At 33.3% G+C, this 60,948-nt stretch overlaps 7 protein-coding genes and 1 long non-coding RNA gene across 19 annotated transcripts in view; 1 reads left to right on the forward strand and 7 right to left on the reverse strand.

Annotated features, from left to right (window-relative positions):
• Positions 1-1,910, reverse strand: part of LOC149499279 (uncharacterized) — a 1,987-nt gene extending 77 nt beyond the window's left edge. The window contains exons 1-2 of the mRNA XM_089720561.1: positions 1,177-1,910; positions 1-396 (exon numbers count right to left, since the gene is read on the reverse strand). The exon at positions 1-396 is cut by the window's left edge and continues 77 nt beyond it. Coding sequence (XP_089576687.1) covers positions 107-396; positions 1,177-1,453 — 567 coding nt within the window. The 5' untranslated portion in view covers positions 1,454-1,910 and the 3' untranslated portion in view covers positions 1-106. The remainder of the gene's footprint in view (positions 397-1,176) is intronic.
• A 482-nt stretch (positions 1,911-2,392) lies between these two features.
• CIB22 (LYR family of Fe/S cluster biogenesis protein) lies at positions 2,393-5,904 on the reverse strand. Its single transcript, XM_089716455.1, has 6 exons — positions 5,696-5,904; positions 5,534-5,575; positions 5,359-5,440; positions 3,771-3,826; positions 3,160-3,232; positions 2,393-2,580 (listed from the first exon to the last, which is right to left on the reverse strand). Exons 1-5 carry the CDS (start codon positions 5,822-5,824, stop codon positions 3,191-3,193), a joined length of 351 nt encoding a protein of 116 aa, XP_089572581.1. The 5' UTR covers positions 5,825-5,904; the 3' UTR covers positions 2,393-2,580; positions 3,160-3,190.
• Positions 5,905-6,651: 747 nt separating this feature from the next.
• LOC149499281 (ATP binding microtubule motor family protein) lies at positions 6,652-14,823 on the reverse strand. 6 transcript variants are annotated; one of them, XM_089721032.1, is made up of 16 exons: positions 14,639-14,823; positions 13,964-14,183; positions 13,234-13,340; positions 12,912-13,140; positions 12,048-12,137; positions 11,862-11,962; positions 11,632-11,745; positions 11,468-11,549; positions 11,329-11,396; positions 11,149-11,214; positions 10,914-11,038; positions 9,928-10,264; positions 9,050-9,154; positions 8,012-8,959; positions 7,589-7,908; positions 6,652-7,159 (listed from the first exon to the last, which is right to left on the reverse strand). In XM_089721032.1, exons 4-16 carry the CDS (start codon positions 13,129-13,131, stop codon positions 6,838-6,840), a joined length of 2,898 nt encoding a protein of 965 aa, XP_089577158.1. In that variant the 5' UTR covers positions 13,132-13,140; positions 13,234-13,340; positions 13,964-14,183; positions 14,639-14,823; the 3' UTR covers positions 6,652-6,837. The 6 variants fall into 6 exon arrangements, with proteins under 6 accessions (XP_089577158.1, XP_089577164.1, XP_089577166.1 ...); XM_089721038.1 differs by having other exon boundaries at positions 12,912-13,165; XM_089721040.1 differs by lacking the exon at positions 14,639-14,823 and adding an exon at positions 14,451-14,593.
• Positions 14,824-36,765: 21,942 nt separating this feature from the next.
• Positions 36,766-41,216, forward strand: LOC105643836 (B-box zinc finger protein 19). 6 transcript variants are annotated; one of them, XR_001047337.4, is made up of 8 exons: positions 36,766-36,877; positions 37,054-37,291; positions 38,391-38,487; positions 38,593-38,708; positions 38,798-39,040; positions 39,194-39,282; positions 40,087-40,195; positions 40,887-41,216. XR_001047337.4 is itself a non-coding variant. In XM_020683124.3 (6 exons), exons 1-5 carry the CDS (start codon positions 37,199-37,201, stop codon positions 39,275-39,277), a joined length of 633 nt encoding a protein of 210 aa, XP_020538783.1. In that variant the 5' UTR covers positions 36,793-37,198; the 3' UTR covers positions 39,278-39,282; positions 40,887-41,216. The 6 variants fall into 6 exon arrangements, 3 of the variants coding, with proteins under 3 accessions (XP_020538783.1, XP_089582644.1, XP_037492080.1); XR_001047336.4 differs by having other exon boundaries at positions 36,794-37,291; XR_002285499.3 differs by lacking the exon at positions 39,194-39,282 and having other exon boundaries at positions 36,792-37,291.
• Positions 41,217-43,723: 2,507 nt separating this feature from the next.
• Positions 43,724-46,076, reverse strand: FBA1 (fructose-bisphosphate aldolase 1). The gene is made up of 6 exons (XM_012229054.4): positions 45,783-46,076; positions 45,306-45,575; positions 45,027-45,136; positions 44,789-44,879; positions 44,403-44,672; positions 43,724-44,195 (listed from the first exon to the last, which is right to left on the reverse strand). Exons 1-6 carry the CDS (start codon positions 45,951-45,953, stop codon positions 43,917-43,919), a joined length of 1,191 nt encoding a protein of 396 aa, XP_012084444.1. The 5' UTR covers positions 45,954-46,076; the 3' UTR covers positions 43,724-43,916.
• Positions 46,077-46,654: 578 nt separating this feature from the next.
• On the reverse strand, positions 46,655-49,427 carry LOC105643839 (uncharacterized). 2 transcript variants are annotated; one of them, XM_012229056.4, is made up of 3 exons: positions 49,107-49,427; positions 47,283-47,920; positions 46,655-47,192 (listed from the first exon to the last, which is right to left on the reverse strand). In XM_012229056.4, exons 2-3 carry the CDS (start codon positions 47,848-47,850, stop codon positions 46,810-46,812), a joined length of 951 nt encoding a protein of 316 aa, XP_012084446.1. In that variant the 5' UTR covers positions 47,851-47,920; positions 49,107-49,427; the 3' UTR covers positions 46,655-46,809. The 2 variants fall into 2 exon arrangements, with proteins under 2 accessions (XP_012084446.1, XP_012084445.1); XM_012229055.4 differs by having other exon boundaries at positions 46,655-47,920; positions 49,107-49,388.
• Positions 49,428-51,742: 2,315 nt separating this feature from the next.
• On the reverse strand, positions 51,743-53,492 carry LOC149499282 (uncharacterized). Its single transcript, XR_016319874.1, has 2 exons — positions 53,055-53,492; positions 51,743-52,687 (listed from the first exon to the last, which is right to left on the reverse strand). It is a non-coding gene; the product is annotated as an uncharacterized LOC149499282 (long non-coding RNA).
• Positions 53,493-55,597: 2,105 nt separating this feature from the next.
• On the reverse strand, positions 55,598-59,183 carry LOC105643840 (endoglucanase 24). Its single transcript, XM_012229057.4, has 4 exons — positions 58,644-59,183; positions 56,935-57,234; positions 56,562-56,723; positions 55,598-56,469 (listed from the first exon to the last, which is right to left on the reverse strand). Exons 1-4 carry the CDS (start codon positions 59,061-59,063, stop codon positions 55,861-55,863), a joined length of 1,491 nt encoding a protein of 496 aa, XP_012084447.1. The 5' UTR covers positions 59,064-59,183; the 3' UTR covers positions 55,598-55,860.
• Positions 59,184-60,948: the final 1,765 nt, after the last annotated feature.

A 60,948-nucleotide genomic window follows, 5' to 3' on the forward strand; every position in this document is an offset into this window, starting at 1 on the left:
ATGTACAGGGGGACTGAATCATCTTAAAAAGACAGTCTCCTAAAACTATGAACTCAATATATGTTATGAAACTAGTGATGTGCAATAGAAAAAAATAATTTTGACATCACTGCTTCATCCTCGAAAGTTGTCGGTTGCCTTTCTCCCCCTGCTGTAACTGATCAAACAATTCCAGTCCTAGCTTTGCAATTATTCCAAGTCCAATGATGATGTAAATCAAACCAAAGATGATTGTTATCACTCCAATTGAATTTGTCAAGAGATGATATTTGTCGTGTCTTTGATGTTCAGTTGCAAGCCTATATCCTGTGTGAATTGCCCACCAGAGTATGATCAATGTGATCAGAGTCAGAAAGATTCCAGCAATAACTTTAGAAATCGTTTTGGTCTCCCGTTCTGCCAAGCCATCCATTCTAGTGAGAATTGTGCAAGTTAGTTTGAAAATTTGTGATCCTATGAGCAAATTACTGTCAATCTTTCTTGAACTCATTAGTTGGTTATGGCATAGAGAAGTCTATTTGTATTCCATCAATTCATTTCATGACAAGTTTTTGTTAGGTTCAGGCATTTTGTAGCATATATAACATTCACTGTTAGTTAGATTTTTTTATTTGATGTGAAATTCTAATTCCATTTTCCTTTCAATAACTCTTTTAACTCATTAGAACTTCAACCCCAAATGAGTAAGAATAAAAACAGAGCATTTAGGGTAAAGGAGTTATTGAATGGAAATTCTTGATTATTCTCCATAAAAAATACTAAGGCTACTTTTTGGTGAGCTGTGATATAATGTAATGTAATGTAATTAAAGATATTTTTAATATATTTTTATACTAGAAATACTTTTAATTCCATTAGATTACATTTTATTACAGCTGACCAAATATATCATAAGAATACAATGAGGATAGAATAGGTGTTCCTTACAGATAAGGATTCTTATATTTGGTTTAAATTTTAGATGAGAATAGTTATTTCATCAAACTATTTTATAGGCTCAAGTTTGAAAATATTTTTCAAATTTAAAATACAAATTTTATTTATAAATAATTCTGCTAAATATTTTATTCATTCTGCAAAACACAGCAAAAGAAAGCTATAGGAAGAAGAGCAAATAACATTAAAACATGTCTATAAAACTATTTCAAAAGAAACAAACTAAATCTTTGTTGCTACCTTTATGAAGTGAAGCTTCCTCTTGCAATTGATCAGACAAATTTAAAAACAGGTCAGCTAGTATCGGAATCCCAAGAATCAAAAACAAGAAACCAAGAATCATAGTAAGAATTCCAACCCCAAATGCCCAATTAGTATAACCAATATATCTACTCGAATAAGTAGCAAGATTGTATCCGCTGCCAATCGCCCATAACAACATTACCATAGTGACTAGAGATCCAGTAATACGCAATGCTATTGCTTGTACATTTGCAGCTCTCCAATGGACCATCATCCTCACAGTGTCGGCCGGAGATTGACAATGTTGATGGAGGTTTTGGTTAATGTTGTTTGTGTGTGTGAAATAGGATGTAATGATCTGCTGATGTATGTTTTTATAAAAACCTCGTTAATGTACAAGAAAAATGAGCCGTGTCTGTGGATGGTGGTGTGAGTTACAAAGTTTTGAAGCTAATGTTTAGGCTGATATTGTTGGGAGTGGGATTTGTTTGTGGGTGACATGTCTTGGTTACTTATTTTATTAATGGTGTAATGATGGATCTTTCTTCTGTGCTGAATTTTAGGAAGCGAAATGAAAGATATGCAATTCATGAATTGGTAAAAACTCTCCCTCTCTCGTTTTCCTTCTAATCAGTAATGTGTTAGAGCCCATCAGGTCTCTTAGTGTGACCTAACAGAATGGAGTCATGTCTTTTGGATAGTTATCTTTTCTCTCTCTCTCTCTCTCTCTAGTTATCTAACTTCTTTCTTTATGTGTGTCACACCACCGTCATTTAGGTCCATTATATATATATATTCTTATATGGAGACAGCATGAGAGACATTTAGTAATGACTTCCCAATTTTGAGAATACCTGAAGTACATGAAGAGCACAACTCAACCTTCCAAACATCTTTGACCACCAAATGCATTTTGTGAAATTTGTGTTGAATTTCACCTTTTTATGTTGTACTGGCCACTTTTTTCTAATAAATTATTATATTGAAAATAGTTTAAGTATTGACAATAATAACTCAATTCTATATTAATTCAATTGAATATATTAAATTATATCATTCTAAATTCATTTATAAACATTTTATTTAAAGTTCGTTTTCAAATGAATTTTACATTCCTAGTTCATTCGTTCCAAAAGGACCCTGAGTGTTACAATTAGGGATATCCACTTCATGTTGATTCTCAGGGTGGCAATTTAAGAATAAGAATACTAAATAAGGAAAACAAAGTTTTCATTTAAAGGATTCCAGATCATTTCATCCCTGTTTTGTGCCAAGTTACCAACTTGGAGGCATTTTTGCAACACAATATCCTTTCTCAATGAAAAAACCAAATACACATTTGCCTTTTTGTTCAATTACACAAACAAGGCTCCGGGTTCAGCACTTGCAAATCATCTAAATCTGCAAAATGGGTTAAGAAACAGATTCAGTAAAGACATTAGTGCTTGAATGCTATTAAGGAGAGAGAGAGAGAGAGAGAGAGAGAGAGGGAGAGGACCCTGTCCATTACTTGATCGTCCATGAAAAACAAAATGTTGGATAAAAAACTTGAATCAATACAAGAAGTGACTCTTATAAAATCTCAAAACTACACACAAACACACAAGCACATATATATATATATATATATATATATATAAATCACTTCTCAGATCACATAGAGAAAACCATTAACTTATTGCCTGACAAACTCCATTTTATCTGTCTTGAAACAACTATGCTGCAGAAAGTGACTTGAGTCTTTGCCCCAAAACAAACATTCAAAGAATCGTTTCAAGGGGTGATGCAATTGAAAAAGAATCATCTTGAGGAAGAAAGGGTGATTCAATATCAAAACCTTTTGTTCCAATCCAACTAAAGTAATGAGTTAAAATATCTTTTGTTACAGCAACTACAAGGAAATAATTTGATATTTATTGCTGAATGATTGCAGCCAGTAGCACAACATCCAACCAACTATTAGTCTAATATAGCACTAACCTTTATTCATCAATATGAAAAAGGTGGGGATTTAGTCATTATCTTCTCGACCAAAGTCATAAGCTATCTCAATCTGCAATGCCAACAAAATCTCAGCATTAAGTTAGGAAGAAAACATAAGCAAGAAGCAACTCAGAAAGGTATAACAAATTCAATACAGCAACAGCCACAAATAGTTAGACCCAAATAGCCATTGCAGCTTAATTGACACAAATGGAAATAGCACGCCAACAGGAATCATATCCACCTTCATTTTTTAATATGAATCATCTCAAGAATCCCACAGGAATCACTTTCAGTAGGAAAAAGAACATATAAAGTTCAGAGGCATGCAATAAATGTATCTCATGCACCTACATTGAGTCCAGGATGATTCAAAATGTTTAAATAAACATATGCAGGCTGTAAGGAAAGGATTGATGGCCATTTTCTAATACTTTGAGCATAAAACTTTTGCTACGAACTAAGAATACAAAAGCAATGCTCATGGATATACACAGTAAAAAGTAATTAATTGCAACCGCTCAATATATCCCTGATAAAAGAGATGCAGATAGGGAAGGCAAGTAAAAAGAAAATGACAACTGTACAAAAAGATTAATTCTGATTACCCCAGATGGTGGAGTTGGATTTCGAGTAAACTTGCTACCACCAGGAGCCCAGGGAACTGTACACAAATAAGATTAGTGAGTTAGGAAACTGCATTGGCAGCTCAAAAATGGGAAATATAAGTGCCACATGAAAACCTTGAATATTCTCTCAATCAAGTGATCAATTATGTTTCACCAAAAGCAGTGAGTGTAAAAAAATGCACAAAATTTTCCCTTCCATGCGCATAATTCCATTTTGTACCTCAGGTTCAACCCCTTGGGGCCCTCAAATGCTATTTCATTATTGCAACTTATTAAAAAAATATATATCAAGCGAAAAAGGTAATAATGAAGCTATGTTCCCTGTAGAAAGGGATAATTGAAAAGGAACCATCAATATTTTTCTGGACGAAGTGACTGCTTTGGAGCCTTAAATATACAAATTTTTGGTTGCAATGCTAAGGCTCTTTCCATGCCTCACAAAGAGCAATGAGCAACATCGAAGTTTGAAACATTTGAAACAATAAGCATAATGAAATGAACATAAATTTGGTCAATAAATGATGATGTCCTTCATATTATGATGGTGCAGTATCAAATAAAGGTCAAAGGCTAGTTCAAGACAAACAGCTAAGAATGAAAAAAAAAAATCCTTCCCAATTGCAAAAGATGTCAACTAAAGTCATTCCACGAAACAATTCTTGATTCTTCAATTTATCTGATCTTTGCTGCCTGTAAATCTTATAATGGCAAGGTGGCAACCTTTCTTTCATCAGAAAAGAATTCAGATATGAATTAGAGCAGGTCTTGCAAACCGAATTATAAGGAAAAACCCTATGAAAGAAAGATGCTTCAGCCAATTGAGATCACACATAATATTACAACTAATAGAGAGATAATCCCTCTGAAGCAAGCCAAAAAGTGCCCCAAACTTTTGGAACATGCCATGCAAAAGAATTCCCTCATTTGAAAAACCTTTAAAGATGATATAAGCTTAGTGGGCGAAACCTGAACAAGGATAACTAACAAGGTATCGAATTAGGATAAAGTGAATCTTAAAACAAATTAAGTTGAGAAGCAACCTAAGAATAAACTTAAAAGTCTGGGCATTCAACAATCATCTCATGTCTTTCCTCTCATATATCCTCATGTCTTTCTATGCCACATTTTAATTAAATACAAAGAACGCAACTGGCAATCATCAAATAATAAGAACATCTTATCAACCAAAAAGCTAGAACAATTTAGAAAGAAATTTTTACTAATCATTGCAAATCCCAATACTTACATGGTGTTAGGTATAAACCCACATGGATTCATTTCATTACAAATAAATTTCCAATTTTGGATTAATATAGAATTGATTTTGAATATATAGTTTTATACTAGCTTGTACTTAGAATTCATTCATTTGCATATTCTATCAATTATCATACAATTTATTCGAAGACAACCATATAGCTAAAACTTTGAAATTTGAAAATGGATTTCATTCATTCAATAACATTTCAAGGAATTCGCAATTCATTTCTACCACAGAAGATCTAAATTATGCCATGAAGCCAAGAAACAAAATGCAGCCCAGAAAATAACAACCAGAAGCACATACCAATATAAGGATCAGGGTGCCGCCACTTATTATACTGTGCCTCACCATCAGCAATCATTCTATCGATAGTATCCAAATCTTCCTACAAAATCAATCAAAAAAAAATGGCAGATAATCAATTAACACAAACAACAATAACAGAAGGTGAAAATAAATAAAGAGAAAATGAACGAACCACATGTTTGTTTGCGTCGAACTTCTCACGGAGTCTCGAGGCCTGCGAGGAGAAAATAGTCAAAAGAGTAAAGTGTTAATTAGAGTAACTAAGAGCAAAAACAGAGTGAGATCTAATTGGAAGAAGGTGATTATGATGAGATTAGGGAAATGTAAAATGTACATCTTGATAGAAGAGGTGGCGATGTACGGCCCAGTTCAAAGTGTCTCTGAGAGCTCGGCGGTAGAGGATCTGAACCCTCTCCTTCTGCGCTGCTCTGCGAGCTAGGTATGCTCCTGTTGATAAGCTCATGTCTCTTCCTCTTTCTCGCTGTTCCCCTCTCTGGAGTTTTCTCTCCGCTTTCTCAAAGGAAATGAAATGGCCAGTGACAGTGAGAACGGCATAGAGCGGTGTCGTTTAAGGTGTCACTGTATTATCGGTCAACGAAAGCTCATAAAGTGATGTCGTTCTCTTGTCTTCATATTCGAATCAAAACGTTGCGTTGCATTTTCTACTGCGTCCGTACATGCAAATAGGCCAAGATTGGACTACCGGAAAATGTCTGGGAAAATTTAAAAAAAAAAAAATTGAAACAAAAAACTAGACTTCAAGGTTGAGTTACTTAGAAAACATTTTTTAGATTCATTATTTAATTATAAATATGTAAAATTGAAAATTAGTTAAAAATATTCAAAAAATTATATATTTTTTAAAAATTATTGTTAAATATGGAAAAAATACTATAATTTTGATGACTTTGGTAACCCTGACTAATTAAAAAAATAATAAAATACAAAATCTTCATTTTTCACATATTATTTCTTGTATAGTATAGATAATTTCGTTATATATTTCACGTGCATTAATTTAAATTACTCTATCATTGACAAATTTTCTGAGACTGTACAATATGGAGTAAGGAAATCCAGAGTTAGGACTACAATACAAACTTGATTATTCTTCATGTCCACATGATTTGTCTCTTCTTATTTTCTTCATAGACAAATAAATTGATTAGCTATTGATGGGACAAAATTTAAAAAATGAAACAACCTATTACGAGGTCGCTAAGCTTAGAAATTGCATCCTGTTAGTTTGCATAAAAGTTGCAAAAAAGAAAAAAGGAAAAAGAAAAAAAGGAAACCAGAAGCAAGATACATTAACAAAATGGGCAAAACCAAATTCAAACTTAAACATGATACAAGCTATAATTTTTACAACACTAACAATCACAGAATCAATTTCAGTTTTTTTGGTCATGTAAAGAATGCTATGTAGCCTAAATCTAATTCAAGAAATCACCATTCCAGTTATATAAAACAAGCCTACAAATGAGTTGACTTGCTATAACTCCAGCCTAAGGACCTCCTCCTTGTACTTGGGGGAGTGAAACTAAGACCAAACATTTCCTTAAGAGCTTGCCCCTGTTCTACAAACCTGACCAGCTTTGCAACAATGGCAGCACTCTCCATTATGTTGTTAATATCCTTTGTATTGCACCACAATCGGTTTGCTAACTGTAGTCTCCTACGCTTTGAGTTCAACTCTATACCCCATTTCTGGTAGAGCCTCTTTCTCTCTTCTTCTGATAACCGTTTCTGCATCAGCTTGCTTAGCATCCCCCTCTCCCGATGAAGCGCCTTGATGCTATATACCATTAGATGTTAGAGTAAGTAAGAAAGATTTGATTGGACAATACATAAAGAAATATGCACAATATACCAATCTCAGAACCATTTAACTGTTTCACGGTAATCATTCTAATGTCATCCATATTGCACCTCCTTCCATTATCAAATACTGTAAAATAATGGCAAAAAATGCAGAATATTTGTGACTCTGGCAGAGAAAAACAGAAGCCAGTAACATGGAGGGGGTCAAATAAAGTAATGCTATGAAAAAAAAAAATTTTGGAACCTTTTCTCCCCCCTTTTGCTCTCATACATTTTATCCCTTCTTATTAGCAGTCTAGGTCGTTGGCAGACAACGGAGGAGATTTAATGGGTAAATGCATAATGTTAAAACAGGCTTGCACCGGTTACATGAAAACATGCAGTCAAAGGGAGAGAGAGGAACCTTGACGCCAATGTAAATGTCTGACCACCTCCCAAATCTTGATTTCCTTGAGACAATGTTTCCGTAAGGAAGGAAAGTCTTCTAAGCTCCACCTCCATATATATAGAATCTGTTGGATCACCTTTAAAGAGCAGGAAAAAATAAGTTCTATGGACCAAGGAAACATTGCAAGCTTGCCAAAGTTCAAGTATCTCTCTCCTCTGTCTTTCAAATGTCAGGGGCCAATCATTAAAAGTTTCCAATGCTTCAGACATAGGATCCAATCCAACATCTTTTGCATTCTTTTTGCAACTACCAGCTGATGGGTCCGTCTCTTGAACCTAGGGCATGGAAATCATGCAATTCAAAATTTTTTAGAGCTGCTTGATCCAAAATGATAGTGATTGCTCAAAAGGAAATTGCAGGAAAGCAAATAGGGCTCACCTGGCCATCAACAAGTTGCTTCTCATACTCCTGCTTGGCCATTTCCTTCAGTCCTTCAACAAACGTTTGGATGCTAGGTATATCCTCATCTCCTGACATTTTGATGCTCTGAGTTCTGAAGTCATCTGTGAAGGTGCTACCAAGAGAAGACTGAGAATCATTTCTGGATAATCTTGCAGCATTGGCATCAAAATTTAGTGGAGGAAACTTCCTCCGGACACTTTCTGGCCTGCCAGCAAAGTTTTTCTCAGAACCACTTGGTGTGGTGCTCTCTGTCATGAGATTCTCTCTGCAACTCCAGCTCCTAGTTAAATTCATGTTCCTCGAACTTGACAGATCAACTGCCAAGGATTGTGGAGATGATTCATTATCATCGGGGCTGACAAGATCATCTATTGTCCTTTGTACATGATTCAGTCTCTGCTCTAATATGTCATATGGGAAACCATTTTGCATACAAATCACTTCTCTATGTTCATTTGCTGGAATTTCCTGTCCAGCGGCTGCATTACCATCCCCAAATACTGTCAAAGCTAACATTCCTTCAGTTTCACCATGTGATGTGGAATGGGATTCAAAGTTGTTCTCTCTCTTTCTCTCATCTATTTCAATACATTGAACTTCCTTGCAGTAGTCATCGGTATTTTCTGCAGGTCCAGTTGCAGTATCCTCCAGACTCTGACATGAATTGGATCTAGCAATCTTCTTTGCAATTGAAATCAGCAAAGAAGTACCATCAGATGCAGAATGGTCCTCAGTGTTTTCCTGAAGGTGGTATGACCCCTCCATGTTGCTCCCACTGTCTCCATCATAATGGTTCGTATTGAACTGTCTGACACCTGCAGCTAGATAATGAGGATTGACAAAACCTGAAGATTCTGATACTGAATATTCATATTCCCATGCATTCCCTGCTTGCTGATTAGGAGGATTGGAACCGCCTGCAGCCTGAATTGCAAAATGTTAAGTGGAGTTAACAGTTGGAACAGCTTTATCAAAATTAGTAAGAGTCTCAGAAAAATCAGGCAATAAACATACCCCATTTCTCGAAGTTTGATCCTGTCCAACCATTCGCAATAAATCCTCAACCCGAGATTCAGCAAGATTCTTTTGCTTGGTCAACTCTCTAATCTCCTTTTCCATCTGCATGATAGGAACCCATGTAATCAACGTAAGCCAATGCATAATATTTACTTTTCTTTCATCCCTTTTCATCAAAACATTGCACCTTTTCAGCCAAAATTGGCGTAGCTATGCAACCTGATGTTACCATCAATCAACTGTTTTATGCACCTGCAGTGGGGGTCATGTAATATACTGGCTCTAAGAAATGATGACAGCGCCAGCTATTCATACATGGAATGGAGCAAATTACACGATTGTTGGACAAGTCATCACACAGCTTTAAAAATATACACTTTAGACCTTGTTGAAAGCTCCTATTGATGTAGCCAACGATTTGTTAAGTCAGATTTTATAATGTCAGCTTCTAGGTTGCAGTTTGTCATTTACTTCCTGCCTTACATAGATGGCAAATTAGCTGTGACATACCTATGCTAGACAAAATGCAAAAATGACATAGCTACACGCAGCACACCTACTTTGGTTTAAAAAAAAAAAAAAAAAGAAAAAAGAACAGCTCTATAAATAAGGTATCAGATCCTTTCTATCAACAATTAATTCTACAATTCAAGCATTATGATTGAATATTTCATTTTGAATTGGAATAAATTGTCTCTAGGTGGCCTAAAACATGGCCCAGTACATTTACTGTTTTTAATAATGAACCAGCCCCAACAGAAAAAGAAAAGAAATGGCCAGCCATAACGTAGGAAGGTCTTTAATTTTTGTCCATAAAAGATATGAATATGCATAGAAAAGTATTTGTGATGAGAGCTCCAAAAGCAAATTTTTACCTTTTGAATTTGAAGATCTTTCTTTCTCAGTAATGCTGCATAATCAGTGGTTGAGGAAGCAGGGGCAGGACTTCTTAACTCACTCTCCAATCTAGCTACCTCCTGTTGTAAATGCTTGACTAGTGCCTTATCAGACATAACTACATTAACTTGTGCTTTTGTAGTAACTTCTTTTGCACAACAAGCAAACAGAAGAGTGTTTCTAGTCTGCTCAACATGGCTACGTGCAGGGCTTAGCGTGCAGATAATGGCAGTTCTAGCATTTCCACCCAAAGCAGGCTGCAGTAGTCGTGTCAGCTTAGAATCTCTGTAATTGATGTGTCCATGTCTCCCCTTGCTGCATCCGTTATTGCACCAAATTGATAAGATAGAAATAACGCAATCCTCTCCATTAAATATAAACAAACAAAATCCACAGCAATAGAGAAACATAGAGACAAAAGGATGATAGAGAAAAGCAGCTCCTCATTATTTGCTATGTAGATAAGAAAAACCAAATTTCTTTGAGTGCTGCCCTTCTTGTATCACTTATCAGTACAGTTCTAATAAAAGATCAGTTTTGTGTGTGTAGGAATGCGTGTGTGGTTATGAGACATTGTATTTGCACTACACACGAAACTTGTCTGACCTTCCATTGTTGTACATTACGCTGTACACTAGCAACTTAATAAGTGAAAAGCATGTTGATGGCTAGATCCTACACCGTAATATGTACTATGTTAGGCATTCCATGTAATTCTGCTCCCGATCATTACAAGTAACTGAAGTTTTGAACAAAATGCTATGAGAAACTAACTTAAAGTATCATGGCAATTACAGTTTGAAAAGGGTTATTGAGAAGGTATAAGCATTGTTTCCAAAAAATTTAAAGTGCACCCAAACGAAGTATATCACCACATTCTATTACTGTCATAGATTATAAAAGTTGCAGGCACCAATTGCAATTAAAAAAGTCACATGAAAAAGGAAGGAAGAAACCAATAAACCTCAGCTTGCGAATAACAGTTCCTAGAGTCAGTAAACTGCGGTTTATGTGGCATCCTTCTTTCAATCTTGCCCCAGTTGATAATGCCTGAGATGCGCGTTCACTTCCTGCCAAATCGACAAAATTCTGCACAAGGAAACAAGAAGTCACTCTGACTTCCCTACTACTATCAATAATAATAACCATGCTCTTTTTTAATGTTGTGAATGATAATCAACTGAGAAATGATCCATTACCACAGTTGCAGCAAGAGTGGTAGAATTTTCTTTGCCTAAGAATTCGCGAGCTGAACTTTCAATTGTCTGAGAGAATCAAAATGAGAAGGACTAACATCAACAACACTAACTAATCCAGTACAGTGCATACATGCTAGCAAGTAAATATTTGAACTACATAAGTGGAGATGAACGTCATACCAATCTAAGAATTTGATGAGATCTGGAGCTTTTATCATTCAGTGAGGTCTCTCCAATCCGTCTTTGAGCTGCAAGATTTCAATAAAAATAATTAAATACACAATATCATCTGGTAACAGCAGGAAGCAAAGTGTTTTACCTTCGCAAACAGAAAGTAGTTCTTGTAGATGATTCCAGTCCCTTAGGGTTTCCTCCGTAACTTTCTCCACAATGGTCCCTTTCTGGAAATAAAACAAGAACGTTAGAGCAGTTTATCAACTCATTGACAGAAAGAAAACTGAAAAATGGGATGATGACATTTACCTCTGGATCATCCAGCAATCTAAGTGGAGCAGAATCTCTGCTAAGGAGATCTCTAATAGCTTCATTATATATCTCAATTGCTGAGAACTTCAAAACAAATGCTCTCTCTTCATGCTGCAACAATAACATTATTGCAAGAATTTCAGCATTAACAATATTTATAGATAAGAATAAAAATTGGAAAACTGAAAAGGGAATAAAAATTATACTAAAGTAGAAATTCTGATTACCCTATGCATATAGTCAAATATATCTGCTACTGCGTACTCGGTTATTCCCATCATGGTGTATGTCTTTCCACTGCTTGTCTGCCCATATGCAAATATACTTGCTGGAGAAAAACAAATGGAGTTGAAACCCTTTCAACTTCTTAGTAAGTACTGTAACAGACACCAAGATACCCGTGTTATACTTACAGTTAATACCACTGACAACCGACAGAGCAACTTCCTTGGCTCCTTCCTCATACACTTGTCTCGTAGAGCAGTCACCACGAAAAACTCTGTCTACACCCAGAAAACGGATAAAGCATAAATGAGATGAAATATATGACCAAAAGAAAAATCTGCTTTTAGTAAGTTGCCATATGCTAGAATTTGAAGCACTGAAGATCTTTAAAATTTTGAAACTTACGCTAAACTAAAAAGAGATTATGATTCAATACATACGTATAGATGTCAAATTTGTGGTAAATGATGCTACTTGCACAAGGTAAATGTAAGTGGCACTGTTGGTTCATAGTCCTGTGACATTTGACAGTGGACTGTGTCTGTCTGTCCTACAGTGGCAGGAAGCAAACGGTTGGCTAGGATTTGTGGGTTACTCTGGGTTAAATTAGATAATTTATTCATTAATGTAACACATTAAACAAGTTCCAGAGAGAAAATGGAGGGCCAGTTCCCCTATTGTTCATTGATTATCCATGTAGCATGAATTAGATTTTTCATAAAAGCATTCTAGGTTTCTATAAGTTAAGCATTCTGGAAAAATAGGAAACAGAACAGCCATCCAGGCATATTGCTATCAGTTTGCATACTGAAAGAGCCTAATATTTGATATGATGGTCATTGGTCAGACATCCCAATGATATTCTAATCAACCTAAAAATTTAATCTGATACCAATAAATTTTCAGGAAACAAAGAGAATAGCTTGGGAAGTATGCTGGATGATTCATTGTATTACACCTCAAAATGTTGAGTTTGACACTCATTCGTGCAGCATAATGCACCACCATTTCAATTTTTACACTAAACAAGATTCAAAGAGCATGTTCCTTACCAAAAGAATAGGCAGATGGAAATGTGGAACCTTCACGAAGTGTGTTTCGGTACAAGATGGTAGTATCATTGATGCATTCCCAGTCTGCAACTTCATTTGTAACAATCTCCTTCTCATTCAAAGGCCTCAACCTCACCAAAACAAGAATCTTCTCTTCACGAGAAACTTCCATTTGCATCTTCTCCATCCTTGGTAGCTCTGCCCCTCCAATTGACCCCATTTTTCAGGTCTTTTCAGCCCCACCAATAATTAAACTGAAAAATCAGCTCATGATTTCAAATTTTGTGAAAGGAAAACGAAAGCCTCAGTGTAAAATACTCACAGTTGCTCTTGCTTTCCTAAAATGTTAGACACAGTTTGGATGTTAAAAACAAAGTTGTTGAATTTGCCTAAAAGATAGTAGGTCCATCGCTATTACTCTGACAGTACCTGCAACAAGAAGTTAATCATAGGTGTTATCCAACTGACCCACAAGGTAAGTAACCGATGAAAAATGCTAATTAATTATCATATCAATAACAACAAATTAATCATCAATTTTAACCAACAACTCCTCGCCCAACCAAAAAAAAAAAAAAAATCTTTTCAATTGCAAAAACTAAATAAATAGAACGAAGGCAAATGACAGATGCAGACACGAAACTACAATGTAAGATACATATCGTGGACATCAATCCAAATTCCAAACTACCCAAAAATAGATGACGGCGAAAAGGAAAGGTTAATTATGAGTAGTTATGATTTGAAAGCCCAAGCTTTATTGAATTATTTTAGAAGAAACTGTAAAAACCTTAAAACCCATCTCATATTGGGTGGACTTCCTTCAGCAATTATCAATTTCAACGTCACAACGGAAAGCTCCATCGGTAGCGACCAACCATACTTGAAAACCAAGTAAGAGAATTCCATATAAGCTTCCATTGGACACATGAAGTTCATCTCTTTGCAAAAATATGGCCCATTCTAACCACCTCGTCTCTCTCTCACAAAACATACATGTATAGGTATGTATGAATATACATACATCAATGCTCATGCGTAAATATACATACCTCCAAATACAGAGTCGTTATCAATTCAAGAGACAGTTAGTGAACACAGCTCACAGTTTAGCAATGCCCGCTTGAGATAAGGTACAATAATACTGACTACATCTGTATTTTCCTTCCACCAGTAAAAAACGCTGTCGTTTTTCAGTCCTCTTTCTCTGTGCTCGCTCTGATCTGGAATGGAAGCGATGTACTTCACTCTTTCTTCCTCAAATCTCGAGCTCTGCAACCCATATAAAACAAATAAATAAATGCATAAACATAGCATTTATTAACCATGCTTTGAGGTTAAATCCCGAATTTCATGCATTTAGCCGTTGCTATTTTTGGAAAAAAAAAACTCCAAGTTTATTACTCATTAAATAAAAAAATTTTCATCTCACATCTAATTATCCCAAAAACAAAAAGCTAATTTCTCCTTCTTCTCCACATCACTTCATTAAGGAAAAAAAAAAAAAAAGAAAGAAAGAAATACTAATAAAGACAGAACTGTCAAAGCTTGAACACTGAACACTGAAAACGTCGCTTTGAAGAGAAAATTTGGAAACATTACTTTACGTGTGGAATAAAGCTGAAAAAAGAACACAAGGAAGATAATGTGCGTAAAGGCAAAGGGCAAAACAGGTAAAAAGAGAAAGAAACCGATGGAACAGTAAAAACCGGCGAGATTTCGCTCACCACGATCTCATTTCATCTCTACCAAACTTCATAAATTGGAACCAGAGAGAGAGAGAGAGAGAGAGAGGAAGCGTTAACAAAAAAAGCTGTTGTTTCCTTTCAATGTTTGGTCCTTTTCTTCTCCCCTCTCTCTCTCTCTCTCTCTCGAGGAGCGGAGTGGTGAGCAAATCAGACAGGTGCAGCGTCAACGTCGACGAAGTTTCTTATTTTTATTCAGTTTAATTCTACAGTGATATTACGAGTTTGCCCTTCCTTTCGCTTTTTGTTTGGAAAGGTTCAAGGGGGAGGCACGTGCTATGGAGGGATGGTTGGTTTTTTCCGCGCCACATGGGAGTTGTGATTTGTGTAAGGATGGCAGTCAATCGTTGGATTCGTTAGGCCTACTGACTGATTAGAATTGAGTCAGAGATTAACGGTTGAGATCAGACGGTGAAGTTTCGTATTCCTGAATTATTGGTATTAATAGAAAATGGAGAATTACTAATATATGAAATTTAACTGAAATTATTATTTTTTTCATTTACCTAACTTACACTATTTTGTGCAATAAGTAAAATGATGCAATAGTCTATAGTCTACTTTGAAATATAATAAATAACTAATAAAATAATTTTTAAAATAACTTTAAATATAAAAATAATGTAGATCATTCATAGTAAATCATTTACATAGATTGTGCAGGTATACGACTAGTTATTAATAATTTATTAATATTAAGTATCAGTAAAAAAAAAATTGAAGAGCATCATTAATATTATTGTGAAATTCAATTAATGTCTAAATTAAAATAAAATTAAATAATAAAGCAGTCAAAAAATTAAAAAAATGAAAAGAAAGTTTGATTAGTTATTAAAAGATAAATTGAAACGTTCTATGATGGTTATTAATTTTATTTAATTAATAAAAATTTTAAAAAATTATAATTTATATTATTTATAACATGAGTTTACTCCATACAATAAAATAATTTGAAATCGAACGAGTATATTTTTAATTATACACTAGAACAATAACAATTTTTTCAATTTATTTTTAGAATTATTAATTTCGGTTTTTAGTTTTAATCAAAATCATATCGAAAATGTTTTAATTTTTTCAATTAAAATTAAAATCAAACCGAATATTATGAGAACCAAATTAAAATCCAATCAAACTAGATTATAAATTGATGTTAAAGGATTAAGCTCTAATTTGTCCTTATACATATATGGTTTATCTAAAATTCAGCTTTTTATACAATTATCACCAACTTTGCAAGGGAAAAAAAAAAAAAAAAAGCTCAATTTTTTGAGAAAAAGAACAAAATAATACTATTTTTTAAATATTTATAGCAAACATCAAAGCAAAGAATTCGTACAATCTGTACAAAAACTAAAAGATTTTTCATATACAAACATGAAAAGAACAATTATAGTGTAATAAAAACAAAATCTATATTCTTAGTTTCTTTAAAGGAAAAAAAAAAAAAAGAAAAGAAAAGAAATCAATCTTGATGCCCGTGGATCACGGATCACCGAATGAAAGGAACTCATACAACCTAACATTAAAATAAAATAAAAAAAAAAAGCAAAAAAAGGTAAGAAAATGGTGAGGAGAAACTAGCACCGTTTTGTCGGTTGGATTAACTGCCAACCGAATTTATTCATATTGGTGAGGTAAATCCAACTGTCCTAGTGTTTATGGTCGTCCATCTCTCACGTTTAATTATTGAATAATTAAGTATTAGGAATGAAACTAATTCTAGTTTTTTCTTTTTGTAATCCCTTTGATTTGGTCAAAGTTCTTGTTCATTGTATCTTTGGGCCTCTACATCCAACGAGAAAGTTTGATTAAAAATGGGAATTTCATTTAAGTAGATTTCAACTTTAATTAACATATTTTCATTTAATGAGTAGATAATGGAAGTTATGTTTCTCTAAATGAAATAAGGTTACTTAATTTTTAGTTAGAAACCCATTCTATTTTTTGACAGGTAAAATAAAAATTTCATACATGAGAATTTAAATTTAGTCACAAACAAGCTATTAAATTCAGTGTGATTCGATGGGTCAATCCAAAAAAATAATTTTGGTTTCATAATTTAAAAAAGAAAATCGAATCGAATCGTCTGACTCGTGGTTGAACCAAACGACCTGTATAGATCTAGAACAATTTTTATATTTTAAATTTTTATTATAATATAATTATTTTAAGTTATAATTATTTAATTAATATATATTATTAATATTTTTATAATCTATTAATTAAATCATTGATCCACCGATTAAATCGATGACTCATTCATAAAATTTTTTAACTAGATGAATATCCGAATCAAATTTAATAAGACTCTGCACATATTCACACGCTCATAATACAAGTGAATCTAAATTGCAGTGGATTAATCATGAATCGCATTTTGTGTTCCAATGTCAAACCCTAGATCCACTTTTACTTAACACTATTCTACATTATAATTACCCTTTTTCTGAAAATGTGTGTTCTTCTATCTCATTCTTGGTCAATTAGTGGAGAGCATGATTGAAGTAATATTTCTTTATATATATATATAAATCAACAATTGTAAAAACAGAGTCGAAGACAAAGTACAGCACCTTGCGTTTGTAATTATCTCAAGGATTCACGCGTATATCCTTGTCCCATTTCAATCCTTTATGTATGAGTTGTTAATTCATAGAGCTAGGGATGACCACCTTCGCTTTCAAATTGAAACTTCCATCCTTCCAACCGCTGAAATTCTACACTAAAGTGTAATGAACGATTTTGGTTTATTTTTTTAAAATCAAGATCTATCGTTTTAGTTTAAATCAGTAGTTCAAGTTTGAAACAATGAAAAATATAAATTTAAAAAAACTTTCAATTTATTTTTTTATTATAATTTTTTAAAACAACTTTTAAGAATTTTTTATTAAATTGGTTTAGTTTTGGTTAATAGTAATATTTATTATTATTATTATTTATTCAAACTACAAATTAAAAAAGCATTTTCAAAAGTTTAAAAGTATTTTTAATTTCAATTCAAAATCAGAACAAAATCAAAACTGATGGTTCTAAAACCATTTTAAAAACTGCTTAAAAGTAGTTTGATTCTAATTTCACTTTTTTTATAACCGGAACCGAAGGTTCTGAAACCGTGGTCATGCCTGTACAAAGCATAAAAGATTTTTTTAGCGTTTTCAATAAATGCATTTCTAAAAGATCTAATCTATATTTTTACCTTTATAAGAATTAAAGTCACATGTTATCTCAACTAATACGTTAAATTATTAAATAAAAGAAATATTTACATGCACCCAGAGTAAATCATTTTTTATACATTCGCTAATAATGTATTATAAGTACATATTGAACTAATGCATTCAACCTTCCTTTCTTAGCTCCAAAAATTTTTTTAATTTTTTTTAAAAGAAGTAATTTCTTACACTTTTGTATAAATAAATTTAAGATGTGAAAATTCATTTACAAATGAATTATAGATAGAGTTCAATTGTAAATGAATTTTTTATGTTTGGAATAAATTTAAAATTGAAATTTTTTTTTTCTATAATACTCTTGGCATAATAATTTTAAAAGGCTATGAGGATAGTTTTGTCATAGAATTTTTAGTTATCTAAATTTGTAAAATTCATTTAGAAATTTCACCTTTTTATTACAATTTGATTTGTTTATATTCAAATGCACAAAATTAAATTTGTAGTATTGAATTTTTCATTTTTTTATATCAAACACAAATTTTGATTTATAAATGAATTATGCAAAATTTTGTATAATTTATTTATTCCTAAACAAGGGATTAATCTTTTAACAGTTGATGTTAGTCTAACCTGTAACTGCAGTTAAAGCAACTCAAAAAAGTTATGCTATAGAATAGATATATAAATTAAAAAGAAAAATTATTATTTTGTCCATGTGTTTTGACTAATTTATGTATTTTGACCAAATTATTATGACATCTCTAAACTTTACTTCCGTCTAACATTTTATTCCTTCCATCTAATTTTCTTGTTTTTCCGTCAAAACCACCTAAAAAGATGATGATAACATGAAGTAGAATACTCTTGTTAGTTGGAGGAAAACGAAACATCACTTCCCCTCCTCACTCAAAGCCAAACGGTGAATCTGCTTCGGCCTTAAACCCAAAGATTTATCATTATCATTGAAACAACTGATTTTGGGTCTTTGAAATTATTGATAGGTTTTCTTTTTTTTAACTACATATAACACTGAATAAGTGGATCTTTGTCATCTCTAAGAAAAAGCGGATCTTCCCTTGCATGCAGATATGCAAATCGTGGATCTCCTGATCGCCGGTAGCAGCTTTCTGCCCTCCTTATTAGTGCCAATTACTCAGTGTGTCGCCCTCCACAAGCAATCGCTTTCATATAACTGCCTGGAACTCTGAAACCATTTGTCCCTCCAAGGTTATGCCTTCATGAGAAAGTGTTGCAGGTCTATCTTTTCCATAAGAATAGTCAATAAAAGGTATGGAATGAGGAGTGAAACCATGCAAATCAAGTTGTCATTCGCCTCCATTCCCTAATTTCACACCTGTAAACTTTGGTAAAATTAGGACACCAAGTTTCTTGCTTTCACATAAAAGACCCACCATATCTTCAAGCTTCATACTGCACACGTTGCAAAGAGGACTAGCCAACAAAACTCTAAATCTTCCACGATGAAACTTACCTGACAATGGGTCTTTGAAATTATGATCGATACCCATTAGAAATTGAATTTTGATGAATTTACCTTTTTCTTTTTTTAGAAAAGTGGCTTTTAAACAATAAATATCTTAAACTGGTACGAGTATAATATGTCATTTTAAAATTAATCTCTCACATCTCTCTCTTTTTTTTTTTTACAATTTTAATCGAAAATCTCATTTAAGTTGGATGAAATGACTAAAATGTTAGACAAAACCAAATATTAAAGATGTCATAATAATTTAATCAAAATGGATGAACGAAGTTAAATAATTTTTTCATTTTATAATAATTTACTAGATGGACCATAAAACATAGCACCAAGCAGTTTAAAATGAAAAAATATTCAAAATTTTAATATAAGAAATTATCAAAACACCTAACCAATATTTTCTAAGGTTCTATAAAATGACATGTATTCATGCAAGAAGAAATGGTAAATTTTGCAAAATAATAATAATAATAAAGCAAAAGGCTAAATAACAACATAAGAAATGGAAAGAAGAAGCAACAAAGAACTTATCAAAGGGGAAAGTTTAAGAGGAGGCCAACTCAATAGATGATGTGAACAAAGGAAATCAATATGTTGAGTACAATCAAAAGAGGAAAGTTATTAAAAGAAAACACTTCCTCACATGTTGCAACCTTGTTGATACTTCTTTTTCTTTTAATTTATTATATAAGAAAAAAAAAGTATTTTACTTTTTTTCTTAGTTAAAAATGCACGTCTGCTTGATTGAAGAGCTAAGACAGTGACTAAAGTGCAATGGCTGTTAGATTAATTTTATCTCCTTATTCTCATTATTGGAATGTTACATTGTCAATAATTACTATTGGAAAATTTAATAAAATAACAGAAATAAAAATTAACTTCGTTACTCTTACCAATTACCTCATACTTTTAAGGCGGTGTTACTTATTGACAGGCAGATGTGTGGGTCGTATCCTAAGACTCATGATGGGCCATCGTATACTTATCAAGTCCTCCAGTCGTCATTTGAGAGGAAATGTTGAAATATAGATAATCCTACATTGGATAAACATAAACGGAGTACATGACATATAATCAGGAATGTGAACTAATCAAAATGATTTCAGTCATTTTGTGTTAAAGATAAACCTAACATATCTGTAAGTTCAAATATTAAATACATTCTTAATTTGATTAATTAATCCTAAAACCTAAATTCTTAACAAATTATACATAAATGATGAAGTTTTATATAAAATGTTAGTCTGTTGTTATCAACGTTACTTATTAATTCTAATCTTTTGATCTATGATATCTCATGGTAGAGGGTAGAAGGGGATGGTCGGAACTAGGGATGAAAGTGGGTTGGATATTCGTGAACTTTGAACTACTCGTAACCGTATTTGTTTAAAACTTTAATACTCATATTCGTTCTAAATCCATTTAAATAACCATTTAAGTATTCGTATCTAAATCCATGTAAAATTTTACTACATATAACCGTATTTAAAATACTCTTTAAACGGATAGGGTATCTAAACATTTTAAACTATCCGAACCCGAATTTATTTAAAATGTATTTTTTTACTAATAAATGGATAGGATATCCGCGGGTCCACATGGCTAAAACCATTTATTATAGAGGGTAATGAGTAGCGGGTATCCAAAATCTAACACCTGTATTCGTTGCGGCTAGTAATTTTACTATCCGTATCCATCTAAAATCCATTTATAACTATCCCGTACTATTATTAAATGGATTGGAATGTAGCAGATACCCTAAAATACCAGTCTTATTTCCATCGGTAGTTGGAACAAAGTCCTTATTATGCTTGAAAATTCAAATCTAATCTCTTATTATATTCAAAAGTATTAGTCAGTTCCCTTATTTTTTAAATTTAGTTATATAATCCATCGATTTTGTTCCTATTTTACTACTTAATCCTTTTATATACTGATGAGTTTAACATAATGGTTAGATAGTGTAACCGCGATCAAGAACCCAAAGACGGCTGGATCAAGAACTCAAGGCGAACTTTACTTATGAGTTTATAAGTTTAAAACCTAGAGTCTCAACTTAAATGTACTTTAAAGAAAGTTAATTATATATTCACACATACAGATTTGCATCAAATATATATATAGAAGACTATAGAAAAGAAGAGATAATCGTATTGTCATTAGTATGCTGTTTAAATACAAGAAGAGTCCTATACTAAATAGTATATGGTTACAAAATAAGTTACAACAGAAATTATCTATCCATAACAACCTAAACAAACTTTATCAATATCTGTTAACTCTTATCTCCAATACTCCCCCGCAAGATAGAGAATCCATTGTGGATTCCTATCTTGGCCCGATTTTGTTGAAACTTTACCTTAGACAGAGATTTAGTTAGCAGATCAGCTAACTGATCTTTGGAAGAAATGTGTGTGACCCTAATCTCACCTCTTTGGACCATTTCTCGGACAAAATGAATATCAATCTCCAAATGTTTCATTTTGGTATGAAACACTAGATTCTTACATGTATACATAGTAGAGATATTATCACAGTAAATAACAGAGGTGTCTACTTCTTGTCCGAGTTCTCTTAGCAAGGATGTAACCCATTTTATCTCAGATGCTGTACTTGCAACAACACGATATTCAGCTTCTGTGCTGGACCGAGCAACTGTCCTTTGCTTTTTAGAGCTCCAACTAATGGGAGCCTTACCAAGATATAAGATAAATTCGGTTGTTGATGTTCGATCTGAAGGATCGCTTGCCCAATCAGCATCCGAGTATGCATGAAACCCAAAATCAGCTTGCTTCATGATTGAAATTCCATAATAAATTGTGGATTTCAGATACCGTAGTAGTCTCTTTAACGCCAGCCAATAGTCTGCATTCAGATGTTGCATATAATGTGATAATTTGTTCACAGTGAAAGCGATGTCCGGCCGAGTGAGATTTAAATATTGCAATCCTCCAATTAATTTTCGATAGGCAGTAGCATCAATAGGTAAAGTCTCATTTTTTGATTTTTGGAGCTGTATATCCGAAGCCATTGGAGTAGAAATCTCCTTCGCACCATCCATCTTTGCTTGCTCAAGCAATTTCTGAATATAATGATGTTGAGTTAAGAAAATCCCTCCATTTATTTGTCGCACATCCATACCAAGAAATAATGACAGTGGTTGCGCAGAGAAAAACGCTTCCCAAGTGCTTGCACAAAACTCTGAACAAACCCATTGTTATTTCCAGTAATTACTATGTCATCTACATAGACAAGAAAATAACAATATACACCATCTTTAATATAATAAAAGAGGGAATGATCACATGCCGATAACCGAAAACCATAGGCAACAGTAAAAGCTCTTAAAGCTTGATACCAAGCACGTGGTGCTTGCTTTAACCCATAAAGTGCTTTAATCAACTTACAAACATGTGTGGGTTTTGTTGGATCTTTAAAACCTGGTGGCTGCTGCATATAAACATCTTCTGTCAAAGGACCATGTAAAAATGCATTATTCACGTCCAGTTGAACAATTGGCCAAGCTTTAGTAATTGCTAGAGTAAGCACCAACCGAATTGTCACTGGTTTGACAACTGGACTAAATGTATCACTGTAATCAACACTAGGTCGCTGACTATAACCCCGAGCAACTAGTCTTGCTTTGTATCTCTGCAAAGATCCATCGGCATTTTTCTTCACCCTAAAAATCCATTTACAACTGACCAGATTATAAGCAGAATTGTGACATCCTACCAAGTCGAGTCTTAGCACTGAGTCGAGTCTTTTCATAGAGTCGAGTTGAGTCGGGCCAGACCAAACCGGTTGGGGTAGAATGGGTTTATAAGTGGACTTACTTGAATGAGAGAAAAAGATCAAAGCATATGGGTGAGGATTTACTTGCATTAAAAGATCAAGCTTGAGTATTAAGTTGTAACCTGTTGACAACTGAGGTACCATTTAGGAAGTTTCACATCATTTTCTTGATATTTTGATGGCCTACCCGTAATAACCATTTCACTTTCCCATTTTCATCTTTATCTTCATCTTCTTCATCTCTTTCCTTTCTCCATCCATTTTCATGGTAGTTAAGCCTTAACTTCAACTTTTCTTCTATCCAAGTAAGTAAACCTTCTTGAAGTTCATAATTGACTCATTTGGTGCTATTTTTAGAATATTCATAAGAATTCTTATTTATAGGTGAAGGGAGTTCAAAGGTAGTAGAAAGAGGGAGTTAAAGAAGAGCTCAAGCTTTTTGGAGTAAAGGTTTGATACCTCTTTTCATTTACCATTTTCTTTGCATGAGAAATTGTGTGGTGTGTTGCTAATGAGACAATATTGCTTCATGTTGAGTGGGAGGACTGGTAATGGTGAGAAAACAGGGGAGAACAGGGGAGGAAGTGAATAAATGAAGTAAATAGTGAGTTTATGCTGAAACAGGTTTTGCTGGAAATTTTACTAGTAACTTCATCTTGATTTTGACCCCATTTAATGATGGAATTAGGAAGTGTTATAGAAGATTTATTTGTTCCTCTATGTGTTAGCTTTACATGGGTGTTTGAATCATCTAAATCGGAGTTGTATATTGAGAGATATGACCAAAAGAGTACAGACTGTGCAGGCTGGAAAACGCGACGCGCGCGCGCGAATTGCCTGAAGAGGTCGCGACTTGTGCCTGAAACTCACTGACTCTCATTTTGCACTGTACGCGATTGTGACTTTCATTTACGCGCTCGCGACTTTCACCTGAAACTCTCTGACTCTCATTTTGCACTGTACGCGATCGCGACTTTCATTTGCGCGCTCGCGACTTGTGCCCGATAACACACAGACTCTCATTTTTGCATCTCGCGCTCGCGACTTCGCAATGCGCGCTCGTGACTTTCACCTGGAAACTCATTGACCTTCAGGTGTGCATTATGCGCTCGCGACTTTGCAAGGCGCGCTCGCGACTTGTGTTTTCATGCACTTTTGGACTTTATTTTCTATGCAATTGGGTTCCTTTGCTCAACTTGTATGCTTCCAATCATTTTACAACAAAAATACAACATTAGAACATGTATCAAAACAACATGTAAGCATACAAATGATGTGAAATCAAATAAACAGTATGAATTATGAAGTTATGAACTATGAATATGATGTTGTTGTTATATTATGGACATACCAACATTAGGCTCCATTGAGGTTAGACAGAAACCATGTAGATAAGGCTATGTCGTGACATAGGATAGCAGATCTGCACCTCATACAGTTTGATACTCCGGCTACAGGCCGTTGAGTGGATATGATTATATATGGGCCATAGCAGCCAAGCATACAGTATTCATCCAGTTTCATACAGTTTTTCTTATCACTTCGGTTTCACTATAACCTTATGGAGCCATGCAGATATCTTGACATAACATTTCATGAATCATACAGTATTATAAACAGTAAGAAAGATAATTAAGGTATAAGGAAAGGATCATGCTATATGTGCTTATATGTTTAATTATCCATATGCATTTACATGCTTATTTCTATCTATGTATGTGCTTAATTGTTTCTTTATATGTTGAGATATCCACTGAGCTTTATTTGCTCAGCGAGTTACCTGTTTAACTCGCAGGTTTTGAGTTTGGACCGTAGAGAGTCAGCTTGCAACTGCTGCAGTTCATCTGTAGAAGACTCAGTCTTCAGGGTAGCTACTCATTCGGATGTTTATTTTTGTCTACCCTTTTTATGGCATGTACAGGGCACACAGTTGGGCCCATTTCATTTTGAAACTAGTATCATGTTTTGTAAATATTAATTACATTATTAATGTAGACAGCATCAGCATGATATAATAGTCAGTATCCATTATGATATCAGCATGACAAGACATAAAGTCAACCAGTTTGTAGCGTCTCGGTTCGGTTCATTCGGGTTTACGGGTGGACCGGGAAGGGATGTTACAAGAATCATATGGAACAAGTACCCAAGTATTATTATCAAGTAATGCATTAAACTCTGACGTCATTGCCTGTCGCCAATTAGGAATAGCTAAGTCTTGTTTAACTGAACTAGGTTCTGGTAATGAAGGTAAAGGATGCTTGGTAACTGAATTTAAAACTTTCAGCTTGAAAATATTATTTTTGGAATGTGTGACCATACGATGAAGATTAACAGGTGTTGGAAATGACTGTATGTCAACACTAGGAGGCATAGACTCAATCGGTGTTGGACTTAAAGACACAGGAGCAGTAGAACTTGAAATAGACTCATCCACAGACATATTCGACGAAAGAAAAGGAATAATAGAAGTAACTGGTTCAGTACCAAAATCATACCAACTAGTCTCAGACAAATCTGTAGCCGAATTTTTGTCAAAAAAAGGAAACTTATTTTCAACAAACTCAACATGTCGAGACTCAAAAATTTTCCCAGATTCAATATGATAACAAAGATAAGCACTTTTGTTTTGTGAATATCCTAAAAATACACAAGGAAGTGATCGATTATCAAACTTATTTTTCATGTATGGTCTGAGACATGGATAACAAAGACATCCAAATACTCGTAAAGAGGTATAATTAGGATTTTGACCAACCAATTTTTCATGGGGAGAGACTAGTTTAAGAAGATATGTAGGTAACCGATTTATTAAGTAAGCTGCAGTACGAAAAGCAAAACTCCAAAAACTCATGGGTAAAGAGGTTGTTTGTAACAAAGTAAGCCCTGTTTCAACTAAATGGCGATGACGACGTTCAGCAGCACCATTATGTTGAGGTGTGTGAGGAGGAGTTTGCAAGTGATTGATTCCCTGTTGTTGAAAATATTTTTTAAGAGCAACATACTCTCCCCCCCCCCCCCATCAGAATATATAGTTTGAATTTTAGAGTTAAAGGTGTTTTCTACAAGCTTTTGAAAGATTGGAAAAATTTCGATAACCTGAGATTTTATTTTTAATGGATACAGCCAGATATATTTTGTGACGTGATCAACAAAAATAATATAATATCGAAATTCATCCAAAGAAATTTCTGGTGCAGGTCCCTATAAATCAGTATAAACAAGTTCTAATGATTTGCTACTAACCAAAGAAGATACTCCAAAAGGTAACCTATGACTTTTATTACAACGACAAGGATCACAGACACTATCCTTAATAACAGTCACAAGAATATTAAGTTTAGACAAAACAGAATGAAGAATTTTCGAACTTGGATGTCCAAGCCGTTGATGCCATGACACAGAAGATAACCGAACATGATGACTTTCAAAAGAGCCCATACTGCGAAGCTTATAAAAAGACTAATCAAGGTTGCCTTTGTACAGGATCTCCCCCGTGAACTGATCCTTAATAAAATAAAAATGAGAGAAAAATTCAATGGAAACTTGGTTAGAATCACAGAACTGAGGAACAGAAATAAGATTAGATTTTGCTTTGGGCACATATAAGACATTTTGAAGAAGACACTTTTTCGATGGTAAGGACACAATACCAGAACCAGTTTGAGTTATGGACAAACCTGACCCATCAGTTAACTGTAGCTCATCTGATCCATCATATGCCGAATGAAGAGATAAGTTATTCAAGTCATTAGTGACATGATGCGATGCTGCAGAATCAAGCAACCATGGCTGTGAATTCTAGGACTGCACACTTGTAGCATTAGCTTGAGCTTTTCTAGCAATATTTGCAAAGTATCGTTTGGCTTTAAAACTGTGACATCCTACTGAATCGAGTCGTTGCATAGAGTTGAGTCGAGTCGGGCCGAACTAGAACCCGGTTCGAGCCATTTAACTCCAGAGTGGGGTAGAATGGGATGTAACTTAAATAAGTAAGAGAAGTGGACTTACTTGCATGAAACAAAAAGATCAAAGCATAAGGAGTAGGACTTACTTGCACTAAAATATAAAGTTGAGGTATTAAAATGTAACAAGTAGAAAATGTAGGTATTATTTGGGAATTGTAACATACAATTAAAGAGATAGTTGGGGAGTATACGAGACTTCCATTTCAATTTGCTTTCTTCATTTTCTTCATCTTCATCTTCAACGTCTTCTTCATCTTCATCTTCCTCTTTATCTCCTTCATCCATTATATCTGATCGTGATCCAAGATTTACATCGAAGTTCTGAGGTAAACTGCAAGACGCATTAGGAACGAAACTACATTTCAGCACTGCATTTCATCCTCAGACAGATGGCCAGTCAGAGAGAGTTATTCAAATCCTGGAAGATATGATGAGATCATGTGTTATAGAATTTGAAGGCAACTAGGACAGATATGTACATCTCATGGAATTTGCCTACAACAACAGCTATCAATCGAGCATCAAGATGGCACCATATGAAGCGTTGTATGGTAGAAGATGCAGGACACCTGTGTGTTGGACAGAACTTAGTGAGAAGAAGATTTTGGGTCCAGAATTGGTGAGAGAAACAGAAGAGAAAGTGGAAATCATCAGAAAACGGCTGAAAGAAGCAAGTGATAGACAGAAGTCCTATGCTGATTTAAAGAGAAAGGACATTGAGTATACGGTCGGTGATAAAGTATTTCTAAAAGTGTCACCATGGAAAAAGATTCTAAGGTTTGGAAGAAAGGGTAAGCTTAGTCCTAGGTTCATTGGTCCATATGAGATTGTTGAACGTGTAGGACCATTAGCCTATCGCCTAGCGTTACCTTCGACATTAGATCGAATTCATAATGTCTTCCACGTATCAATGTTAAGGAGATACAGATCAGACCCATCACACGTGTTATCAGCAGAAGAGATTGAAATTCAGCCAGATCTCACTTATGAAGAAGAACCAGTTCAGATTCTAGCCAGAGAAATTAAGGAATTGCGAAACAAGAAAATAGCATTGGTAAAAGTTCTTTGGAGGAATCATAAAACTGAAGAAGCAACTTGGGAATCTGAAGAAACCATGCGACAACAGTATCCACATTTGTTCACAACAGGTAAACTTTGGGACGAAGTTTTTTATTTAGGAGGGTAGAACTGTGACATCCTACTGAATCGAGTCGTTGCATAGAGTCGAGTCGAGTCGGGCCGAACTAGAACCCGGTTTGAGCCATTTAACTCCAGAGTGGGGTAGAATGAGATGTAACTTAAATAAGTAAGAGAAGTGGACTTACTTGCATGAAACAAAAAGATCAAAGCATAAGGAGTAGGACTTACTTGCACTAAAATATAAAGTTGAGGTATTAAAATGTAACATGTAGAAAATGTAGGTATTATTTGGGAATTGTAACATACAATTAAAGAGATAGTTGGGGAGTATACGAGACTTCCATTTCAGTTTGCTTTCTTCATTTTCTTCATCTTCATCTTCAACGTCTTCTTCATCTTCATCTTCCTCTTTATCTCCTTCATCTTTCTCTTCATCTCCTTCCTTTCTTCCTCACTTTTCATGTGAGTTAAACACGAAATTAAACCTAGAACTCTATCCAAGTAAGTAGCCTCTCTTAAATTTCATACTTTTGTGATATTTTAGATGATTTATAAGAGTTATTATGTATAGGAGAGGGGAGCTCAAAGTTGGAGGAAAAGGAAGCTAAGAAGAAGATTTAAAGCTCTTTTGGTTGAAGGTTTGATATCTCTTGTAGTTTTTCACATTGTCTTGCATGAACACTTGTGTAGTGTGTTGATAATGCAAAGATATGTTGCTGAATGTTGAATTAGAGGTCTGTAAATGGTGATAAAGTATGGGATGAATTGAATGAATGAAGTAGATATTGATTTCATGCTGAACCAGGTTTGTTAGACCACTGACCAGTAACTTCACCCTAATTTTGACTCTATTTAACGACGTAATTAGGAAGTGGTATAGAAGAGTTATTTGTTCCTCTATGTTTTAGCTATCCATGAGTTGTTGAATCACCTAATTTGGAGTTATAAATTGAGAGATATGACCAAAATAGTAAAGACTATGCAGGTTGGAACCAACAGTCTGGGCGAACTGGACGTTGCTAATTTAGGTAAATATTTGCCTATCTTACCAATGTAATTAAGAGATGTGGCAGAAGACAAATTTGTACCCTAATGTGTTAGCTAACCATAGAATGCAGAATCACCTAAATTGGAGTTATAAATTGAGAGCTGTGACCAAAATAGTATAACATGTGCAAGCTGGCAACCAACAGCTGGCCAGACTGGCAGTTGCCATTTGAGCTTAATATTTTACTACCTTATCACCGTAATTAAGAGATGTGATAGGAGACAAATTTGTAGCCTAATGTGTTATCTAACCATAGAATGTAGAATCACCTAAATTGGAGTTATAAATTGAGAGATATGACCAAAAGAATACAAACTATGTAGGCTGGAAACCAACAGCTGGGCAGACTGGCAGTTGCTACTTGAGCTCAATATTTGACTACCTTACCAACGTAATTAAGAGATGTGATAGAAGACAAAGTTGTACCTTAATGTGTTAGCTAACAATAGAATTTAGAATTACTGCAATTGGACTTATGAATACAGAGTTATGCTAGAATTTGTGAAACATGTGCAGGCTGCCCTGTCAGATTTCAGGGCTACATTAGAAATGATGGTGGGAGGCATATGTAGCTTCATGCAGCCTAAAATTATTATTGAATTTGAACCTTCTGAGGTGAGTTAAAGTAACAGTAATAAATTCCTTAAACTGACCGGTCGAAATTAAGTTATCTAATGATTGGTACAAGTTGCCTCACGGGTGCATCAATTCGATTTCCATGCAAATTATCATTTGTGTGCATTTACTTCTATTTATCTATGAAATCCTCTTAAAGCATGAAAGAACAACATGGTTTATGAATTTAATGAAGAAAGGAATATGCTTTTGTTTTGTATTCTTGAAATACCGAAAATATGCTCCATTAAGGTTAAGCAGAAACCATGTAGATAAGACTATGTCGCGACATAGGATAGCAGATCTGCGCCCCATACAGTTTGTTACTCCGACTATAGGTCGTTGAGTGGATCTGATTTATATACGGGCCATAGCAGCCCAGTCATACAGTATTCATCCAGTTTCATACAGTATTCATACAGTTCTTCTTATCTCTTAGGTTTCACTATAACCTTATGGAGCCATACAGTTATGAGATATATTATTTATCAACTAAAAATTTCATAAGTCATACAACATAATGAACATCAAATAAATTACTGAAGGCATAATGAAATGTGTGTTTTTATGTTTATTTATACATTGATATCATGAAAGTATAATGATATGTGTGCTTGCATGTTTATTTATAAGTTGAGATATCCACTGAGTTTTATTTGCTCAGCGAGTTACTTATTTAGCTCGTAGGTTTTGGAACTGGACCATAGAGAGTCATCTCACAACTGCTGCAGTTCATCTTTTGAAGATCTAGTCTTCAGGGTAGCTACTCATTTTGATATTTTGGTTCTGTCTATATTTATCATAGCATGTACAGGGCATATAGTTGGGCCCATTTCATTTTGGACACTAGTATGATGTCGTGTAAATATTAAGCACAGTACTAATGTAGAAAGCAACAGCATGATAGTATAGTCAGTATATATTATGATATGAGCATGACAGGATATAGAGTCAACCAGATTGTAGCATCTCAACTCGGGTCATTCGGGTTTACGGGTGGACCGGGAAGGGATGTTACAAAAACAGTCTTTAACAACATGCCCAAACCGATCGCAAAACTGACATTGAACAGTAGAACGGGATCCAGAGAATTGAGACTGCGTCTTAACATCTAAAACACGTTCACCAGAGGAATTTCCACCATACTGACGATAAAAATTGCCTTGTGAATTAGATCCCCTTCCAGCAGCAGTCTTGCGAATATTATTAGCAGTAACAGGAAGAACATCATAATTTGAATTAACCTGCTTCAAATACATCTCATAAGCTAATAACTTATCTTGTAGTTCTTCAAAACTAATGATTGTGTCTCTGGCATGAATTGCCACTGCGATTGCACCGAATTCAGATCCGACACCACCAAGAACCTGAACAACAAGATCTACATCATTCATTGGACTCCCGCACAACGACAGCTCTTCGACAATACTCTTAATCATTGTTAAATATTTAGAAATAGAACGAGATTCTCTCTTCGTTCTAGCAAGTTTCTCTCGCAGAGATAAAACTCTGGTGGCAGACTTATTGGCATAGGACATTTGTAGCTTTCGCCATGCATCAGTGGACGTATCAGCCTCTGCAATATCATTCATGATCGAAAAAGAAAGGAAGGCTCGAATAGCAGCAAGAATCAATTAATCTTGACACTCCCAAAATTCATAATCTGGATTTGAAATTTGTACACCTCCCTTATCAGCAACAGTAGCAGAAGGTACAGGTACCGTACCTAGGACATATTTCATCAAGCTATGTCCTTTCAACAGTGGTACAATTTGAGCCCTCCAAGTTGGATAATTTGTAGCAGTGAGTTTTAGAGGCAGCTGTGCACCATTAATTGTTACAAGAGAACGCCTAGAAGAATGAACAACAGTGCCGCTACCTGAAGCCATATCAAAGTAAAGAGGAAAGAGATTGAAAGAAAATTAGAGATTGGATCGGAAAAAGCCTTTTAAGCTTTGTGCTCTGATACCATATACAGAAGACTATAGAAAAGAAGAGATAATCATATTGTCATTAGTATGCTATTTAAATACAAGAAGAGTCCTATATTCAATAGTATATGGTTACAAAATAAGTTACAACAGAAATTATCTATCCATAACAACCTAAACAAACTTTATCAATATCTGTTAACTCTTATCTCCAATAATATATATGCACGATTTAGACATTATACATTTATATTCATATATTTGAATCTCCTCTTTCAATTATACTTGAAAAAAATAATAAATTTTGTGATTTTTAATCTATTATTTCAGATAATAAAAGTACTAAAATGTAGATGATAATCATGATTGTAAATTACAATATCTATCTCAAACAACTTAAGTTCAACTTAGATATACTAGTCATAATATATATATTGCAGGCGGTTTAGTACAAAGCTCTATTTTTTCTCTAGCATTCCTATATCCTTTAGGGTACGAGACTAATCTCATTTAAAATTTATAATTATCTTTTCCATTGGTATTTTTTCATGAATCGAATATCTAACTTTTATATTATGTTTTAATTAAATTGATAATCAGAGACCCATTAAAAAGCACGAAAGATAAAATCTTTTAAAAAATAGATTCCTATTAGAAGAGTGCGTAACTGCATGGATAAGCTCGTATTAACCTGTCAATTTGGGATCCAATCCGGGTTTAACAAAGTCAATAGGTAAACAACAATTTGTGTTAACTTGGGTTGCGTTAACTTCACATTGAAAATAAGAGTTGATCCAGTAAGTTTCTTATAAATGGGCAATACTGTGCTCTATGGGCTGATCCAGCAACGTTGGGCTTCCGTAAACTTTAAGGGAAACGTTTGATCCAATTCTGTTTTGTCTGTTAGGTTACTGTAAACCTACAAAACGGCACCATTTAACAAAGCAAAAAAAATCTACAACCTCACTGGGTTTCTCTCTCGTAGCCTTCTCATTCTTGGCATCAAGGTAAAACAAAAATGGGCCATTTGATTACTTGTGCGCAAGTCACGGAGATTGTTGACAAAAAAAAAAAAGGTGATTTTGTTCAAATTTAATATCAAACCCAATTTGAGGTAGCAAATTGAGCATTTAAAAAAATAAATCAAAATCCAGCTAAACCCAGTAAAGTAGGACCCAGTTTCTCTGACGTGTCGACCTACTATTGGGCCATATAAAAAAACAAAGCTGAAAAAAAAGCAAAAAGATTAATACCAAACAAACAAGAAAGAAATATACTAGTACTTTGCTACAAGGAAACTTCTGGGCCACAAGATGTGAGTCTATTCAATAAAAAAGAAAGCTATAGGCATAGCCTTAGAAAAAATGAAGAGTGTGGGCCATTGGAAAGATATGAGATTGGTGACTCATAATACATTGAAAGCTGCTTTCATTGCTCACCATCTTTCAAGATTGTGGCTGTCACTAAATCAAATTCATATTACAAAACTCACTTCACTAAAGTTCTTGACATCACTATAGTTTAATAACCAAATGCTTATTTTATGATTTTGTTTAATTTTTGATTTTTTTTCTGAAAAATTTATATAAAAAATAAATTTTGACTAATTAAAAAAAATCCAAAGTTAGAATTAATTGAATTTTTATTAGCTTCTGAATAAGTTGCATGCTTCATAGACAAATTACACCTTAGTTCATATTAAATCAATTTATGTATTTAGCATTTAAACGGATAAGGTAAGATTTGATGTTGGATAAGATGATTTTGTTATTTAAATTATAACCAATTACTAATTAATAAAATAATGCCATATCCATCCACTGTAAGAAGAGCACTTTGTTCATCCCATAATGATCCGCAATAATGGAGCTTTGGACTATAACTTCCAACGCTTTGACATCACTAATTTAAATTATTTATTTTTTTACTTAATATTTTCCACGTCATCTTACTTTCCTTTATTTTTTTAAAAATAATTTTAGACTTCCCAATAGACCTACCTAAATAAATAAAGAGAAGACAAGGAAATTAAATTTAAGTGTAATGATAATATAAGATAAAAAAAAAAAATTGAATTGTAGGTTTTTATTGAAATTAATTCCAAAAAATTAAGATAAAAAATTTTCCAAGAAAAAGAACTCTTTATTAAAATTGAATCAAAGTTTGGAGAATAGATTCAAATTGTTCTTCGCATTTTCATTTTATAATAAAAATTATGTTTTTCATCTGTTTTCACTTCTTCTATTAAAAAGAATGACTTTTCATAATATATTATTTTTTGACACTTAAATGATTTTAATTAAAAATTTATTTTTTTAATTTTTTTATAATATAATACGTAATTACTTCTTTTATTATCAGAATTATTTTTAAAAAAATGATAACATTTATTTATTTAAAAAATTACGAAAATTTTTAAGAATTTGATAATATTATTATAAAGAAATGAATCATACATATTAAAAAATCTAAAAAAAAAAGTTATTTTTTTACAATGTTTTATTTTTTATTATGAAATTTGTGAATAATTTTCTCAATTAAGAATAATTAAAGAAAAATAAAATTATTTCTTTACTTATATCAAAACACAAAGCTGAAAATAACTACCATAAACAAAAAATAACTACTTATTATTTTTCTTTACTATTTTCTTTAGCTTAATTCTATTTTTAATTCTTAATTTTTTAATGATTAACATTAAAATATAAACACAAATTTAAGAATAATACTTAATTTTAATAGATAAATAGCTAGACTTGTAATAAAAATAATAATCATCTAGTTATTTTTATTAATATTAAATAAATTTTAAAAAACAGATCTGTAGTTAGAAGTGATTAGATACTAACTACTAAAAAATATGTAACAATTATCTAATTTTTTATTAATATATATAAAATTTGAAAAATAAATAAAATCAATTAAATTTAGATAAATGAAAGAATAATTTTTGTTTTAATGGATAGATATATATATTTTTTTTCAAAATCATAATTATCTAGTTAATTAATAATTTTGTATATATCTATTAAATAACTAGTTATTTAATAATAATTATCTAGTATCGTTTTTTTCATTTTTTCATATTTTAAATTACAAAATTTCTATTATTATAAATATTTTTAAATTATAAATACTTTTTCTCATATTTGACAAGCAAATTTAAAATTTGTAAAAATAATACTTAAATGCACTACTAACAATTAAAAAAAAAAAAAAAACCAAAAGCTTAAATGCAAAATCCTTATTTTGTCGTCTATTTATTTTTCGAGAATATACGGAAAAAAAATTGATGAGTTCGAAGAAAATTGAATTGATAAGTTACATAGATACTGATTTTTTTTGTGACGTGCATTCATGTTGACTATATTCATTTAATTTTTTATTTATATAATATTAAAACATAAGTTTTTATTTAGATTAAAATAAATATAATGATCAATTTACATTACACTTCACCTTAAACACTAGTAATTCGATTTTATATATACTTAATCCTATTTAACACTAGTAATGTTATTTTATATATACTAAATCATATTTTTATATAGTGAAATTGTCTTAAGATAAAGTTCAATCCAATGCTAAACCTATTTTCAGCTGCTAATTTATAACAAGACGTGTGATATATCCTCAGATGGATCACAGAAAGCACACAAATTATAAACATGATCGAACACCCATCCGCACCAAGTTTGAGGGAGTTGGGATAATATCCTTGCCAACTCTCCAAACAAAAATTTTCACCTTCGGTGGGATAGCCATCCTCCATAATTATTTCCATAAAACTTGCTCTGTATATAGGACAAACTTCGTGTTCATAATGAAATCAATTTGATATATTGATTTAACAGAATATACACCATTAATTTTTCACCCAATGCCATAGAAGTTTATCCTCAACACTTCTCAAACTCAAGGGAACACGAAGAACAAGATCAGCATCCTAAGGCAAGAGAAGACCACGAATAAACTACTCATTCCGGCAACGACGATCTTAGAGAATTAAATCAGAAACTTTCAAATCCTCAAAACCAGCAAGAATGAGAGATTCTAACTTGAAATTAGGACTGTCACTAACCCACGGCTCAGACCAAATACCAATACTAGTACCGGTTCCAACTCTCTATCTCAGCCTTGCATTTAGTATGCCTTGAGAGCAAAAAAGACTTCTCCATGTATAACTTGGACTTCGCCCCAACTGGGCATTATGGAATTCCCTATTAATATCCGGCTTTAAGAATTCTAGATAGAAGATGATCATGGTTAGCTGTGATTTCCCAACCTTGTTTTCCAAGCAATACCGAATTAAAACTGTGGATACGCTGGGAACCCATTCCGCCATCAACCTTACTCGTGCACATACGCTCCCATGCAGGCCAATGAATGTTACGACGCTAATCTCTCTTAGAACCCAACCAAAAGGCATTCATCATTTTCTCAATTTCTAGGCGTATTGAAAGTGGCAAAGGATGAGAAAAAATTTTAGAATTTGATAGCTTAATTATCTAAAAATAAATTTCAAAAAAATGAAATATATTTATTTTAAGTTTGAAAGGCCTAACTATTGATACATATTTATTTAAATAGTTAATCTTAAAAACTATATCTAATCAAGTAGCAAAAACGTAAATAAAAAAATTATTTCAAAGACCTAATAATCAATATATATTTATTTAAATAATTAATTTAAAAAAATACATCCAATCAAGTAGCAGAAAACAAAAGAAATTATAAAATTTTATTAAAAAATAGGATACTGAATAAATAAAGCCTCTCAAATTTTCTTTTTTTTGTTATATATATATATATATAGAGAGAGAGAGAGAGAGAGAGAGAGAGAGTATTTGAAATTATTGGTATAAAACCAAAAAAAACAGAATTGGAAATTTGCAGTATATATTTTTATTATTAAGGGCTTGAAAGCATAAAAGCAACGAAACGTGTCTAAGGCAAACAAGCGAGTAGTAAAATAAAAGAGACGCAACAGCGACTTTAGGGAGAGAGAGAGCCAAGACGGAAACAATTTCTTTTCCTGTTTCCGTCTGTAAGACTCGAAACGACCTTTATTTGTCTTCTTTCCTTTTTCTTCCTCTTCTTCTCTCCCTCGCCGTTTACTAAATTTATCCTTCCTTGAGCCTCCATTTCTATCTCTGTCTCTGTCTCCGTGTCTTTCCCTCTCTCTTTTCTTCACAGTCTCAGTATCTGATTTTGCTTTTTCAGGCGGTCTTAAACTGATCATAAACATTCTGGTTTTCAAAGGAAATTGTGATGGCGTTGACGAGATGGAAGGAGAAACTATGACAAGCGCATAAAACGAAATCAGTTGTTTATTTATTAAAGAGAAATAACGAAGAGAGCAATAGAAATGAGAACGTTGTGTGATGTATGCGAAAGCGCCGCCGCGATTCTTTTCTGCGCTGCCGACGAGGCCGCTCTCTGTCGCTCCTGTGACGAGAAAGTATATTTTCTTTTTTCACTAATTTTCTGTGCTAATTCTAATTCTATTTTAAATCTCTTCTTTTGGAACTTAGAGTTATTGTATGTTATGTTGTTTTAAGTAATTTTGAATCTGTTTTTTTTTTTTTTTTGTTCTCTTTCTTAAGCCATCAATTTGTTTGGTTTCTTAAGCTGAATTCTACTTTCATTAGAATCTGATAATCCTAAGCATGTTATCGTAGGAATATAGTCTATTGCGCTTATAGTGTTTTGAGCGTTGAATTCAACTATTCCAGTCTTTTGTTGTGTATTGGCTTTGGTAAACTGTGATTAGATAGATTGAACTTTTCATTAAATTGAAGCAGATGGGAGTTTATTATCTTGCACCATTTCAAAGTTGCCTTTTTTTCTTAGGTAATTTGGTCTTTTACCCATTTTTGATGCAATTAAGGGAATAACTTTGTGGTTAATTCTTGAAATTTCCATTGAGAGTCCTTTAAGTTCCAAATGTCAGAGCGGCTCTGGGTTGATGTGACTCACTAATGAAGCAAAGAATTACGCATGTAACATTCCAAGCGTTGAAGCCAGTTATTATAGACACAGTATCACTCGAATACCTCTGCTAATTATAGTTGGCTTGACTTTCTTGCCAAAAGAAAACGTTTTGGGGATTCAACATGCCTTAACTTGATTCTATCTGTGTGCTCTCAATGTTTCGACAGCGAGGTTGGTCATTTTAATTGTAAGACAACAGATTTTGCGCCAGACATTGTGGAGAACGCCTTCATGTAGATTTCTTATGCAAGAACTCACCATAAGGGCCCTCAACTTATTGGCCTATGCAGCACTTTTTTTGAAACATGATATAATTGAGCATTTGATTGATTTGTTTTAAAGCTCATATTTCTCTAGATATAGAAACAGTGATAAGAATGTATATTGGTGTGTAGTGTCTTATTTGGGCTGTATTTAAAATTTATCATTAATTAATTATGGAATATGAACTATCTGTTTTCTTAAAGAAAGTATGTTGGTCTTGCTCGTATGTTACTAAATTTTCTTCCATGTCTTCTAGTAGGAAAAAATCTGCATGATGTTTTTTTTTTCCATCGGAGTTGCAGGTCCATTTATGTAACAAGCTTGCTAGTCGACATGTACGTGTTGGGTTGGCTGATCCTAGCGATGTGCCCCGTTGTGACATATGTGAAAATGCACCTGGTATAGGTTTTTAAAATTTAATAGTTTCGCTTTTTGCAAGGATATGCATTTTTGAACTTCTGTACGAGAGATTGAGGTTTTTGCTTCCTTGCAACATGCATGTAGCTTTCTTTTACTGTGAGATAGATGGTAGTTCCCTCTGTCTGCAATGCGATATGATTGTGCATGTTGGTGGTAAAAGAACGCATGGGAGATATCTCTTATTTAGGCAGAGAGTTGAGGTTTTTGTCTCTGGACTTTCAACTTGTTTTTCATTTTCGTCAGAGAAGGTTCCCAAAATTAATATGCTTCCATTGATTGTTTAATTTAGTTTCCAGGGGACAAACCAGGCCATTTGGATGAACTAGGACAGCAACAGCTTGATCAAAATGACACAAGGAGGGACCAAAATCAGCCGCCTATACTCACACTGAGAGAAAATAAACAAAATCACGGAGCATCTTCTATAACAATGATGGAGAACAACATAGATGGTGATGGCAAGATTGATAATAAATTAATTGATCTTAATGCCAGACCTCAGCGGGTACATGGGCAAAATTCCACTAACCAGGTATGAGCTTTTCCATTGACCATCATGACATCAATGTTTATATTTTGCTACTCCATGCCTCCTTATTCACATGCTTGCTAAAAACTGTAATACTTATACTTACTAGCCTTGCAATTAGCAAAATTAAACACCTGTATTTGTTTCATGGACCAGGCTATAGATGTTATGAGTGGTAATAATCATGAATCTGCAAGTGTGGTTCCTGTTGGATCCTTCAAAAGAGAGCCTGAAAAATAAGTGAGGTATAATCTACATACTTCACAATTCATGAAGTCAGTCTGGTTCACATGTACCGTTTCTCCATTTATTATCACGTTAATGTAAACATCAATGTCATGGGAAAGCATCCAGTTAGCTTTGACATAGCATTCCTCAAACTAATTGTTGGAGAAGTCCTCTTATTTGAAACTTAAAAGCTCTACTTCTTGTAAGATGCTAAAGAAGAGAATTGAGTATATCATCATTCTTAATTAAATAGAGGATTAAAGAACTTTATGGTTTATAAATGCAGATGGTCTTTTCTACATTCTATTTTTGTAAGGCGATTAGATGTGTCGCACCGTTTGATCTAAGCTGTCAATTTCCAGAATTTTCATTTTTAAGTTTTCCTAGCTTGCATTCGAATTGCTGGATACCTTTTTAAGAATATTCAATCCTATAACATAAGTAAAGTTGGAGTACCTCAAATGAAGATGATTTGACTAGAGAGGCTTCTTCTTGCATGATGAACCAATTTAATAATCAGATGAAAGCAATGGTTCATGAAGTAAAGGTAATTGTTTACTCCAGAATTGATAGTTTTGCAGGTTGGCTCCTTATTGTTGCGATCATTACATTTGGCAGCATAATATAGAAAATTTGAATCTTTAGAAAGTAACCTCATGGATGATAAACAGATGTCTCATTTTGCTGATAAGTAGTCCCTACTCCCAATCTGTTCTGACAACTCTATACTATTGTGTTTGACTTCAGAATAATGCTTTTAGCCTTGTACTTGAAAAGGAAAATAATTATTGTTGCATATCTGTGATGCATATATGGTTCAGATGTGAAGTTTGAATCTGCAGCAGCTGGTTATGACGTCTGATTACACCAACTCATTTGTGGACCTTTTCTGGATGTTTCACTAATCCATATTTTCGGATGTTGGATTAGGTAAAATATACATTATTTATTATTTATGTTGATAGGTTCCAAGACATTGATTTGATTATGACTTTCGGGTTGGTCGTCTATGATTGATAACCTGTTGCTGAATAGGATTCTGGACAGTTGTTTGTTTGATGGACATAATATGAAAACATGGTCTTCACATCTTCTATAATTGATAATTTTTGCTGATTGGATTTGGGACCATCATTGGATGAAGCAGAACTAAAACCTAGTGTTTTCATGTTTTCTTTTATTCACGTGCATTCTCGTCATTCAGGGTAGATCTTTGGACTGGGTCTACATAAATATAAGCTATTCCAATTGCATATGCTTGAGATAACCTCTACCACTAGATTTCATCTTTTAGTGAGTGGTGCTATTTAAGAGTTGAGGACTCATTTGTTTGTCAATATATGAAGCTTCTAGATAAAGAGAACACTAGTTATTTGTTTGCCTAGATGCATTGTTACTGCCTTTACATGGCTTTATCAACAAAATGAAGAAATGTTTAGCCATTGATAGGTCCTGCTCGAAGTGTATTTTAGGAGTCTCTCGCTGCTTGCATATTAATCTCTGGCTGGTAATTTGGTTCTAGTTGAAAAGCAACTAATTGTGTGTACGAAATTATGGAAGAGTCTTTATTTATCTGGGAATAATGCGGACCATTCTCTTGCTGTTTAATTTGTGGTTGCAGATATTTTTGGATGCGTGGTGACAAAATTGAGTATCGCAACCTGTTTTATACTGTCGGTTCCATTTTTTCTGTGGGTATGCTTTCATCATCCCTTATGCAAAGTAAATAGAATGTATATCTAAAGCAAACACATGTTGTGTCTTAAGAAATAGCATAGCCGTTAAGCATTTGGTTCATTTATTGCCTGCACGAACCACTGTTTGCTAGTCCTTTGTGTTTATATTCAATACTAAAGAGTACTTGGTGGTATGTATCTGAATTAACTAAGAGTACTTGTATTAAAGTTGGCCTCCCATTGACTCTGAAGTAAAGCTTTTGTCTGTCTCTTAATTGCTGAGAACTGCCGGGGGAAATTGGTGGGCATTACCTACAATCAGATATGGGCTGGGTTTTCTATTATATAGTTATGGGTCTATTCGGTAAAATTAGCTGTTTTGGTAGTTATTAACTATTTTAGTAGCGTGTAGCTGTTAGAAGTTTGAGTAGTTTTTTATAAAATGTTAAAAGTTATATAATACATGAGTTAATTTTTTATGAAAACGCTACTTTAACTCTAAAAGTCATATCAAACGTTATATTAATAAATACTATAAAAAAAAATAGCGTTTAGTATTTTGATTAAAAGCTATTTAAAAGATTATTATCCAATAAGGGAACACATAGGGGCTGCATTAGGGGGACCGATGACATGTAGGGGTGAGCAAACAATGTTAATTGAAAAAAAAAAAAAAAAAAAATGCGAACTGAAGTTTTTGAACAATCAGTTAATCGAAACTAAAAAAATGCAAGCTGAAGCTTTTGAACACTCAGATCAAACTGAACTGAAATTGTCATTTGAACCGAATTAAATTGATTCCGTTCAATTTAATTTTTAGTTCAATTGATAAATTTCTATGAAATTGATTTGAATCAAACAATAAATTTAGTTTAAATCAAATAAATCAACGAACCAAGTCTTGGTAAATAGCTGATTGAGCTAAATCCAAATGTGTCGCTTTGGCCTTCGGTTCTGTCGGTTGTTTTGTATAACATGGTAGATCCAGTTCTATTTAATTTTTTTTTTAAAAAAAGTTACAAGTTATTCTTTTTAAAACTAAAAATCAATGGAGCAGGTCACTAGATGGGGTAAGGGGTGTGCAAAGGAGGTTTGCTTTGTCGAGTTTGGTTTGAACTGAAATTGCTATTTGATTCGAGTTGGTTTCATAGAAATTAATCAGTTGGATAAAAATTGAATCAACATGGCAAAACTAAAACAGCTAATTGAATGGTTTGGTTCAGATGCTAATTTTTATTTATTGCCCTTAATTTGATTTGATTTAAATTGAACCGATCATTTACTCATCTCTAGGGTAAGTCATTAGATGGGTCGGGCACACCCGTCCTTTAAATGGAGTGGGTAAATTTGCCCCGTTCTTTGGAGTAGGTTCAAAACCCTGTGGTTCAACCGTAATTAATCTTGAGTTGCTTAGTCTTTTAATTGAATGAACCTGTTATTTCATAGGTTACGGTTCAACTAGTTTGATTGATATGTTAATTTGGTTTTGATAACCATATAGCAAAGAATTAGAAGAATTAAAATAAAACTACAGGGAAGAAAATTAATTTTTTATACAAATATATAAAATGTCATGTTTGATAAAAAAAAAAAAAATCATATCTTGATTCATTTTTTAAGATAGAGCAAATTATATGATATACAATGGGACTCAAAAATTACAAAATAAAAAGCAAATTATGAAAAAAAAATTAGGGGTATAGAAACTCACTGTTGATTTTGCTAGAGGATCAGTTTCTTTCCAGAATATTTGAGAGAGAATTCTCAAGCAAGCAAACCAGCGGGGTTGTTTTTCCAAAGAACTAAAATACGACATCGTTTTGAAGCAATCTGCAGTGCAGAAACGGCAAGCCCTATGCTCTGCAAAGATCGATAAAACAACGACCCCATTCCCTTTTGGAATTTCCTTCTGTCCCATAATGTCTCCTTAGATTTAGGAAAAAAAATGGAGATGAGGCCTGCCCATGAAAGATATAAAATAAGGGAAATTATTATTTAGTTTCTTAGTGATACTTCAATACATTAATTAGGATTTCTATTTCAAAATTTAATTATATAGATTTTCAATTTTATTTCTGTTGTACTATTTAATCCTTTTATAAATTCACATTTACTCGTAAGGATTAAATAGTGAAATAGCAACAAAATCGATGGATTACATAATTAAATTTTAAAAATTAGGTATTTTGATTAATGTGTCAAAATAACGCGATGGACTTTATAACATAAACAATCTTTCCATTGACCTATCCACTAAATTGATAAAAATTCAGGTGATTAAGAAGACTCTCACTTTTTATATTACTGAAAAGATAAATCAAACCACTCGTGTTTGGCTATTCGTTTGAGCACTTTCATATGCCATCAAATTAGTACGTGCATTTCTCAAGAACCACAATGGCATCTACTTTCCTTGCATATTATTATTTAGGATAAGTTCCTTACCCACTTAATGACTGTGTCATTGCCCTTATCCAAAAAATTGTTTTAGTGATCACTTTAGTTGCTTCATAAAATCCTTTTTGGCTAACCTTATGTCAGCAGTTGTTGCAGCTTTGAGAGGTTTGGATGTAATTGTAACTTTTTGATATATATTTTAATTAGACCCCCTTTTTTTATGCAGATAGGAACACATCTTGAAAGGGAGAAAATACCAAAACAAGATTTAAATTCTTAATATTCCATGAAATATTAATATGAGTTGATCATAAATCTATAATAACAATAATAATAAACAACTACTATAGCCATCTTAATGGTTTTAGTATAATGGTGCATCATATTAAGTACACACTAACTAATCTCATTAGCAAGAGGATTATTAAGTGGCTAAAAGTACATGTAACAAAAGAACAAAAATAGTCTCCATGGCTATAAAAAGCATTTAACACACAATTAAGTGACAAATTAATTAATTTTGCATTTTAATTACTTCCCTCCTTTTCCTCCATGCATCTTCTTCAACCTTTTGAAGCTTAGTACACATAGCCCTTAACGAACAATTCTTTCTTGGCCTCTTCTGATTCTCCTTCGCCGGTGTACTTGCCAAGCTGAGCAAGGGAGTTGGCCTTGGCTCGGATAAGCAGAGCTTCCTGAGCTGCCTTCACATTCTCTGGTCTGCCTCCCCATGTCTTCAGGCAGGTGTTCTGCAGAGCTCTAGCATATGAGAAGGACACATGCCATGGGTTTGGACCTTGGTTCATGGCGTTCAGGTTCAGGGTTGCTTCAACCTCAGATTGCCCGCCAGACAAAAACTGTTCCACCAAAATTATTCACAGTTTCCGAGTTAATACACAGTATAGGATGTTTAGAAACTAATATTCTTGAAAAGAAATTAGCACATGGCATTGTGTTAGATGCCTTGTCGCATCAGAAAAAGTATCTTCTGCTGATATACATCTAAAACTATATTGTCAGTGCTTCATATTCAGGAGTGTGAAAAGAAATAGAAAGGAACTTGCCATGATTCCGGGGACGGCTGGTGGGATTCTCCTCTTAAGGAGTTTGAGGGTGTAGTCAGAAACTTGTTGAGGAGTGGCCCTGTCTTTGCATTCAGCTCCTGGAGTGACCATACTTGGCTTCAGGAGAATACCCTCAAACAACACATTGTTCTCTGCCAAGTAGAAAAAAACCTCAGCCCACACCTTCTGTGCAACTTCAAATGTTCTTTCAATGCCATGTTCACCATCGAGCAAGATTTCTGGCTCCACAATTGGGACCAATCCATTGTCCTACAGGACGCAACCAACCAAATTTTTCTCAATTTGAAATTAATTATTCGTGATAGGAATTATCTATGTACATAAAAAGAAGTAACAATGCAAGCACCGTCTATACATGTATATACCTGAGAAATAGCAGCATAGCGCGCAAGACCCCAAGCTGCTTCCTTCACTGCCAAAGCAGATGGCCCATTGGGAATGCTCACAACAGTACGCCTGATAAATGAAAGACACTAAAACTATGAGTTTAAGCCGTTTTAATAGCAAAAACTTCAAACAGATAACAATAGTTTCAAACTGCTATATTTAAAAGGTGTGTTTCTGAAAATCAGTGTTTAAAGAGTCTAATAGTTATTTTTATACCATTTGGCGAAACGAGCACCCTGTTGGTAGTAAGCAGCAGTGCGAGAGGCAAGACCATCAAGACCTTGGCACCATGATTCATTGTTGGAGCCAGATAGAGGCACCAAACCCTGTTGTTCTCATTCGTTGTTCAAGTTAAGATGTTAATACAAAATCCTTTTTAACAAGCTAATGGGTCTAAATAAAACACTTTAACTTCTACCTCAAAATTTAAGTACATAGTAAAATCTACTTCAAAACCAAAATCATGCAATACATTATTATATATATAATATGTACCTTGTCGACTTTGATACCAGGGACAATGTTTTGCTCAACAAGAATATCAACTATCTTTTTGCCATCAACGGTGGATTGGTAGAGAGTCTCCTCAAAGAGGATAGCACCAGAAATGTATTGGCCAAGGCCAGGAGCTGTAACAAGAAGTGTACGGTATGCTTGGCGGTTAGCCTCAGTGTTCTCTAGCCCTATTGATGCAAGTCTTTTTCCACAGGTAGCATTGGACTCATCCATTGCCAGAATACCACGTCCAGGTGATGCAACTGTTTTCTGCAGCCCCAACAAACAATAGCAACATATAATCATTAAAGAAAAAGAAGCTAGCCAAATTACAATCCTGCAGTACTAGGCAGAAACTCAACTAGTAAGCTAACTATTGTCTAATGACCAGCTAGTTTCTTCTGAATTTGCTATAAGCTAAAGCTTTAAGTTAAAGGATGGTGAAAAAAGTTTTTTAAGGTGTCAAAAAAACCATACCGCAGTCTTGACAAGCTCATCAGCATAGGAGCTGGCACGAATGGTGAGGGCAGAGGAGGCGGCGGAGTGGCACCGGACAATTGATGCAGAAGGCTGGCGGAGAGACTGACCTTTCACAAACTCAGACTTGTCAAGGACTGGAGAAGACTTGAGGAGTGAAGCTGAGGCCATTTTTTTTTTCTGTTTTGCTGCTTTGGTTGAGAGGCTAACCGCTAATGAGTATAGAAGCCTTACAAACAGTGTATAATCTTATCTCCTCTCTAAGTTAGTGCCTCTTTACCACATATATGCAAATGTATTGAGTGTATTTATATTTGGCTTTTGTGTTATCATAAGATGTCACATTTGAGGCTGTCGTGAGTCGACGAATAAGGGCTTGCCATGTGGATGATAGCATGACAGACTAAGGCATGGTGTACATGGATGGTTTTATTCTCACCGTAAATAAATTGAAATTAAAGCTCAGATTTTTATAAAAGAATAGACAAATGCATCATATTCACAATGTACTGAGTCCAAATAAGTCTAGTTTTGAGTGATTCCTCTGGAAAGAAAGTGTGAGGCTCCAATCTCTCCCTTATTTGTTTTCTTGCTTTACTTGATCAACGGCTATGGTTTAGTTGCAACAGTCAGCTTGCCAGATCAGCTATCCATATGAGTGGCCTAAGCAATATCAATGCCACCCGGAGTTTAGTGGGTCCACGTATCATTTGGCGGGTCCATCTCACGTATCCCCCACCAAATCAAGGTCACCTAACCCCATTTCTTGATTCGTTGTTTTGCAATCAGCTGTGGAAGCACTTTTGATTCTTGACAGAGAACTAAAATTTCTATATGGGTGTTAATAAAATATGAGCTAAAATGCAGAAAAATTGTTGTAATAATGTACATATTGCTGTAAAATCTATAAATAACTTAAAATTCAGTGCAACATCTAATGCCTCATTCAACTATGTCAATATAGCAAGACTAGTAGATACATTAATGTGAAGATTATACTGAGAATAGCATTTTTCTAGTTAGAATGTTAACTCAATGACATTTCTGCAAGGCCAGCAATTAAATCATCAACTGATTCTTCTATCAAATCCTTTGATGCCCCTGAATCATCAGTTGTAGATGGCATCAATTGAACGTTACTTTCTGAAAGGGCCTTGTTTAACTGTTTAACAAGCTCATCTTCCTCCTCCGGTGGAATACCCAAATCCCAGACCCTAAAGATATCCCGTGTTGATGGCTCCATCTGATAAGCAGAATATCCAACATCAAGTTCTGAATCAATGGATTCCATCTCTCTGTGGTTGTCCTCCGTGTAATTTGGCAGAAAAGCATTTTCCAAAGGAGAAGTTTGTGATGATGAAATGCTAGTCTCTTCCTTGATTAGAAAATCATCATTGCTTGTCTCTGTTTCTTTATTAATTAGAACAAAATCAAAGTCAGTTTTTCCAGAGGCATTAAGAGTTCTCGATTCAGCAGAATGAAGCATCTCAATGTTGTTACCAGGCGTAGAGTAATAGTGCAAACCGAGGATTTTTGTCAAGGCATCCTTCATTGAACTCCAATCATCATCCAATGGCTCCATCTGATAAGCAGAGTAACTAATATCAAGTCCTGAACCAATGGATTCCATTTCTCTGTGGTTGTCCTCCCTGTAATTCGGCAGAAAAGCATTTCCCAAAGAAGTTGTTGGTAATAATGAAATACCAGTCTCCTCCTCCATTAGAAAATTATCATCTTTTGGTTCTGTTTCTTTATTGATTAGGACAGAATTAACATCACTTCTTCCAGAGGTATTAACAGTTACTGGTTCAGCAGAATGAAGCATCTCAATGTCGGTTTCAGGTGTAGAGTAATAGTCATTTGATTTGGATTGCAAACCAAGGATTTCTGTCAAGGCATCTTTCATTGAACTCCAATCACCATCTAAAACTTCTGGATCTTTAACCAGGCAAGAATCAACCCAACATATTTCTTCAGGTGAAAGAGCATCTCCAGTTTGGTTAGACTTTAAAGACTCAACAAGGATAGAAGAAACAGAGCCCTCAAGTATATCATCACTAGAAGCCATAATTAAAGATATATAGAAAACAATGTCTGCAGCAACAAAAACAGATGGCCTTATGTACAGTTGATCAAACCTGAAAAGTATAATAGTTCAGTCAAAGGCCTGAGACAAGCAAAAAACTTGAGCACTTTGCTGAAAGAATGCAAATTATATTCATGTTTTAACTAATGAATCCTATTAGGAGACATTGTCTGTCACAATTATTTGATCAATATATACAGTTCCAGAGCGATTCATAAGAATTTTCAATTTCAGGACCATGAGATGTCATTTAAAAAAATGTTGAAAACTACCTCTTTTTGTCTTGGTTTTCTTTAATGCTGGTATGTTGTAGGTTTACAATGACATGGACACGGTATGAAGAAATAGTGAGAAATGATTTAGTGGCCCTATACCTTTCTAAAAGTTAGCCTTGAACACGAACCCAACTATTTTGTGGTTGAATTTCAGTTGCATTAAGCATATTTGTATGCCTTATTTCACAAAAGAAACAACTTTTGAACAAGAACATAAAACATGCATTAATAAGGAAAAAAAATTAAAAAAATCTAAAATCTAGAAGAATCTTCAGTAGTCAAAACAATGAGAGAAAAGATGAGAAGAATGAAGCCGTGGCACCCATGCCAAAACGCACAATCAACAATTCTATGAAATATTGAAATAGCTGAAGACCACCGCAAAGCAGCAACATAGAAAACGCATTGCAATTTTTCAATTCAAAAATATTGCTCTATAAGGTTTTCTTGCACCTTACACTTCTTCAAAATTTACATAGTTGCTAATTATCCAAACTAATCAATGAATAGATAATTAAGTAACATAAAACCAAGATAAAGCCAAATTCATATGTGATCCTATGACAAATTCATGAGGCACCCTAAAAAGATCATAAGATTCCCTAATTAAAACAAAAAAAGAGTTTTTTTTTTTTTTCTTTTCCTTTTCCAAAAATCAACCCAAACAACCACACCAAATGGAATAAAATTTGGAAATCAGACGCAAAAAACCTGAACCGTATTGAATTGATACTACACGTGCATAATATTAAGAAAAGAAAACCATTGAATTGCAGAGAGAAATCTTCGAATTGCAAAAGTGTTTTACTTTCCTTTCATTTTCTAATTTCATCCATGGCTTCTATTCCACTTAAACATAATACAGGTAATATAGTAAATATTCCCACATACAGATATAAAAAATTGGAAGAAGAAGAAGAGAAATCTCCATAATTGTTACACAAGAAGAAGAGAGAAACATACCGTACTGGAACCGCAAAAACCTAATCTATCATCAGCTGGAAAAGGCTCTGTCTATCTCACTTCCACCGAGACTTTGAGTTGGAGAGAGAGGGGGACGGAGATTGCTAGAAACCTAGAACTAGAAAAGGCTTGAAACGCTGGCGTTTCATTCATGCCTGTATTGGCGGTTTAAGTTTCAGAAATTAAAAACAATTCGGAAAAATATTCCTCCGCCAGAATCGAACCGGTTTGGTCTGGTAAGGATGTTCATGGTTCAATTTAATTTAGCTTGGACGATTCATATAAACTAAACTAATAATGACAATTTAACAAAACTTTAAACTCAACCAAATCATAAAGAGCACTCAAACAACATAGCTGAAAAACCTTAATGCTTTTGAAAGAAAACTCTCAAGGTCATGGCCGTTCTCGTGGAGAGAATGATCAGTTGAACCGTAGTATGAGAATCTCAGTCCTAAGCTCTAGATTTGAATTCATTTTTGCTTTGAACTTTGAGTGGAGTTAGTATCAGAAAGACAAATGTATTTTTGAGCTCAGTCCATAAGTTATTAGCAACTCTATGATGAGTTTTTTATCGGGGATCCAACAAATTTAATTGTTCCTTTTGTGAATGCACGACAAATCGTTTTATAGTTCAAATTTTCGCATGATTCTCTTTAGTATTGAACCAAGCTATGAATTGCCTTACAGTTTCATTTTCTTCTATTAAGGATTTGCTTGACTCATCAAACTCTTTTATTTTTAGGATTTGCAAGTCTTCCCCAGTTGATGCTAACTCCTTTTGCAATAATCTGATTGTTTGCATGAGCTGTTTAGATTTTGTTTTAGTTTCAAAATTATTTTCTGATTCTTGAAGTTGCTCAACATATGTGATCAGATATTCTTCTTCTATTGTTTCATTAACAAAAGAAAGTTTTTTATTCTGGTTCTTCTTTCTTTTTGGAATTTTGTGATTCTGAGCGTTTCTATTTTCGACCATTGTTGAATTTGATAATCTCTTTACAAAAAAGTATTCTCTAAATAGAAAGCTTAATTCATCAATAGCTCAACATGAGAAATTTTCACCGAGTCAATTATTCATAACTAGTAAAGTATAAATTTGTGGGTAGTGGCATGCGTAGTAGATAAAGATGACAACTGGAAGCACTTGAGTATCGTGAAGTGGGTACATGCAGACATTATGATGCTTAAGTTAGAGAATGGCTATGAAAGGCTTATTAGTTAATTGGTAAATCTTTAAGGTAGGATATGAAGTCCTTTATATAAGGATTTGGAGAACTTCTTTTGGGTTATTAATTAAAAATTCTGGTAGTTACTCCATATCAATTGTGGAGTAGAGCAATTCTATCTAATGCGAGGCTGCCAGTTCATGGTAGTTCAAGATGACGAGTTCAACTTTATATTCTATTTAGTTCATCGTAGTTCAAGATGACGAGTTCAGCTTTATATTGAGCTGAAACATTATTGCAGGTTACACAACAGGGATAGCTCCATTGGTTCATTAAATTGGTGAAAACAACTATAATTAAGAAGACTCGAATTCGAGATCTTTTACTTCTCACATGAGTGAAAAGACCAACCAGACTACCACCTAATTGAAACCGTGAATATTCTTTTATAGTACTATTTGGCAACAGTAAATATTCTTTCATGGTTCTTTTTTTGGTTCCCCTTTCTCGTATATATATAAAAAAAATGAATGGATAAACATTTGAGTTCCTAAACTTGCCAATTGCTTAGCAAGAATTTCACTTCAAATCCACCATCAAATTCAAAGGCTAAAGAAAAAAAAAAGGATAATAAAGAAAAAAAAAAGATAAAGAATCTACAAAATGAGTAATGACCCTCAAAAATGTAGTTGGATTAACATATTTTAAATCTGGTCAAATTATTATTTCTCGACATGACATGAAACAAAGAGCACCAATATGTATTTTAATTGTAATAAGTTTTACTGACTTAGATGTTCAATCAACCATGATCAATGAGATAAAGTACATTGACAGAGATTTTCGCAAGTGTACGAAATCGCAACAAGTAATATAGAGTGAGAAAGTATCGTATCCATAGGGATTGTATATCAAGTACCAAAATTATGTTAACCTATTATTATTTAAACGACAATATGAGAGATTTGTTATAAGGAAAGTAAATTCGAAAATAAAACAGAAAGGGATCAAGCAACAAAGTTTAGGTGAAAAGAAATCAAGGATTTAAACTACTAGGGAATTTGATTTCACTTAATTCTATCCAATTTATTTCATTAGTCTGTTAATCGATTTTAATTGTTCAAGTAGGAGAAACAACCCTAAAGTCACTAACAAGCTCTCCCTATATATTGTTAGCTATTCTAATCTAGTCTAATTACCTATCTTCCAATAGAGCAATCAAACATAAATTAAATCACTAAGTTTTATGGTTGTTTTGTGAATTCATAACCTAAGGTCATTAACTTATGAAAACCTCCTTTGAGTCAAACCATATAGCTTCCGCATCAAGTTATCATTCTCAAGTAATTCATTACCTTTTTCATATCAAAAACTCTTCTCTCGATAGTGATTAATGAAATAATTCAATCCAGGGGAGAAACTCTGCCTGGAAGCTTTAAGTTCAATAACAAATTATAACAAGAACAATGAAAAACAGATCTAATATTTTTAAATTGGAATCGAATTAAGTTACATCAAATCTCTAGTATAAAAGTTTAGTTAGACATAGTAATTAAATAAAACTCAGTAATACATGAATAAATCTTCATAATCAGTGATGAACAATAAAGAGAAAAACAAGATTAAGAGTTTAGAGATAAAAACTAGGTAACAACTATGTGGAATGGCTTCCTTGAATCTTGGCACAAATCTTGGATGCTTAAGACCTTTGAGAGAGAGAGAACTATGTAGAAAACTACTCAATTTCGAGCTGTCTTTATCAATGAAGAGTTCTCCTCTTTATATAGACCTCCTGAAGGCAAATCTGACTCCGTTTAGGAAATAGAATCCTTATTAAGTATAAAATCTTCTTTAGGAGATTATGACTGTTTAGGCATTGGATTTCTTCTTAGTTAGGACTCTTTTCTCTTCCAAAATAGGTCTAGATCTTGTTTAGTACGTTTAGGAAACTATCCGAGGCGGGCCCATGTGAGAAAAGGATTGATTTGCATTTTTAGTTCACGTCCGTTCTGCCTTTGAAGCACGGGCATGCCATTAAGCACGGCTTGGGCGTGCTCGAGTCTGAAACTCTAGATGGTTGAGCACGGGTCGTGCTATGCAACATGCTCAGATGAGTCTTTGTGGCGCAGGTAAGGCGTGCGCCTTGGCACGGGTAAGGCGTGCACCTTGGCACGGGTAAGGCGTGCTTGTCTCTGTCCTTCCAAGATAGATTTCGTCATGGGCGTGCTAGGCAAGCACGCCTTGAATTTCTTTTGAGCACGGGCGTGCTATTTAGCACGAGCTAGTCGTGCTCGCTCCTGACTCTCCACTTGATTTTCCTTAGTATTTAGCACGGGAGTGCCTTTTAGCATGGGCTGGGCGTGCTTGAGACCGAGTATTTTGCTTTGTAATGCTCCGTTCTGTGTCAAAACCCTGCAAATTTCTTTCAGATCAAGTGGGTTACGATTCAAAGAAGCTTTGAACAAAAGTATAATTAAAATGAATTAAAAACAAATCAAAGTGATAAAATTTACTAAAATTCTAATTAAAAACTATACTAAAAATATTATAAAACTGACACCTATCATACATTCAACAAGCCTATAAACAAAAGATTTGAAATTCCATGAAGGATTCGATTATTGGATTAATTTTAACTATTCAACATCAACTTAGCCAAAATTTTAGAAAAATCTCATTTTCAAACCTAACTTCACAAATCTCACCAATCACCACAAGAAACTATAAATCAAAGGAGGGGATGGGGTATAGAAGAAGAAAGTGGTGTTTTGAGACCTACCTAACCGATAGCCTTTGCCGGAATTTAATGATTGTCGCTACAACAACAGTGAATCAATAAAGCTTACACTTTGCAGATTTCTCAACATCGAGAAGGAAGACGAAAGCATCTCATTGGCAATTAACGGTTGAAGGAGGCTTCTTTAGTCTGAGATCGATTAGAGGTGATTGAAAATGGGAAGCAGATAATGGTAGGTGATACGATTGAGAGAGAGTTGGGTTATCTTTATCAAAACCTGGCGCTGATGAAGGAGAGGAGGTCGAGATGATGGTCTCATACCCACATTGAGTTATCCAATGCTAGAGGTGGTTGAACAGTGACCGAAAACGGAAAAATGGCTTGTTTGGTGATGGAAACAAAGTTTTGATGGGCAGCGAGTATTTTAAAAGAGAAGAGAGAGTAATATGAGAAAGAAGTTTATAATAGTTAAATTTTGTATTTTTATTTCAAATTAACAGAAAAGTTGTGTTTTTTTTATGGAATGCCCAAGTAGTACGTACGAGGGAGACAAATCTCATGGAAATTTTAAATATTTTTTAAAAAAATTGGACTACTTAGAAAATAACGGTAAATCTCAACGAACAAATAATTATTTTCTTTTTTTTTAAATAACCCTTAATTCGGCTCTTGGGTTGAACAGTGGGCCCATTTTAAATTTTATGATCCCAAAATATTTGGGCCCTTATCTGATATTTCTCAGCGCAAGGAGGGGCCCAAATCAATGAAGTCCTTGCACTGCACAAATCTAAATTATATGGACAGAAGAAATTAATTGCAATTTACATGGTCTTTTCTCCAAAATTTTTACATGGCTGCATTTTTATTAATAGTATCGGGTAGAAAATTAATTTAGTAAAATTAAACTCTTAAATAATAAAATAAATATATAGTCAATATTTTTCAATCATCCAAATAATTGTTAATTGTGGTCAAATTTTAGATTACATATTAATTGATGTATGCAATAATAATATTATGTAAGTATATTTTTTATATGTCCCATATCTACATGTATTTAATTATTACTAGTAATTAGTTTATTATTTGTAACAACTATGAAAAATTTTCCTTATAAGTAATTTTTATACTTTATAAGTGAAATATAAGCACATATATATGATCAACAATTTAAGATAATGCCATTTATGTAGATTTAATTTAGCATTTTTTTTTTTTTTTTTGAAAGGAGCATATGCAATTATTTCTATCATCATAATAATCTGTAATATTATTTTCTTGATTATTAGTCAAATATATATTAAGAGGAATATGAATTTCATGCACCTTAAAAGCTATTTTCAGATTAGTGTTTTGAGAATCAAATCGATTATTGAACTGGTAAAGGTGAGGAGTTTACTGAATCGGAGAATTCAATCAGATTTAATATGATTCAACTGAATTTTTATATATAATATTTTTAAATACAATTGAAAATATAAGATTTGACATTAAATAACTGTTTAAGAAAATAAAAATGACTAAATTTAATATTGAACAAAAAATAATAATTAACTACCACAAAAATTGACAACAAATTGTAATTGGATATATAAAAGAGATTTTCAATTTTTATTATTATGTGTCACTCAGGATGATTATTAAACTTATTTTTTTATTTTCCTATTTTCTATAAAATATTTGATATTTTTCATGCACAAATTAAAAGAGTGAAAATAACGATAGATTGCTATTAAAATAAAATTAAAGCTTAAATAAAATATGAAATAACTTGATAGAATATTAAGAATTTCTCCAGATTTTCAATTAAAGGTTTCACTATCAAACAGCTATGAATTCCGCGGGATTTGCTATGGTATATTTGGACTAACGGTGTCGTTTTGTTTTGTTGGAAGTATTGCAAAAAGTAGAACACCTTTCACATACAATGACATGAACCAACCATTTAAACGGCAATAATGGAAATGGCAAGATTAATGTCGAAGGCAGATCGAACCACCGTGCCGGAGGCCATGAAACCAGTTAATGGGGTAGCTGGTTGGTATAGATCAATTAGTTTGGTGTCCAACCGGAATAAGTTAGTAGGTGTAACTGTCAATCCTTCTAATCTGTTTCTTTTGTTATGCTCTTTTGGCCGTTCTTTTTGGTTCATTTTAGGAGACATCCAATTGTCCTTTCTAAATTATATATGTCATGATTCACGTTTTAATTAACCTAGATTAACGTAAATATACTGATTTTCGTGAGAGTGAATTTTAATCTACTTGTATAAAATTAATTTATCTCCATTCATTTCGTATATTTATTTTAATTAAGATTTACCATTCATTTCGTTATCTTTTTAATTATTTTATTATTACTTAATGTAATAAATATTTTATTATTATTTAATGTGAAATTATGTCCAAAAGTGAGGTTTTTAACTCATTTAATATAAAGCCTATCATTGCATAAATTTACAGTGCCCTGTTCTGCTGAAGTTGGATGTGAATTTCAAGTCTTTAAAACGCATCACATGTCTTCCAATTGATTGAAAGCTAATTAATTTAATCTGAAACGCAAGAAAAATGTGAGGCTACACGAACTTTGAATGAAATTGAAATTTTTCATTTCCTTCATCAAATTTGAAGCTATGTTGAGATTTTACATCTCAAAGTTAGCTCCTTATACACACTTTTCAAAAAACTCACAATAAGGTTTTGTGATTCAACTTCTCAAATTCAACGCCTATAACAAGCCTCTACCCTCTTCACTTTCCCAAAGATGAGAGACATTCTTTTTTTCCCCCTATACTTTGTAATGCCAATAAATATTGGCTTATATACAAAAATAGCATGTGTATTTTTTTTCAACTAAAATTAGGGTTTGCTGCAAAATAAGCGAGCACACCAACAAATGGTGCATTAATATATGTAGTCGGCTCAGACTTCTTATAATCAGCTCGATCATCCGCATATGAATCATCATTGCTAGGACCGCCCACAATTGCTCCGACGTGTATATTGGGGTTAGGGTTTGTTGAATTAAAATAAATCGAACCCTCTTTGCAAGCGATAAATTCAGGATGATCCTTAACCGATGGTAATGATGAACCACGATGATGAATGTGTTGAGGATAATTATTACTATAACCAACCATATAAGATAATCCCAATGGATTGTCTCCTAAAATGTAATCAACTTGCCTCTTAGCCTGTTGACGAAGGGAAGATGGACTGACATTGACATTGCCACAATTGACAGATTGAGATGTTCTTTCTAAGTAGTTTGCATAAACAAGCAGTAGAAATGAAATTGTCGTAGAATGTTGCAAGTTGCTGCCTCCTGGCTTGTAAATGAGGCCCCCGGGAGTGTACTGAATGTGAGAGGAGGATGATTCAGGTATAAGGGTGCACATGAAGCTATCTGCTGATGCTTTGTATGATTCTAACGAGTACATGTTTCCTTCCAGTACTTCCTACACAATAATAAAATCAACTTTAACATTATACTTTTGTACATTTAAATCACTTCATTAATTAATTAGCATGTTGGAATTACACTACTAACCTTGGACACAAGAACATTTAGACCAGCATGCTTGTTGTCCCAACCAAATTCATTAATATTTTCATCAGCACCAAGTGTTTTGCCATTGTTTTGTATGTAACTAAGGTAAGTATCATCGTAAGATGCCCTCCTAAGCCAAGCTGCTCCCCACAGCAATTCATCCTGGGAAAAAAACAACCAAAACATATTATTATAATATCAAATGAGTACACTAATCAATGAGATTAATGTATATATTTTAATGAAATCCTTATCCAAATTAATTAAAATAATACGATTAGTACAGACAGTGTACATGTGACAAAACTTAGAATAATGCAATGACTAAAATAGATAGATAAACTAGGTTAGTGATTAAGAGACGTAAGCTCACTTGATAGCCATCAAAATCACAGTAGAAAGGGCAGGCCCCATCTCTAATGTCAGAGTTGTCACTATAAGCTCCTCTGTAATTATCAGCAAATTGAAATGCTTTAACAGCATTTCTTAACAATGTATCGGCATATCCAGGGTCCGATGACCGGAAGGCCATGGATGAAGCCGCCAAAGCTGCTGCAGTCTCACCGGCAACATCTGACGCTGGATTAGGTGCATCCACAGCATAGACGGTTCTAGGAGTGTCCATATCTTCTGGTCTCTCCCAACAAATATGGTCAGCATTTGGATCCCCTACCTATAATTAATATAAAAAAAAAATTGAACCCCCAATTCATATTATAATTATGGCAATAAAATCATATATCAAATTAGACATTAAACTACTGATTCTACTTGTTTATGTGTTGATGTCTTGACTTTAATAAACAAAACCAATTAGCTGTGATGACAGGAAACAGATCAAACTAGGTAATAAATGCATTTCAGGAAGAAAAATATTAGACACTCGCTCTTCAAACGAGTGTGGCTAACATTCCTTTCTGCTATAATTTCCATTTTATAAAAATCTAAAATGAAACATAAAAAAGCAAGATGATGAGGACAGTTTTTGTAGACCCATACAATTCTCGGACTTTCATGGTGAAAAGCGGTCCAGTTGTGTCACCAACGAAGAAGTATGGGTCCTCTCTATTGCATCATCAAGCCTTGGATGTCCCAACTTAATAATATAATGTACCTCTATGTACCTTACATCTGCCATGTGGCATGGATGGTGGCTATAATTAACTACAATTCTGTTTAGTATGGTGGCAAAGTCCTCCTCACGCGAAATAGGTGATGCAGATTCATCTATGCTATAGCATAAGCGATTAAAATTTTAATTTTAATTTTAAATGTCACTCTTTAGTAATATTATTTTTAGAAGTTTGATATTGAGATGAAAATGTAAGACCATCACTCAATTATTTAATTAATCATTTACTAAAAAGAGTTATCCACTTCTAATATGAGGGTCAAGAAATATATTTTATAAAGTAGTAGTTAGATTTCAGGTAATTAAACTAACCTTGATTAACTGCAAATCCAAATCATGGATTTAGATCCTTGAAGTCATAAATTTTTAGCTAAGCCCTTGAATCAAAAGACTTGTAATGTGTGTTCTAGTTAGTATTAATAAAAGATTTTGAGTTCGAATATTCTCGTAAAAAGAATTTTTATCAATTTAGTAAATCAAATCATGTTATTTTGATCAATTAAATTTCCTAATAAATAAAAAAAAAACTTATAAAATATTAATTATATAATAATTAATATGTAATTTCATTGGTCTTTTAACTTCTTGTTCGACTAATACTTTAAAATCTCTCTACCTCAAAAATTGTACTACTTCTATGCAGCCCGATGTTATTCTAGTTTAACGGGCCTCACAGAAAAACAAAATTAATTGTGGGGTCTCTTTAAAAGGAAAGGGTAAAATGGTCAATACACGACAAACCTTAGCCCACCAAAGCCCACGTACCTCTATACAGTTCCTTATTAGTTAAACCACGACAAAACTACTCCCTAAAATCCAACTACCCAAAAATCCAACTACCCAAATTACCCCAGAATACCCCACAGATTACAAAACCACCACTACACTACAATACACTACAGTCTCCCACAGTCAAATAAAAAGAGTACGCCATGAGTGAGTTACTTTACCTGAACAAAAATCCGATTAGGCTGAGAAACCGTCTTGAGCAAATAATCTGTAGCCCAACGAATAGCGACCAAAGAATTTCTAAGTTCATTAGGAGGCATCAAATTTCCGAATTCAATAACGCTCCAAGCCAACATTGTTGTAGTGAATGCCATCGGAAATCCGAATTTGATATTATCACCGGCGTCATAGTATCCGCCGGTAAGGTCCGTATTGTAAGTCCAGCCGTCGCTAAGGCCCGAATTGGCCCGCCAAGTAATGCGTTGGTCCTGCGGTAAATAACCAGACCTTTGGCCTTCAAAGAAAAGAATAGATTTAGATAATGCTTGAGAATAGTCATGGTAGCTCGATTGAAACAATGGCAATTCGGAAATTAAGAGAGTTAAGAGAAGGAGATGAAGAAGAAGAGAAGAGGGGTTCATGATGGAGTGTTGTAAGTAGTTGTTGGCGTTAAGCGCTAAATATAAGGAGGGCGGGTCACGAGAGAAAAGAGAAAGAGAATAAGGTGCGTGTAAGTACCGACACACTGAATGGGAAGTGTGTCAGTTTATAGTTTCATACACTAGTTCTTCACATGCATAACCAAATGTGAGTGTCGAGTAATCTTTCACATAAAAATGTAAGAGAAGAAGAAAATTTTTTTTTTCTTTAATGGTATAATTAATAAAAAAGAAGAATATAAAAACAATAGTATTAACCTACAACTAATATCATCTATATTCCAACTAATAAACTAATTATAAAATGATTTAATTTAAACAAGAGTATTTCTAGAGAAAAAAAATAAAATAGTAATATTTTTTAAAAATATATATATTTTTTAATTGATTTGGTGTATGAAATTATCCATACAATAAATATTTGCAAGAAAAAAATATAAAAATAATGATATTTTACTATTTTGTAGTGTGAAGCTGGTACTATACTATTTATTTGGACAACCATGAATTACCATTTGGATTAAAGGGGAAAGAAAATGAAGTCATAGTTTATTCTATATTATTTTCCCTACCGAATTAGAATCCCTTGTTAACCAATCAGACCAACTAAAATTGAACTTTTTTAAAAGATATTTTCACTTTATCCTTTTTATTTTTTTAATAACTAGTCAAAAATATTTTTATTTTTATTAATATATTTTATAATTATGGATAAAATTATAAATCGGGGGTAGATAAATAAATCTCAGTGCGTAAAGAGTAAAGTAAACAGTGATGGCTTTTATGTAATTTGATAGGGTAGAATATGGATTCGAAGTATTTTGAAAAGATAAAAAGACAAAAGAATAGGAGGTGTTGTTTGTATTACCAGATTCTTATCACCTTTGCTAGTGGACAGGGGCGGTGCTCGTGCTCACTATTTATTTTCCCTTTGTTATTTCAACAACAAAACTATATATTTATATATATTTATTTATTCCAAAAGTAAATTTTATCTAGCTAAGAGAATAAAGAATAAATAAATGCACAAAACTTATTTAATTAAATTTACGGTGATTTTATTAAACAAAATTTATTTATTTAATAAAACAAATAAACATTATGGTGATTTTTCCCCTAGAAAGTAAAATAGAACAAAACTTCCACAATAAAATTCTAATTCTTAATTAAAATTGGATAAAACAACACAATTAGAATTAATAATATATACTTGATTTAATATTAATAAAGTATAATTTAATTTTATATCACATTCAGTATTATAGATCTATAACACGTATAATATCAATATCCATCATTTAAATTGTATTTGATTTATTGTCTTGTTTATATTTATCAGAATATATTATAAAATTATTTACATTGTCCAAAGCTTATACATAATATTTATTTAGTAAATTTTTAATTAAAATAATTTTCTTACTATATAATCAACTTCTTAAATTAAAATTTATAATTACAACCTTTTATAATTAATATTTATTTTATTTATTAGCCAAATAGAAAAATCAATATAACTAATTAAATTAAATTACCTTTATTTTTGCAACCAAAAGTCGTAAAAATATTTTTGTCAATCTGTAAATTTAATAAAGTGTTTCTATCATTTCCAATATTCTCCTTTCCCATTCTAACTTCATATATTATAGATCAATTACAAATTTCCACTAAAAAAAAAAAAAATCTACATTCGAATTTTGGATAAAAAGAGAAAAGATAAAGGACAAAAATGAAGCTAGACTGTAAAATTTGGGGCAAATAAAAATTTTTAAAAGTTTAAAGAATCAAATTAAAGAAAAATTATACACTATTTTACATGATAAATTTTAAAAATGTTTAAAATTTTGGTGTACGGTCACTCTCAATC

The sequence above is a fragment of the Jatropha curcas genome, chromosome 1 (assembly GCF_041381405.1).
Source record: "Jatropha curcas cultivar XTBG-Jc1 chromosome 1, XTBG_Jcur_1.0, whole genome shotgun sequence".
In the NCBI taxonomy this organism is placed as follows: Eukaryota; Viridiplantae; Streptophyta; class Magnoliopsida; order Malpighiales; family Euphorbiaceae; genus Jatropha; species Jatropha curcas.

What these genes read in the sequence shown, in the direction of transcription:
- LOC105643840 (XM_012229057.4), bottom strand. Translation starts at nt 59,063, where the DNA reads ATGAACCCCTCTTCTCTTCTTCTTCATCTCCTTCTCTTAACTCTCTTA. An exon ending in CTAATCGGATTTTTGTTCAG is followed by an intron (nt 57,235 to 58,643) that starts GTAAAGTAACTC and finishes TATTAATTATAG; the next exon opens with GTAGGGGATCCAAATGCTGA. An exon ending in TAAATGTTCTTGTGTCCAAG is followed by an intron (nt 56,470 to 56,561) that starts GTTAGTAGTGTA and finishes ATTATTGTGTAG; the next exon opens with GAAGTACTGGAAGGAAACAT.
- CIB22 (XM_089716455.1), bottom strand. Translation starts at nt 5,824, where the DNA reads ATGAGCTTATCAACAGGAGCATACCTAGCTCGCAGAGCAGCGCAGAAG. An exon ending in GCACCCTGATCCTTATATTG is followed by an intron (nt 3,827 to 5,358) that starts GTATGTGCTTCT and finishes ATTTGTGTACAG; the next exon opens with TTCCCTGGGCTCCTGGTGGT. An exon ending in ATCCAACTCCACCATCTGGG is followed by an intron (nt 3,233 to 3,770) that starts GTAATCAGAATT and finishes TTGGCATTGCAG; the next exon opens with ATTGAGATAGCTTATGACTT.
- LOC149499281 (XM_089721032.1), bottom strand. Translation starts at nt 13,131, where the DNA reads ATGGGGTCAATTGGAGGGGCAGAGCTACCAAGGATGGAGAAGATGCAA. An exon ending in TATTTGACTATATGCATAGG is followed by an intron (nt 11,746 to 11,861) that starts GTAATCAGAATT and finishes TTATTGTTGCAG; the next exon opens with CATGAAGAGAGAGCATTTGT. An exon ending in CCACTCTTGCTGCAACTGTG is followed by an intron (nt 11,039 to 11,148) that starts GTAATGGATCAT and finishes TTCCTTGTGCAG; the next exon opens with AATTTTGTCGATTTGGCAGG.
- LOC105643839 (XM_012229055.4), bottom strand. Translation starts at nt 47,850, where the DNA reads ATGGCTTCTAGTGATGATATACTTGAGGGCTCTGTTTCTTCTATCCTT.
- FBA1 (XM_012229054.4), bottom strand. Translation starts at nt 45,953, where the DNA reads ATGGCCTCAGCTTCACTCCTCAAGTCTTCTCCAGTCCTTGACAAGTCT. An exon ending in ATGAGCTTGTCAAGACTGCG is followed by an intron (nt 45,576 to 45,782) that starts GTATGGTTTTTT and finishes TTGGGGCTGCAG; the next exon opens with AAAACAGTTGCATCACCTGG. An exon ending in CTGGTATCAAAGTCGACAAG is followed by an intron (nt 45,137 to 45,305) that starts GTACATATTATA and finishes TGAGAACAACAG; the next exon opens with GGTTTGGTGCCTCTATCTGG.
- LOC105643836 (XM_020683124.3), top strand. Translation starts at nt 37,199, where the DNA reads ATGAGAACGTTGTGTGATGTATGCGAAAGCGCCGCCGCGATTCTTTTC. An exon ending in CATATGTGAAAATGCACCTG is followed by an intron (nt 38,488 to 38,592) that starts GTATAGGTTTTT and finishes ACATGCATGTAG; the next exon opens with CTTTCTTTTACTGTGAGATA. An exon ending in GGCAAAATTCCACTAACCAG is followed by an intron (nt 39,041 to 39,193) that starts GTATGAGCTTTT and finishes TTCATGGACCAG; the next exon opens with GCTATAGATGTTATGAGTGG.